Source organism: Dryas octopetala, chromosome 6, assembly GCF_963921425.1.
Source record: "Dryas octopetala chromosome 6, drDryOcto1.1, whole genome shotgun sequence".
NCBI lineage: Eukaryota > Viridiplantae > Streptophyta > Magnoliopsida > Rosales > Rosaceae > Dryas > Dryas octopetala.
Window position 1 is genome coordinate 21559356 of NC_141371.1, and position 54724 is coordinate 21614079.

Here is a 54724-nt window from a genome sequence, read left to right on the forward strand (position 1 = left end):
AAGAGGGTACATTAGATATCGCCCCTGGAGATATATCGGTTGAAAATACGATTATACATCAGTTTAACACTGATGTATATCGATGTTTTTGTAGTAGTGCTTGCAAGGAGGAGCCAACCCTAGGCAGTATGGCTCTGAATGCATCCTGGCAGACCATGGTGTTAAATGTCTCCATACTTTGTTGTTTATTTTTCAAAGTTGCTTCCAGATCGGCTTGGACCAACACTTGTACATGCAGCTCGCCCTGAGGCAGTTTGAGGTAGCACAGACTGCTGTGGACACCGAGGAGAGTCTGAAGAAGAGCAGGGAGAGGAACCAGGACCTGAGGGGTAGACTAGCCGATGCCAAACGGCAGGTTAAGGAAGAACACGAGTGGGCAACCGATCTGCAGACTTAGCTGACCAAGCGCGGGGAAGAAATGGCTCGACTCGGCAGAGAGCTGGCAACTGCAGAACATAAAGTGACTGACATGGGCATTTTTTCTGATCAGCTATAGTTGACCTTGACGAGGCCAAAAAGAGGGCTGCTGAGGCTTGTCGCCAGGCTCGGTCTGGGGGTGCAAAGGAGCTGGCTGAGGCTCGGTTTGAGGAGTAGCAGGAGCTTATGGGGGTCATTCGGACCAAGAGGCCGGACTGAGATTTGTCCTTCCTAGGTGATTCGAATGATGAGGATGAGACCCATGATGGTGAACAAGATCAGGAGCCCCCACTGCCCAATCACCAAGTCGGATCCGAGCCGAACCAGCCTAGAGATTCCTCTGATCCCTGAAGCCAATGCGCCTGAGATCCCTCTAGTCCCTGAAGTCGATCTGAATAGAGGTGGTGAAGTCGAGCGAGAAACTGATCGAAGATGGTGAGCTCGACCAGACAAGCAAAAAGCCAACTGAGGGGTACGCTGAGCCGATCTTTGGGGGGGCCAGCAGAAGAGCTTTTTTAGCTTGTTTTTGTTTTGTATTTTTGAATTTGCCCCGAGCCGAGGTGTGGCTCGGGGTTTGATATTTTGTTGAACAGCTTTGTGTTTAAGTTAATTTATTTTCATGTTTATTACTCCAAGTTACTTTGTGCTCGGCTCAGCAAGTGAGACAAGAACTGAAATAAGTAAAAGAACAAACAAGAAACATGATGAGATAAATCCAGATCAGCCCGACTAAGCAAGCATGATGAGAAATAAAAATGAATTGATAATTTGCAAGTTATTTTCAGATCAGCTTGGAAAGTATGATGAAAATAAGTAGAAACTTTTAATGAACATAGTCTCCTAACGGCTCAGAAAAGCACGACAAGAGATTAGGAAATTTGGAAAATATTCAAATTAGGTATTCTCAGCTCAGCTTGGCAAGCACGATGAGAAATTTAAATTTGAAGATATTTTCTTTAGAAGTTTTCTATCGAGTGTTGGGACTGAATTAAGTAAGTCACTTTGGCTCAACTAGGGATTTTTATTGACTTGATGAGTCTGTATCATGTCAAACATCAAACTGTAGATAGCCTTTAGTTTGGCATGAGTATTTATAGACCTGATGAGTTTGTATCATGTCGAGCATCGGGCTGTATATAGCACGCCAGCTCGGCACGAGTATTTATAGACCTAATGAGTCTGTATCATGTCGAACATCGGACTACCGATAGTCTTTAGTTCAACACAATATCTTTAGAGACCTTTGAGTCTGTATCATGTCGAACATCAAACTGTAAAGAACACGTCAGCTCAGCACAAGTATTTATAGACCTGATGAGTCTGTATCATGTCGAACATCGAACTGCGATAGTCTTTAGTTCGACACAGGGTATTTAGAGACCTTTGAGTCTGTATCATGTCAAACATCAGACTGTAGATAGCCTTCAATTCAGTACGAGTATTTATAGACCTGATGAATCTGTTGCCTATCGAGTAAGTTGTTCGACTCGGACAAGAGTTTTATAGACCTTTGGGGTCTGTTAGGTTTTTGAAGGAAACACTTAAATTTTTCCTTTGTATTGGGAGTGTGTAGGGATAGAAGTCCACAGTGTTTTCTTCAAAAATGAAAGTCACAATGAGAGTGAAAGTGTTCATCCATTCATAGGTGAAAGGAATGTCAGGTTGGACAGTCTCTGATCCTGACTACATTTTTTTACTGGTAATAAATCTTGGGATGTTCAACATTCCAGCTGTGCTTGAGAGGTTTTCCAGCCATAGTGATCAAGTTGTAAGTGTCAGGCTTGACTATGCCTGTGATTCTGTAAGGGTCATCCCAGTTAGGATCGAATGAGCTCTCCTTAATGGCTAAAGGGTTCTTCTTCATGACATGGTCGCCCGGTCTGAAGCTTCTTGGTTTTACTCTTTTGTTGTAGTATTTGGCCACCTTTTGTTGATAGACAACTCGGCAGAGATTGGCTTTAGCTCTCCTTTTTTCAATTGTGTTCAAGCTGAAATGAAGTTTGGTATCATTGGTTTCCGGATTGTATGTGCAGCTCCAGAATGAAGAAGTCCCCATTTCAACTGGGACAACAGCGTTAACTTCGAATGCCAGTGCGTAACGTGTTTCCTTCGTAGAAGTACGATAGGAAGTTCAGTATAACCATAACACTTCTGGTAAGAGATCGAGCCAGTAACCTTTAGCACCATCAAGTTTGGACTTCAAAGTTTTTTTGATGATCTTATTGATGGCTTCGACCTGTCCATTCGACTAAGGATGATAGGGAGCGGCGAAGCGCAAATTGATGTTCAGACATGAACAAAAACCCTTGAACTTCTTACAGTCGAACTGTTTACCATTATCGGTGATAATGGTGTGTGGCATGCCAAAACGGTATATGATGTTCTTCCACACGAAGTTCTCTATTCGTTCAGCCGTGGTGGTGGCTAGGGGATTCAGCTTCGGCCCATTTGGTGAAGTAGTCGACTGCTACTACTGCCATTGTGACCTGTCCTTTTGCCATGGGCATGTGGCTGATCAGGTCAAGTCCCCATTGCGCGAATGGCCAGGGACTCGAAATCGAGGTCAGCAGTTGAAGTGGCTGATGAGAGACTACGGCAAATTGTTGACATTTGATGCAAGTGCGAGAGAGATGATCTGCATCCTTACTCATTGTGGACCAAAAGTAGCCTTACCTAACCACTTTGTAGGCGAGGGCTCTTCCACCAGAGTGGTTTCCGCAAGTACATCTTGATCTTCTTCGGGTGTGATACACCACAAGTAAGGCAGTGAGAAGCTCCTTTTGTAGAGCTGACCATCGATGATGCTGAACCAAGCCGATCTGGTGTTGATGAGACGTGCCTTGTTTTCTTCAGATAGTCGCTGATCGGCGTCATCCAGTTCAGCTCGGCATATGTCTGCATGACAGGTGTTTCTTCTTCAGCTGTGCTAGGCCTGTCCAGAATTTCTACTTGAACATTCTTAACCAATCCAGTGTCTGTGGCTGATGCTAGTCGTGCGAGCACATCAGCTCTGGAGTTTTCTGCCCTTGGGATTTAGGAGATCTTGTATTCTTGGAATCCCTCGAGCAATGACTTGGTCTTCTCGAGATAGGCCGTCATGCTTGGCTTTCGAGCCTCATATTCTTCTAAGATTTGATTGACAATAAGTTGGAAGTCGCTGAAGATGTTTAGTTATGTCGCTCCTAACTCCTTTGCTAATATAAGGCCAGTAATGAGCGCCTCATACTCTACTCTGTTGTTTGACACTTGAAATTTGAAGCGAAGAGCATATTCCAAAACGACTTATTCTGGGGAAATCAGAACCAGACCAGCCCTGCTTCTTATGATGTTGGAAGATCCGTCCATGTATAAGGTCTAAGTAAAAGCATCTGTTTGAGCATGGATTTTGCTCGTCATAAAGCCCGATGTTGTGGGGAAGGCATCATCGTTGAGCGGATCTTCCTTTGTGGTGATGGATTCACATATGAAGTCTCACATGGCTTAGGCTTTTATGGCCGTTTTGGGGCGATATTGGATGTCAAACTCGCTAAGCTCGATAGACCAGTTGATGAGCCGACCTAAAGCTTCAGATTTGTCTAGAATTTGTCTTAGTGGTTGATTAGTTAGGACTACGATTAAATGAGCCTGAAAGTATGGTCTTAACTTTCGAGTCGAACTGACTAAGGCAAGAGCTATCTTCTCGAACTTGGGATATCTAGTCTCGGCGTCAAGAAGAGCCCTGCTTGTATAGAAGACCAGATGTTGTATTCTGCCGACCTCTCTAACTAGCACTGAGCTGAGGGCTGAGTCAGAGACTGAGAGGTAAAGAAAAAGTTCTTCACCTTCCTCAGGTTTAGATAAGATGAGAGATTCCCCCATGTGTTTCTTTAGATCTTGAAAAGCTTGCTCACACTGGGGTGTCCATTCTAAGCTCTTCCCTGCCCCTTTCAAAGCTTTGATGAAGAGGAAGCACCGGTCAGTTGACTTTGATAATAACCAGTTTAGAGCGGAAACTCTTCTAGTTAGGCTTTGGATTTCCTCGCGCGTCCTTGGAGATTTCATGTCGATCAAAGCCTGAATCTTCTTTAGATTGGCCTTGATTCCTCTCTGGCTGACCATATATCTAAGGAATTTGCCTAAATAAACTCCAAAGGCACATTTGGCTGGGTTTAGCCGCATCTGATACTTTTTTAGGACTCCGAACATGTTTGAGAGGTCCTTCATGAGATCGTCCACATAGACTTCGACAGATTTACCTATGGAAGATATGAACATGTGGTTGACCAATTTTTCGTAGGTGGCTCTAGCGTTTTTGAGTCCGAAGGGTATGACCTTGTAGCAGTACATACCATGATCGGTTATGAAGGATGTGTCTTCTTGACCGGGTTTATGCATGCAAATCTGATTGCAATCCATGAAAATGAGGAGTTTGTGCCCCGTCGCGGCATCGACTAGCTGATCTATTCTTGGTAGGAGAAAACTGTCTTTGGGACATGCCTTGTTCAGATCGGTGAAGTCCACGCACATCCTCCATTTCCCGTTGTTCTTCACTTCTTCTTCACCATGACCACGTTGGCGAGCCAGTTTGGGTAGTTCACCTCCCAGATGAACCCATTGTTTTGTAGTTTGGTCACCTTTTCAACCATGGCGGCGTATCAGACAGGATCGTATAATCTCCTCTTTTGGCGAACCGGTTTGCATTCCGAATTGATATTCAACCTGTGGACGATTACATCTGACGATATGTCTAGCATGTCATCGTAAGACTAGGCAAACACTTCCGCATTTGCGCGGAGGAAATCAAATATGGCAAGTCGTTGAGCATCCGAGAGGTGAAGCAGAGTTTCTGACATAAGCCTGGCACTTTTGTTGGATGATTAGCCAGGGGCATACTCTCGAAGCCAGGAAACGAGCAATCTATGTTCCGCCAGCAAGGGTGATTGTCGATGTCGGCCTAAGTGACTTGAGGGGGACGAGCTGGAGAACGAACCTCGATATCATCTAGGGTCGCCCTCGTGTTATTGCCGGTCTAAACGCTCATCTTTTGCCGAACTTGAAGGCACTCTAGTTCAGCGGTCTGTTCTGCTTGTGTGGTCAGAAGTTCATTTTTCTGCCTGAGAAGTTCGTTCTCAGCAGTAAGTTGTCCTTGATTTACTCTTCTCGAGAGTCTATTCATAGCTCTAATCTCGTTTAGCTCTTCCAGGGGGATTCCTCTCTTGACAGGTGTATTGAGATTCATTGATAGTCTTGGATCCTCATTTGATTCTTCTCCATTGGAAGGAGAACTATGAAAGATACTCATATCGCTAAAGATGATGAACAAAAATCGTTGGGAGAAGGAATAACCTGGTGATCAAGGTGATGAACACAAAGGTTTTTAATATTCTTCCCACAGACGACACCAATCTATTGATGCAAATTTTCGTAAGAGAGATGTAACAACTTAAAGATGGATGATCTGATTGATTGGAAGCCTTGCTGGATGATGATTAGGATGATGACTTGGATGATCAAGAATTGTTGGATTGTTGATTGAAGCTGATGAGATCTTTCTGCATGAGCACAAGATCGAAGGAGAAGGACCGGTGTGGTACCAGCCAAATACACTCCGATGATGAAGTCAATGATATGTATTTATTGGTGTTTGAGGAAGAACAAGTAAGAACAAAAAAAGAACAAGGTATGAACTTTGGAGAATATAAAGAACAAGGTAAGATCTTCTAGGTTATTCTCAGCTAGTTGTGTATGTTTGAAAGGGTTTTTGTAAGCAATTTGTGAACCCCTTCCTTTGTGCACATAAGTGAGCTCTTATAGGCAAAGAAAGTTGTGAGGCTTAAGTTACATGCATGTGGATGAGCGGATGAGAAGAGGTTACGCATTCGGTCAGGAACAGTAGCATGCACAACTACCCACCACCTTTGCATTCAATGCAAGTATGGAAAATCAAGTAGAATGCCCTAATAGTCATGGTTGTGAGCTGAGATGTCTTATATGTCAGAAAGTCATGTCAAGTGCACTTGAGTATGGCAGTTCATCTCAACTTGATCTTCTAAAATGGCGGTGGAATCTGAGCCGATCCGAACACATATGTCTCCCCAGGTGTAGGTGTGCAACCTATGTATGATCGGATCAGAAATAAATGGGTCGGGCTGAGCCGTCAAGTAGATAGTGTAGTGATCCTTCCAAGTATAAACCAGTTGTGATTGAATTTGGAAAAGATGATCACCAGATGCCGAGCCGAACTGAAATGTCTAAGAAAAGATGAACACTCAAGTTCTTAGAAGATCCCAATGTCAGATCGGTTCGAATCGGATCCGGATGACCCGAGGTAAGATCTGATTCGAACTGCACAATGTTGGTGTTGCTAAGCTGACATGATGATGTGGAAGGTTGAGTCTGACCAAGTTGACCGTTGAAAAGTCATAACAAAATAAGACCTGACCAGCCACGTGTTTGATCTATGTTTGGCAGTTAAATTCATATGAATTATCCACAAACACAGCCCAAATAAATAAGGGGTACCCTTGTGGATTCTGGACCTGTAGAAAGAATTTATTTGCCCTCTCGGATCATCAACTCACGCTTCCTCACCCTCTGTCCTCTCCCCTTAAAATAATGCCATTGTTTTTTAAATTTTTTTTGGTTGAATAAAGAAATGCCATTTTAGGCTTTTTAGCTAAAAGCAAGCGACCCCATAACCATAACAGCCACTCTTTTCTTTGTTTCGTTCACCTGGCAATATTTTGAGGACCACACCCTTCCGACCTTCTCTTTCATTTCACTTACTCCCACTCTAATCCAACCTTTCTTTAATCCAAACAACCCAACCCATGGCTGCATTTATATATACATAACTTACAAACACGCCCCATCTCTCTCTCTCTCTCTCTCTCTCTCTCATTGAGAAATTCTCTCCCACCCTGCAAGCAAAGCAGCTTTCACTTTAATTTTTCTCTCTCTTCCCGTCTCTGCTTTTCTTTGCCTTTCTCTCTCCTGGTTTTTGTGCTTTCTCTCACTCATTGAGATCTGCTTCAAAATGGGGCTGTCCCAAGGCACTTTTACCAACTCTAGAGAGCCACCCAAAGCTCCTCTATACTCTTCCTCCTCGGTAGTTGAAGATCACTACTGTGACTATAATGAACGCAGAATCAAAACCATTTTAAAGAAAATGTTTCGGGAGCTTGGCTTGGTCTGTTTTCTTCCTCCTCTCCAAAGGAGGAGCAATCAGAGCCAAATTGACCACAATAACCATAACAACAACGACAACAACATCAATTTAGAGCACAACAAGGCATGGTTGCTAGCAGAGTCAGGTGGGTGTGGAGCAGAGTTGACAAATGCTGATCCACAATCAGTTCACTCCTCTTTCAGGTTCAGTTTCTGCTCTCAAGTTGAGCTTGAGTCTTTGAACATGAGCTCTTCCGCTGCTGCAACTGTTTTGATGGTGAATCTGGACAATGGGTTGTGTGAGTCTAAGGCTAAAGAATTGAAATGGAGGAGATTGGAGTCACTAGAGAGGAGCATATCCCCAATGGCCAACACTTTGATCAGGTTCAGCTATGCGGAAATTCTTGCTGCTACGCGTAATTTCTCAAAAGGTAATTAAATGCGTTCGTCTTGTTTGAATCAAAGTTTGATCTTTTATATGAAATTGTAATCGATTTTGTTGTTTGGATAGGCAGAGTTTTGGGGAGAGGAGCATTGAGCTGTGTCTTTAGAGGTAGAGTTGGGATTTTGAGGACTGCTGTGGCAATTAAGCAATTGGACAAGGAAGATAAGGAGTCTGCAAAGGCATTTTGTAGAGAGTTGATGATATCTAGCTCTCTTCACAACCCAAATGTAACACCTCTTGTTGGGTTTTGCATAGATCCAGAGGAGGGCTTGTTTTTGGTTTATAAGTACGTCTCTGGGGGAAGCTTAGAGCGCCATTTGCACGGTAACTTTTTCTCGGTCTTTTGAACGGTATTTGATTTGAATTTGGTGAATTTGAGTGATTTACTACATACCCATTTGCAGAGAAAAAGAGGGGAGTGAAGGGCTCTGCAACACTTCCTTGGTCTGTGAGGCACAAGGTTGCAATTGGAATTGCAGAGGCAATTGCATATTTACATAATGGAACCGAAAGATGTGTTGTTCACAGAGATATCAAACCCTCAAACATTCTCCTTTCTTCGAAGAAAAAACCCAAGGTAAATGGAGAATTTTCTTACGGATTTTATTCTGGTTTGAGTGTTATGCGTGAAATAGGTTTCATAGCTCTCACTCTATACATTATACAAGTCATTTTTTATTTATTGAATGTATAATATTGCTACTGATTGCAGTTATGCGATTTTGGATTAGCCACCTGGACTTCTGCTCCTTCCATCCCTTTCCTTTGCAAAACTGTCAAAGGAACATTTGGGTATGATCTCAAGGATTTTTTTTTTTTTTGGTAAAGCAAGGAAACTTATGATGAGCGGAAAGAACTAGAAAGAAACATTTTTTCCTGTTGCGTGTTCCATAAGGACGATTTTTATTTTACATTAACACAATATGTGCAGTTACTTGGCACCTGAGTATTTCCAGCATGGCAAAATATCCGATAAAACTGATGTTTATGCTTTTGGAGTTGTCTTGCTGGAATTGATAACGGGTAGGAAGCCAATTGAAGCAAGAAGGCCGCAAGGAGAGGAAAACTTGGCTCTATGGGTAGGTGAATCTTACTATCTTCTTTTTTTGCCTTTTGTTTTGACCATGTAATGGTTAATATTGATGGGCCCCTTGTTGCTTCTCATGATAAAAATAGTTTCTTTTAATAGTTTATTCTTGATGATAGCCAGATTACTACAAAACATTCATTTATTCAATCAGGCCAAATACACAATTGGTGGACACTTTTCTTAGCGAGAGCGTTAAGACCAGAACACTTTCTGAAAGCAAGATTTTTTGGACCATGGAAGTCATCAAAACTTTTCTTTCATGTCTAATTAAAAGTGAATAGATGAACAGTGGTCTTTTTTCTTTGACTGAGATGAACAGTATGTATGGTGTATATTATTGGATGATGCATAATTTGTCTCATGAATAGATTTTGGAATTGCTTGCTATTACTGGGTTGTTGATTTTTTTTTTTTTTATTGGATAAACATACAAAACAAATCAATTACAAATGTCTCACTTCCATTGTTCATCAGGCAAAACCCCTCTTGCATAAAGGAAAAGGAGCTATTGAAGAGTTGCTTGATCCACGGCTAAAATGCACTTTGAGAAATTCAAATCAAATAGCACGGATGATTGAAGCTGCAGCTGCCTGCGTAACCAGTGAAGAATCTCGGAGGCCAAGCATTGGTGAGATAATTGCAATACTTAAAGGTGAAGAAGAACCTATTTTCTCCAAGAGGAAGAGGTCCAGTTTTTTGGGAAATGGGCTGGTTATTGATTGTTATTCTCAATTACAACAAACAAATAGTGAGATGAAGAGTCACCTGGCTTTGGCTATGCTAGGAGTTTCTGAGTTTGAGGATGATGATCACATTTATGGTCGTTGAAACTTGAAACATGATACAATCATACCCTAATTAGATTTATTTTTGGTTGTTTGAACTTTTTACAGAGTGCTAGAAATGAGAACTGGAAAGAATGTTAAAATTGTAGATAGGAATAGCCTTATAGGAGTCTGATGAACAAATGTGCATGTACATATCTTCCATTACCTGTCCCCATTCTATTAGGGAAGAGTGTAATAGATTTTCATTCAAGTTTAAAGTCTGTTCCATGGAAGGAAGCATATGGAGCTTCTTCTTGTCAGTTGGTTTCTATAGCTCACATTTGCTTGCGAGATTGCAAGAAAATTAGCCTGAAAATATAGGCATATTGCTAAGGAATTTGTGGAGCTTCAGGATACCAAAGGTGCAGGAAATATTTAGGGAGTTCAATCATAAATTAATAATGGTTTTAGACTTTTTGCAATTCCTAGGTTCATTAGAATCTGAATAAGTTTTAAGGATTAATCTTCATTATTTTCCTATGTTAAATGTGGTACTTGGATCTATTTAAGGGGAGGGTTTGTGCCTGGATGCAAGTGTAATTCAGATAGATATTTGAGATTTGAGCTGTGAATCCAAGAAAGAGTTGAGTTCTGTCTTTTCTTTTAAGTGTGCTTCTCTTTCAAGAGTTTGTTATTGTTCTTTATTGGTGTTAATTTCTTGGAAAATTCAAGAAAGATGCTTCTGTGGCATGCCCAGGATTCGGGGTGCGACAGTACCCCTTAAAGTAAGCCTATGTGCCCCCGCACATGACCAAATTAGATAAAAAAATCAATTGTAGTTGATGATTCGGATCAAACTGGGATATAACTGACATTTTGTGGACTATTTTTATTTTTATACAAAATTTAGTTAAGGAGTAAATTGAGATTCAAACAAAAATTTATAAATCATTGCTGCAATTGAGCCAAAATTTAAATAAAGGGGATGGAGTCATTATGGGATTTGACAGAACACTAAAAATCAAGCGAACAAGGAAGCGAGACAGGGTTGAGGTCAATGTGTATGAATAGGGATGGGCAGTTTGAAACAGTGGGTCCTACCAATCTATTCACACAAATTTTCTTTATAGGGAGTTTGATTTGTTGTACGGATTTTTTAAAATTTGTTCTATCACTCAGACTGCAATGCTGCATCATTTGAGTTAAATATGATTATATAATTTATATGCAAGTATGTAACAAAAGTTGCTAACAGGGCCAACAATATGTCATATAAAAAAAATTAACAGTTTCTGCAGATAAGCTTGAAAGTTCTTGGAGAACTATTCTCCCCCATTGTCAGATCTCAAAATCTTAACATTTATACCACAATAAGTATATTGTATTAATGACACGTGGATAATCGAATAGCAACTGCTCCAAGTCCAATATATAATGGTTGACTTGTGCCTTTCATTTGCGGCAAATATCAAATTCATGTGGTCAATTTCATGTAAGCTGTAGATGGCATAGGTCACCAATATTAATTTGAGAAAAGAACACATAAGTTGGCAGAGGTACACTTAAATTAAAGGTACCATGTGGATGATATGCGAAATTAGAAAACAAGAAGCTAACAGTTTAACTACCAAAGCGTTGGTATTCTGTGAGAACTCAAAATGAACCCAAACAATTAGTACATGTCCCATAGGCATGGAATGAACCACATAAACACACACCCAAAAGACAATGCCATAAATTGAGAAACAAGTTGAAGAAAGTGTAATTAAAATATCTTAGCGAGATCCTTCATTAAACCACGGTTAGCACGAGCAAAATCTATATACTCTTGGAATGAAATGCAGCCATCACCGTCGGTGTCAATCTCAGCCATCATGTGTTGCACTTCATCCAATGTAATGCAGCCGAGGGTTTTCAATGCATCCCCTAGCTCTGACGCGGAAATTTTGCCATCGCCATTGGTGTCAAATCGCTTGAAAATGCGCTCGTGCTCAGCCTTTGCTTTGGCATCTTCTTCAGACATTGTTTATATTAATGTGGTTGTTATACTGAATTTTTTTTTATCTATGTTGAGTTTTGGTTTTGCGATGTATCAATGTGAGATTTCAGAGAGCTGAAGATGTTTACTTGTGAGAAATGAATGTGAGAGTGAGAGTTAAAGATTTGGTTTTTAAAGAGATGGTTTTGTAAAAGAGTAAGGTGATCCTTCAAAGTAGGGGTTTCAGCATGAGTCTCGGATTGCCTAAAGACTGAAACTCCCAAGTCCCAACAGTTTTAACCTTAATTAAGGTAAAAGAAATTTTCTAACATCACATGTTGAATGGCTTGCAATTAGTTTAGGATGTGATGTTGATGCGTATTATGTCCACCACTATTGCATTCCACGCGCCAAATGGATGAGACGATGTTGCCTTGTCATTCAAATCAATTCTATATGAAAAGTTTGGAAATTAATGTTGGAATTATGATATTTTAAGTATTGAATATTTAAATTAATTATGGAAATATTTATTTGCTTAAATATCATAATTCTATCTGAATGGAAAATGGAAAACGTAAGTGGAAAGGAATTAAATATTGGGTTTTATATAGTAATAGGCCCAACATTGATTTGTTTTATAAAGTCATCTTCTAGTAAGCCACTGGTATACGTTCAATTAAAATTGAACAGACACAAGATTTCAAAAAGAAACACTAATTGAATTAAAACAGTCATGGCGATGAACAGATGTGCATGTTGCCCCATTCAATGGAATGTGTCTCTTGGCCATTTAATTCAATCAAAACCCTTCCAAAAGGCACTTTGCATCTATAAATATAGTAGTCTTTAAATCTTTTAGAAATAGAAAAATTACTAAGAAAAACTTGCATTCATTCAAGCATAGTCTTCCATTACCAAAGAAAGAGTTCTTTGCATATTTGGGTTCGCAGAACCTTATAGTTTGAAGTGCTACTACTGCAAGGAGGAAGTCGTTGTATCCTGGGAAGCAAGCGCCGATTGACCATAGCATGGTAGGGCGGGCGTAAATCGTCTTAACGTCATAGTGTTGAACACTAGACTCGACTTCAAAGGTTTTTCTAAACTTCCTTTAGTGTCTAATTCTCTGTATTTTTTTTAAATCTCTTTGTTTTGAATATAGCAATTTATACCTATAGTTTCCAACAATCTTAAGACGATTTTCATGTGTAATTTGCTATATTGTTTCTACTTTTAATTTTTTTTTATTGATAATTATCTATTCATTCAATAACTGATTTGACTTTGTCAATTTTGGTGGCTTTGATTTTTGTTCAATTAAGAGCTGCTTTGTTTAGTAGTTTACGTTTTGATAGATATATTTTAAAATATATACATACTGTTTATTATTCCTATTTATATCATCTTTTTATTTACATATGCTAGTGAGTTTGTTCTTAGATCTTTATTAGTTTTTGATCTTGCCATATTTACGTCTTTTGTGCTTTACCTTTTTTACTGTTGCTTTGACATTAAAGAATTCATTTTGTCTATTTCTTTCCATACATTTTATCTGTGTTTTTGTTTTTTGTTCTGGTTGTGTATTTTGTCTTTCGTTGAAAGTCAGTTTCATTATTTTTCTTTTATTTTGCTGTTATATATATCTGCTTATTTAAAGAGTTTTCATACTTCAAAGGAAAAAATGAGTTCCTCAAGTACTGAGAATATGAATACCATGGCTAGACTTGTGACAGATACAGTCCCTTTGTCATCTGCTATTCCTATGGCATATGCTCCTGTGTTGCCGCAATTTTCTCACCATGGGGAGAAACCTGGAAAGTTCAATGGAACTGATTTCAAGATGTGGCAGCAGAAAATGTTGTTTTATTTAACAACAATGAACTTGGTCAAATTCTTGAAGGAAGATGCTCCTGCTCCTGGAACTTCCAAAGAATCTATGGTTGATGTTGATGTCTGCCACCATGCTGATTTTAATTATCTGCAAGAATTATATCCTCAATGGGTTGGACGATGCACTCTACAATGTGTATAGTCCAATGAAAACAGCCAAGGCGTTGTGGGAATCTTTGGACAAGAAATACAAGACCGAAGATGCTGGAATGAAGAAATTCATTGTGGGTCGTTTTCTTGACTACAAGATGGTGGACTCCAAAAGCGTGATCAGTCAAGTCCAAGAGTTCCAACTTATTTTGCATGAAATTGATGCAGAGGATATGGTACTTCCTGAGTCATTTCAAGTGGCTACTGTAATTGAGAAATTACCGCCATCCTGGAAGGATTTCAAGAACTACCTTAAGCACAAGCGCAAAGAGATGGGGCTTGAGGATCTAATCATGCGATTGAGGATTGAGGAAGAATATCGTCACTCTGATAAGCGAGGATCTTCCATGGAGGCTAAGGCACACATAGTACGTGGAGAATAGGCCAAATAATAGCAAAAAGAGATTTTGAGGAAGGCACACGTCAAGGAAATTCCAAGAAGGCCAAGGAGTTCAATGGCAAGTGCTTTAATTGCAATAAGACTGGCCACCGTGCAAAGGACTGTAGGAGTGGCAAGAGTCAAAGCAAGAGTCAAGGCAAGAGTCATGGCAAGAAGAAAGGCAAGGGAAATGAGGCAAACATAACTGAGGAAGATAAGCTCTCCAATGATATATCTGATATCAATCTTTTTGCGGTCGTCTCTGAAGTTAATTTGGTGGGAAATATTATAGAATGGTGGGTGGACAATGGGGCTATTCGTCATGTGTGTGCTGATAGGAAAATGTTCTCCACTTATCATGGGCTTGATGGAGAACAACTGTTCACGGGAAACTCCTCCACCTCAAAGGTTGAAGGCCAAGGGAAAGTGGTTCTGAAGATGACATCTGGCAAGGAGGTTACTCCCAACAATGTGCTCCATGTTCCTGACATCCGAAAGAACTTGGTTTCTGGATCTCTATTGAGCAAGAATGGTTTCAAGTTGGTATTTGAGTCTGAAAAGTTTGTACTTACTAAGAATGGGATGTATGTGGGAAAAGGGTACCTGAATGATGGTCTGTTTAAATTGAATGTAATGACTGTTGTACCAAAAGTTAATAATAATAACACAGTTAGTTCTGCTTATATGCTTGGGTCATCTAATGTTTGGCATGGTAGATTAGGTCATGTTAATTTTGATATATTACGTAAATTAACTAACATGGATCTGATTCCTAAGTTTTACATTGATTCTAATACTAAGTGTGAAACTTGTGTTGAAGCAAAGCTAACTAGAACATCGTTCCATTCTATTGAGAGAACTACTGAACCTCTGGATTTAATTCACAGTGATATTTGTGATTTAAAATTTATACATGCAAACTAGGGGTGGGAAAAAGTATTTTACACTACAAGAAAAACTGTAATAGACATCACTTCTTTAATATCAGTTTTTCCATTAACCGATATTGTAGAGTTTTAGATATCAGTTAATTTTTTAGATGATATCTAAACTCATTAACATATCACCAATTTTTGTTTCTGATATCTAAATTTTGCAATTTTGATTAAGAATTTTTTAAAATCGATATGTAAGCCACACCATCTGATATCTATACTTCACCTAAAAAAACCACGGAGAATTTTTTCCCCAACTTAAAAATTTTGGCTAATTAGGTTCCCAACCCCAGTCACGATATCCTTCACAAAACACACACATTCCCATCGCGCTCCGCAGACATCTCCTTCTCTCTCACCCTCGCTCATACTCACTCGGTCCGTCTCTCTCACTCGATCCTTCTCTCTCGTTCTCATTCTCAGTCGGCCCCCAAATCTGTATCTCCCCATCCTCTCTCTTTCTCTGCCCTTCGCTCGTTGAAATCGACGATGAACAAATTCAACATTGGAACGGCGATCCGCCTTCTCCGACGAGTTGCGACACCGACCACCCAAGATATCATCGTCCTCTCGACACTGATCGTCTTGGTTTCTTCCTTGAGTCTGGAAAGTCAATCATGAAGGAGAATCTATCCAACCCCTTCGCTAGCGATCTGAGTTTTCTAGCAGCTTCGAGGTGTCCGTGTCTGTTTTTGAGGGAGAATCTATCCAACCCCTTCGCTAGCGACCTGAGTTTGGCTCCTCATCTGTCCAGCCTCCTCTTTCCGGCTCTTGAGTCTTGAGTCTTCACTCACACTCAAGTCTGCCTATATCGCATGAATATTATTCATCTTCGTTGGGTATGTATAACCTTTACAAAGCCATTTCTTTGTTTTTTTTTTGGCCATGTTTACAAAGCTATTTAAAGCTAATTAATGCTAATTTATTTTCTTCCTTCTCTGCCATTTTTCTTCATATCAATCATCTTTTTTTGAATTCATAGATAATTCCTTTAGCTTTAGATTTTTAGTCCCATGGCTGAAGCTAAATTAGATAGAAAGAATATCATTGAAAAGTATGTATTTGCCGCAGAAAGATAGCAGTGCAGTTAAAGAGGCACTTGATCAGCTAAGTGAAGTTGGTTGGGCCAAGAAATGGAGTTCTCAGCCATATGTCTCACGGCGTACGGTCAGTCTCCATCACAAATGTGAAGTTCTGGGAAACTGCTACCCAAAAATTAGCCACATCTACAAACTCATGCATACATGTACTTGAATGATAATGATCTGTTCAATGTATTGAATTATTGTTTATACATTTGCTTGGTTGGAAAATAGATAGGTTGACTCGTTCAAGTTTCAACATTTATGCACCAGACTTCTCTTAGGGAGCTGACAACTCTTGGAATTAAAAATGCAGAAACCCTTGCAGTTCCCAGTGTCAGAAATGATGTAAGTATTTGTAACACTGGTTATTTATTTGTGCTACTTGCATTCAGAATGAGCCAAAATTATATGCAAAAACTTTCTTGGATGTTCTTACTTTTACATACAGCTTCTTAACCTTTAGGCTCTTTTGTGCAAGTTTGTTTTGCAAATCGTCAACACTACATTTATATATCTATTTCCTTTTTTTATGGTTTCAACTTCTATGAAGACAAATCTCACATCAGCAAACCCTTAATCCAAACTACTTAGATAAAAGATGTCCAGACCAATTTTGAGTTAAAATTGTCAGCATCCTATTGTGAATTTCTCTACCTTTTTGTCTTCTTATCTTTCTTTAATCTTTAGTGAATCTGAATTGTTATAAACTGACTGGAAAGACAAGGCACATCACATTTAAAATTGGATGCGGCTCTTTCTATATGCATTTTTCAGGCATTGATTTCAAACTACTTTTTGTAATATTAATATCTCTCAGTGATACAGGCCGCTTTTCTATTCACCGTGGTGGGGACAACAGGATTCTTAGGTCTTCTTGCTGGCCAACTTCCTGGGGTAAATTTGATTATATCTCCTTTTCTCTGTAAGTCCACATATAAATTATACAACAACTATCTTAGACAGTGTGATTGGGAGGGGTTGTTTGTGTTCCTATATGTGTGTAATGATAATTTTCTTTTCAATTTTTACTGTTTTTTTCTGTACCAGTGTATAGTTGAGGTAGTGTTTTTCTTCATCTATTGACATGAAATCATGCCTTTTGCTACTTGTACGTAACTATATGAATGTTTTCATGCAAACATCCTTTCTCTGATCTCGATGAATATATAGGAACCTGGTCTTTGAATTATATTGTTACAGTGTATCACTACCTGCATCAGATTATTAGTTTTCTCTCTTGCATCTTGTGTAAAAGTGGAGGAATTTTCTCAGTACCTTGCTGGTGCATTTGATCATACATTGTGCATGAATTCGAAAGGTCTGGCTATATAAGAGGGGATGAGGAATCCAATTATTATGTAAGCTAGCCCTTTTTTTTTTTTTTTTTTTTAATTTATAAGGACCTATGTCAGGCAAATTTTATTGCAGCGAACTAGGAGAAAGCATTTTGGGGTCAAGCACGAATAATCTATAGTGACTTTCATTTGATTCTTGATAGTTAAAGTATGACAAGCAGACCTCTGTCTTGAATGTCACAGATAATAATAGCTGCTTGACATTTTCACTAAACAAAGAAATTGAATGTCACAGATAATTATAGCTACTTGACATTTTTACTAAACAAAGAAATTAACTTATGCACACAACTTAAATTGTAGAAGAAGTTTAAGACAGAAAAAGCAAGGGATTCTGTTTCATCTTTGTATCAGCCTAATCATTTCCCAATATTTGTCAACTGCATTTTTGGGATACAGGCTTGCCTTGAGGTCTTTTGCAATAATATTTTTGTTGAAGTGTTGAACTGTTAGATTCACATATTGAATTAGAGGAATTATAGAATATAGAGAAAAATTTGAATGCCTTACAGAGAAATTTTTTTTGAAAAGATTCTGGTTTTTACTGACATCTTGGGTTCTCACTGTACCAAACTTGAAGGATTGGGGCTTTTTTGTGCCATACTTGATTGGGAGCATCTCTTTAGTTGTTTTGGGTGTGGGAAGCACTGCCCCTGGGTAAGACTAAGTTTTATATGGAATTTAATTTGTATGCCTTGATACTCTTAGTGTTTTAACAGTTTTTCTAATTCTTGCATTAAAAACTAAGCTTTATCTGCACTTGTAGGCTTCTTCAAGCTGCCATATCTGGCTTTTCATCATTCTTCCCAGATTATCAGGAGAGAATAGCTAGACATGAAGCTGCTCATTTTTTAGGTACTTCATTTCATTAAAACACATATCAGATTCTTAATATCAAACTTTCTGACTGATAAATAGCGCCTCGGATTTTGAGTTGCTTACTTGACATACTGATAAAACAATTTTCTCTTTGGATAGTTGCTTATTTGCTGGGCCTCCCCATTCTGGGGTATTCTCTAGATATCGGGAAAGAGCATGTCAATCTCATTGACGAAAGGCTGGAAAAGCTTATATACAGTGGGCAGCTTGATGCAAAGGAGCTAGACAGGTATTTATATGATAGTTATAGCTACTGGAATTATCAATTTGCTTCAGTAATATTTCCTTCTGAAACTGCAACAAATGTACTCCTAGTGCTTTTGAAAATGGTGCATCTTTTCACTGTAAATCCATTAGTCTGTCTCATTGTTTCCTGATAATCTGATTTGGCTTGTGCGCAACCAGTCCATTTGAATATGCCTGTTGCAATGTTTCCACATGACTCTATCATATTCAAATGCAATACATAGTTGCATTTCACTGGAGGAAAATATATCCTTATAAATTGATACATTTGAAGTCTATAATATGTGTGTGGTGGAGAAGAACTAAATTGTAGTAGCCTTTTAGGTTGGCAGTGGTAGCAATGGCTGGACTCGCAGCAGAAGGTCTGAAATATGATAAAGTGATTGGTCAATCTGCTGATCTTTTCACTCTTCAGGTTTATAACTAGTTAAATACCATTTTCCTAAGAGTAATTGTTTTGTGGATAATATGTTATCCCAATTTCAGAGACTTGATTTTAATTTTTCACATATTCTAGATCTCTTTGTCCAAAGAAGCTAATAGATTGATTCTTGTTATTTCAAAATGCAATGATGTATTGTTATTCTCTGTTATGATTTTGGCATATATTGGCATGGATCTGTAGGTTGGATGAGTTGGATTCTTCAATGACTGAGTTGGGTTCCATGACCTGTTTTTTTAAATTTTTTTTGTTCTCATTTGTGTGGTTATGCAGGACTTATTCCCTTGTGCTGTGATCCTCTTTCTTTATTTTTTTATTTTATTTTTTGTATAATAGTAACCTTAAAGAAACTGAAGCAGCATAAAGAGGTTCTTTTCTCCAACTTTTGAAATCCATCTTCCACAATAAGATGATTTACTAAAACATGTTTTATCTTTTGCAGACTGACACTGCTTCTGTCTTGCTAGAAGCCACAATAAGATGATCCTCTCAATAGTGCGTGCTTTTTTAAACATTTGTATGTTATGAAAGTCATAAATTTTATTCATTTTTCCTCTACTTCGTGTTGCAGGCCCTCAGCTTCCCTTACTTGGGCAGTGCTTCAAAAAACATGAGGAACCAACACTCTGCAGTAAGTACCCATTTATATCCCATTTCCCAATAATTTATTCTCTGCTAATTTATTCTCAATTATTTGATCTTTCTTACATTTCTTGGTTATGTTTCATTTGTTTTATGTAAATTTCTTCCATGGTTTTTGATATGTGGATTGGTTCTTTTATAGCATGCAAGTTGGGAAAAATGTTTTATTATAATGTAATTTGCTATGCTATATATTTTCAGTGGTCTAATCCAAAGCACAAGCGAAGCAGTTACACCCAAGCACAAATTGATGAGGTGTGGGTTGAATGGGGACAGTTTGTCATCTCGACTTATATATAGCCATGTCGGTACGTATGAAGTAGGGTACGTTAGCCATTTTGTGGTATTTAGATGGCCAAGCCAATTTTTTGTAAAGGAAGAACAAGTGCATGCAGATTTTAGAACAATGTAGTCAAAGGTTTAGAAAATTGCTGCCATGCCAATATTTTGAAAGTGTAGGCAGCTTTGAATTGGAACAATTGATGGGGTTATGGAATTTAATTTGATCATGGCTGGGACTATTGTTTTTGTGGGATTAATTTGTAATCTTTTTATTTTGTACTTAATTGGAATGTTTGGATGAATGAAATGCATTTTTGTACTTGGAATATTTGAATGGAAGGCAAATTTGAAAATGCACCAATTTTAGGCCACACATTTGTCTACTTGCATATCCATGGCATTTATATGAGGTTTTGCACAAAAAAAAAAATATATATTTCACACCAACCTTACATATCAGATTTTAAGTACCAAACCGATATGTTGTACACCTTTTATATCCGATTTTAAGTACAAAACCGATATGTTATACACCTTTTATATCAGATTTAAAGTACAAAACCGATATAGTATACACTTTTTATATCAGATTTTAAGTACCAAACCGATATGTGATACACCATTTATATCCAATTTTAATTACAAAACCGATATGCTATACTCATTTTATATCTGATTTTTAGTACCAAGACGATATTGAATACATTTTGTATATCGGTTTCAAAATTACTAATGATATCATAAGTATCTTACATATCGGAATGTAGTTTTTAAGGTATCAGAAATCATTAATATCTAATAACAATGATGGTATATCATATCGGATTATCAAACAAATACGATATCTAATATAATATAGACATCAGTGAATAACCGATATGTAATATGGGAGAATAGATATCGGCACGCATTATATCGGTTGGAAACCTAAATAGATATCGGTTTATCACTGATATATATGAAGGTTTTTCTTGCAGTGTTATTTCTTTTATTGATGATTGTACAAGATATTGTCATGTATATTTACTAAGAAGCAAAGATGAGGCGATTGAGATGTTCAAACATTATAAGACTGAAGTTGAGAATCAACTTAGCAGAAAGATCAAAGTATTAAGAAGTGATAGGGGTGGTGAATATGAATCACCTTTTGGTGAGTTTTGTGCTCAACATGGAATTATTCACCAAACTACTGCACCCTATTCACCTCAACAAAACGGTATTGCTGAACGAAAGAACCGTACATTAAAAAAGATGATGAATGCTTTACTAATAAGTTCTAGAGCACCTTAGAACTTGTGGGGGGAAGCACTGCTATCTGCAAATCTTATTCTCAACAAGTTGCCTCATAAGAAGTTAGACAAGACCCCATATGAATTATGGAAAGGTCACTAACCTTCTTACAAATATCTCAAAGTGTGGGGGTGTCTAGCTAAGGTGGCAGTCCCAGAACCTAAAAAGGTTAAGATAGGACCAAAAACCATTGACTGTATCTTTAATGGTTATGCAATTAACAGTGGTGCATATCGTTTCCTTGTACATAAATCTGATATTTCAGATATACATGTGAACACAATTATTGAATCAAGGAATGCATATTTCTTCGAAAATATAAATCCCTTATAAAGAGGCACGAGAAAGAAGTTCTCTTTAAAGAACTTATAATACTATAAATGATAATAACCAAGAAAGCCATCAAGAAAATATAGACCAATGGTCTAGTGGACAAGAACCCAATATTGAACCAAGACATAGCAAGAGAGCAAGAACATCTAAGTCCTTTGGTCCAGATTTTCTAACTTATTTGTTAGAAAATGAGCCTCGTACTTACAAGGAAGCAATGTCTTCACCTGAAGCACCTTTTTGGAAAGAGGCTATTAATTCTGAAATTGATTCCATCTTACAGAATCATACTTGGGAACTGGTGGATCTTCCCCCTGGAAATAAGCCTTTGGGTTATAAGTGGATTTTCAAGAGGAAGATGAAGGCCGATGGAACAATTGATAAATATAAAGCTAGACTTGTTGTGAAAGGATATAAGCAAAAGGAAGGATTAGATTACTTTGACACATACTCACCAGTTACAAGAATAACATCCGGCCATTAGGATGCTAATTGCAATAGCAACATTGCATAATTTAGAAATTCATCAAATGAATGTCAAGACGGCATTTCTAAATGATGAATTAGACGAGGAAATATACATGGAACAACCTGAAGGTTTTGTTATTTCTGGTCAAGAACATAAGGTGTGCAAGCTTGTTAAGTCTTTGTATGGCCTAAAGCAAGCACCAAAACAATGGCATCTAAAATTTGACAAAGCCATGATGTCAAATAACTTTAAGATAAATGAGTGTGACAAATGTGTGTACACTAAAAGCACTGAAGATGGGTTTGTCATTATTTGTCTCTATGTAGATGACATGTTGATTATGGGTAGTAATATTGGTATGATTAAATCAACCAAGAAAATGCTAACTAATAATTTTGACATGAAAGATATGGGTGTTGCAGATGTGATTGTAGGAATTAAAATTTCTAGAACATTTGATAAACTAGTCTTGTCTCAATCACACTACATTGAGAAAGTACTTGATAAGTTTAACAAGTATGATACTAGTCCTGTACAAACACCTTATGACCCAAATATTCATCTTATGAAGAATAATAGTCAAGGTATATCACAAATAGAATACGCTCGTATCATTGGCAGTCTAATGTATCTTATGAATTGCACTAGACCTGATATAGCCTACTCAGTTAACAGATTGAGTAGATATACAAATAATCCTGGAAAGGATCATTGGAAGGCTATAATTAGGGTACTTAAATATCTAAGATACACTAAGAATTTTGGACTACATTATACAAGATATCCAGCCGTACTTGAGGGCTATAGTGATTCAACTAGATATCAGATACTAAAGACTCGAAATCCACAAGTGGATATGTCTTTACGATTGGAGGCGCGGCTGTTTCATGGAGATCCACCAAGCAAACGTGTATTGCTAGATCCACTATGGAATATGAGTTCATAGCCTTGGATAAAGCAGGAGAAGAATCAGAATGGCTTCGGAATTTCTTAGAGGATATTCCATGTTGGCCTAAGCATGTGCCCGCTATATGTACACATTGTGATGGCTAATCAGCGATTGCAAGGGCACAGAATAACATGTATAACGGTAAGTCTCAACATATACGTCGAAGACATAACACTGTGAAGCAACTGCTCTCTAGTGATATCATTACCATTGACTATGTGAAGTCAAGAGATAATTTAGCGGATCCGTTTACGAAAGGTTTGAATAGAGAGCAAGTTTATAGATTATCAAGGGGAATGAGATTGAAGCCCTTGTAAAAGAGAAGCCATAGTGGAAATCCAACGTAGTTGACTGGTGATCCCAAGATTTAGGTTCAAAAAGGACAACTAAATTATGGTATGTTTTGACCTAGCACTGCGGAGATAAAATCTCCTTCCCATTCCTAATAAGAAGAAGCAGTGTTGCCTGCGATGTGATTATAGGCTAAGCTATGCTTTTAATGATTCTATATCTTGGTTTATCCAAGTGGGGTATGGCAAGATATTCCTTATAAGCAGTCACCTATATGAGTGGAAATGTGGCCGTTTCTATGAGAATTTTAAGTAGGGCTGAATTCTCTAAAGCACTCATGAATACCAGGTTTTTGTTCAAGGCCGAAATGAACACAACCGTTAGAACCAAAATATGTCTGGGAGGTTATTGTGTAAGTACTATTGTCTTGGTTTACACCAACGGCTGAACAGTTCAAGACGTTATGTTCACTGATTAGCCAAGTAAATCCGATAGTCCTTCACTAGGGAAGGTTCAAGGCCACAAGCTACCTATCTTGATTCAATAACTTTCCAATAAGTAACTTTTTCTAGTGTCTGCATCCTCATATGCATATATTTGTGCCAATTTTCATTCATGTGGGGGATTGTTGGAATTATGATATTTTAAGTATTGAATATTTAAATTAATTATGGATTTATTTATTTGCTTAAATATCATAATTCTATCTGAATGGAAAATGTAAGTGGAAAGGAATTAAATATTGGGCTTTATATAGTAATAAGCCCAACATTGATTTGTTTTATAAAGTCATCCTCCAGTAAGCCACTGGTATACGTTCAATTAAAATTGAACAGACACAAGGTTTCAAAAAGAAACACTGATTGAATTAAAACAGTCATGGCCATGAACAGATGTGCCTGTTGCCCATTCAATGGAATGTGTCTCTTGGCCATTTAATTCAATCAAAACCTTTCCAAAAGGCACTTTGCATCTATAAATATAGTAGTCTTGAAATCTTTTAGAAATAGAAAAAATTACTAAGAAAAACTTGCATTCATTCAAACATAGTCTTCCATTACCAAAGAAAGAGTTCTTTGCATATTTGGGTTTGCATAACCTTGTAGTTTGAAGTGCTACTACTGCAAGGAGGAAGTCGTTGTATCCTGGGAGGCAAGCGCCAATTGACCATAGCATGGTAGGGCGGGTGTAAATCGTCTTAAGGTCATAGAATTAAACACTAGACTCGACTTCAAAGGTTTTTCTAAACTTCCTTTACTGTCTAATTCTTTGTATTTTTTAAATCTTTTTGTTTTGAATATAGCAATTTATACCTATAGTTTCCAACAATTAATATTTAAAAACCAAAATTTAAAATCAGTTGAATAGGTCGAAATTATAGTCAAATTCATCAAATAAGTTAAGATTAAAGTTGAATAAGAGAATGGTAAATTTTGGTACACTAATGCAGATTGGATTGGGTCAGCCACTAATAGGAGGTACATCATGGTATTTTACTTTTGTTAGTAGCAACCTAGTTACTTGGCGAAATAAGAAGCAACATGTAACGACCCGACCCAAAGTTGACTTTTAAAATAAATGGGCTTTCGATTTTGACTTTGGGTCCGTTAGATAGGTTTCGATCCCACGATTTTATAGACACGTAGCACGCGTCGATCCGAGTTACAGTTTGAAAGATATGGGCGTTTGAAGCGAGGGGCGATTTCGTAAAATTGGACAAATTGAGTTTAAAAATCAGATTTTTCTAGAATTTTCTCTCTCTCTAGAAGGTTCTCTCTCTCTTCTTTTTATTCCTCTCTCCCCGTGCTCTCACTTTCGCTCGCGCGCACCTCTCTCTCGCTGCAACTGTGCAGCCGCCACTGTCACCGGCGCGTGGCGGCGCGTCCGGCCGTGGCTGACGACGGGACCGGCCCAGATCTCCTCGCCGTCCCTCCCTCTTCCTTTCCCTGGCATCGGTTCAGCCTATGCATTCCCCAAACCAGAAACCCAGTTTAGGCCGGTTGTAGCTCCGGTGATGACGCGGCGATTCCGGCGGTTTCGCAACCCAGCTCTGGCCCAGAAAGCTCCCTCTCGTCGAACCCGTCACGATGGTACCCTCCGATCGTCCATCGGAGTTCGCACGACGGCGAATCGACCACTCAAGGCCGGCGGCTTCCGCCGCCGATTCCGGCGTTTCCGGCGAGATTTGGCCCTCGATCCAGTTATGAGAAATGATCCTCTAGGTATGGGCTTTCTTTCCCCTTGTTCTTGCGTGTCAATTTTGAGAATTTGGAGATCGAAATTTTTAGGGCTTGAATCCATTTCGGGTTTACCTTGAATTGAGCATAGTTAAATGAATTCTGAGTTGTTTTTGGTCCAATTGAAGTGCCTAGGTTGATTGGGGTTGATTTTAGTTGAAAAACCAAATTTTTTAGGACTTGTCGCCGCTGCCACCACTGCCTCCGCCACTTGTGGCGGCGGGTCAGCGGTTATTTGTCCCTTTTTGCCCAAATTGAACTCCTAGGAGACCCTCGGAGGTTGTTTAGAGAATTCTGTGAAATTTCTGTATATATTGAAGTTGGTTGTCTGGTCTTAACAGGTACACGGGCTCGGGAAATCTCATTCCCGATGCCGTTATGCTGCCGGATTTGGTATCCGAGCAGTGGAACTGTGATTGATGCTTATTGGATTGTATTGTAGAGTACTGTTATTGAATGGTCTGTTTTGTGTGATTGTTGCTTTATGTTAGGAAGACTAAGGGTAGGATTGGATCATGAGAGTGAATTGATGAGGATCTGAGGTTAAGGAAATAAATTTGGAATTTTAGAGTTTGTCCTAAGGATAATTGTTGAATTAGGAAAGAAATGTTTATTGTCGAAGTAAATAAATGATGATTAGGCGATTATTATATCGATTTGATCGAATTGAGTATGGAGAAAGTATTGGTATGATTTGAGTGACAAACAAGTAAAGAGTCGTGAATAGGAATCAATCTCGGAAAGGTTTTGGTGTAGTTCGGAGTAAACAGTGAGTAGGTTTGATAAGGAGAATTTAGAAAAGAATATTTAAAGACTGCTGTGTAAATGCACGTGTTGACCGGTCGAGCCTGCCTGTGTAAGATGCACGGGATTGTGGCCAGGATACGAGCCTGCTTGTGCGGAGAGACCCCTCCGTACGAGGTTGTGGACAGGATACGAGCCTGCTTGTGCGGAGAGACCCCTCCGTACGAGATTGTGGCCAGGATACGAGCCTGCTTGTGCGGAGAGACCCCTCCGTACGAGATTGTGGCCAGGATACGAGCCTGCTTGTGCAGAGAGACCCCTCCGTACGAGATTGTGGCCAGGATACGGTTCTGCTCTTACAGAATGATCTCTATGTGCGAGATTATGGCTAGGATTTGAGCCTGCCCGAGTGCGGGATTGTGGCCAGGACATTGTCTACAATACAGGTACGAGAAGGATGTGAGTTTTAAGAATAAGTGTTTCGAGATATCAGCTTCCAAGGATAAATTCAGTACAGAGTTTGATTTACGGTAAAGGGGATTTAAAAATGGTTTTGAAAGAGGAGATTTTTGAAAGTAATTATAAAGCTGGAGGATTTCCAAGAAACGAAGTGTGTGAAATTAGATAGATGGTTGTTTGGTTGCTTATATTGCATTTGTTTGCTAGGACTTGGTAAAGTCTAGGCTTGAATCGTGAGGATGGAAGTGATAGTGTCTATGCATTGAGGTTATTAATTAGGACGTGAATAATTGAAGTTGAGCTTAATGGTTGTTGATTAGACAATTGATTTGTCAGAGTATAATTATTGATGGAATATTAGGTGATTGAAGAATTTCGGACTTATGAAGATTAATTAGTTGCGCCTTGGATTTATTGCGAATAATTTGTGGATTGTAAATTGAGATAACTGACAAAAGTATTTTGAGGCCTTGTGATTTCTTATCACGGGGTTATTTGTTTGAATGACCCGGTGCACCATGGATATGGTGCAGTGTGTTTAATTGTGTTTTTGCAGGTTAAGCAGGCTGAGAAAGCAGTGGGGAGAAGACGATGCAGTGGGACCCAGAGAGATTTATTTAATTGTTTTTACTAAGTGGTTTGTTTAAAATGTTTTTGACAGAATTATATTTACTTACGTTGTTGTGCATGGCTCCAAAAGTAAGAGAAAACAGATTTAACAGTTTGATGTTCAGTATTTTCATGGGCCCGAGGTTCGGGGTGTTTCACAACAAGTGGTTACTCCATCAAGTGACAAGGCTGAGTTTAGAGGAATGTCTCAAGGTGTTTGTAAGTTGTGGCTAAGAAGCTTGTTGAAGGACTTGGGATTTAAACCTATGAACTTACATTGTGATAATAAAAATGCTATTGAGATTGCTCATAATCTTGTTCCGCATGATTGTACTAAACATGTGCAAGTGGATCGTCATTATATTAAAGAAAAATTACAGTTTGGAATAATTTTTCTATTTGTGAAATCTAAAGATCAATTGGAGATAACCTTAGCAATGCAATCTCAAGTAGGGTATTTCTTAATTCACTTATCAAGTTAGGCATGTATGATGTCTATACTCCAACTTGAGGGACATCATTAAGTAGTGAGTCATAAAGTTTCTAGGATTTTGATTACTTGTTGTATTAGCTTTGCTTATTGTCTACTTTTTATTGGTTGTATCTTTCTTTGTCACACAAGGCTTGTATCATTGATCTCTATATATACCCCATATTGGGAAGAATAAAGTGATTGAATTATTTATCCTAAACTTAGATTAATTTTGACTGGCTCTCCCATCGAGCACCCGAGTTGGATACCCATGGAATAGACAAAGAACTAGCATTAGCTTCTTCAAACTCAGCTATATAGACATTAACCATTTGTATGATTCTTTGAAAAAAAGAAACAACAAAAAATGGCATATATGTTACTACAATTTTGAAACAATTTAAAAATTACCGAAGTAATGTCTTAAATTTTGCTAGGGTGAGATAGCCTTTCATTCGTATTATTTTAAAGGAATGTGGCAAAGTAAAGTGATGTGTGGATCGATAATAATTTTTGCCCACCACATTGGGCGACGTAGGTTAGGTGGACAATATGTATACTATTTTTAAATATTTTTAAATAGGGGGGGTTATCATTAAATTTAGGAAATTTTTTTTAAAAAGGACACATACTTTGGGGTTAATTCTAATTTAGGACACGCGTTTGAGTTTGTATTAGTATATGACACATATTTAGGATTTGTGTTATTGTAAAACAATCCGTCAACTCTATTACATTTTCTGTTAAAAATAAATCATGTGGCCACGCACATGACCAATTTTTATGGGGCAAATTTGACAATTCATCTATATAATTTAAAAATAAATAAACAAAATTGAAAACTAAAAAATAAAATAAAATAAAAACCAGCACCCACTTCCCCACTTCTCCACCATCCCCCTCCACCCAACCCAGTCTTCCCCACCCTTCCCCTCCACCCACTCGTTCCACCACCTCCCCATCCCCTACCCAGCCTCGTCCCGTCTCTCCCTTTCTGTCTGTTACTCTCTCTCTCTCCATCTATCACTCTCCTCTCTCTACGAGCAACACTGCAGATCTCTCAGACAATTTTTTGGGAATTTTTTAATCTGGTTTTTGGCACTCTCTCTCTCTCTCTCTCGCTGCCATGGCTTGATTAGTAAGCTGGGTGACTTAATTGGTTTTGTGATTGCTATCTACTTTTTGGGATTTGGCTGTGTTTTAGTAGATTTTGGATCTGTATTTCTTTGTGTTTGAATTTGTCTATGAAATTGAATAAAAAGAAAAATAACTTTTTGATTTCTAAAGAACTCAAATACCCAAAATCTTGAGAACCCATTTTCCTAAATCTATCCCCAAAAAAATTATTCCATCTCAGATTGATTTTCTTCATCATTTGCTTGCATTTTTGGCCTGCTGTAAGTAACTACAATGTTGAGCTTGCATTTTTGGCCTGTTGTAAGTAACTGCATTTTTTAATACCCATTAACCCGTGTTGGGCTTACTGTGTTCTCCTGATCATCATTTTGTTCAAGAAACTCCGACCTTAGTTTTGATTTTGATGATTCCAATAATGGGCACGATTAAATCATTTGGTAGGACCAGTCAAATTTGGTGAAGCCGTCTCGCGCTCAGAGAGAGAGAGAGAGAGAGAGAGAGAGAGAGAGAGAGTGACAAACAGAATGAGAGAGATTGAGAGAGAGTGAGAGAGAGATGCAACTGGGAGGTGGGTTGCCAATGTGGGGGAGGGGATTCCCAGCCGGTGGCTGAAAAGGGGAGGGAGGTCAGGGTGCTGGATCTTTTTTTTTTTCTTCTTTTTTTTAATTAATTATTTTTTATATTTTGTATAATTATCTTAAATATTTTATTAGTTTTTTAATTTAAGATAACCAAATTATTTCTTATTTAGACGAAAATGTAACGGAGTTGACGGATTGTCCCACAATAACACAAATTTTAAATATGTGTCCTACACTAATACAAACTCAAACGCGTGTCCTAAACTAGGATTGACCCCAAATTATGTGTCATTTTTTAAAATGTTTCCCTCAAATTTAATATGGGGATCACATGAGGTGAGAACTGCGTTGATAATTAAATTTTATTTGTTTATTTTCTCGCAAGTATACGAGTTGTAGAATGGTTCGTATAAATCCAAGGTCGAACCCTAGGGAGTGTTTAAGAAAGAGACACACTTAAGCTTAAACTTATATACTTTAAATCTAACCTAGTTGAAGAGATTGATGGTTGATTCTTGATGAAATAAAAAAAACAAATATAATACAAAGAAAATAAGGTAAAATGAAAAAGACTATAAAACTAAATAGATCTCAGGAAATAGAGATGAAGAACTAGAAATTTAGCACTTTTAGGATTTTGGAGTTAAACCAATGGAATAAAAGACCAAGGTTTTGTTATCCAAACCCCCACCGGATGACCATAACTACTTTTTAACAATTTCACATAAAGGAGAGCACCAAAAATCACTTTGATGCTCTTACCAAATTTTTTTTTTAAGCTAAAAAAAAATGTAATTTTATGGTAAAAATCTTGTCTTGCTAAGGGACAACATGGAATCTAAGGTATTTGTTATGAATATTTAAAAACCAAGCATTAATGTAGAAGGTTGCTCTTAACTACCACAAATATATGTCATTTGTGATGAAATGAACTCCTCTCAAAGAAAAGACAAGACTTTTTATAATAAACTTAATGATCTATGGGAAAAATGCTAAATAATAGAAAATAAGGGTCATCTCATGGGGGAATGTCCTCCTCTACCTTGGTGAGAAGGTTTAGAATCCCATGAAATTCATTTCCAAAAGATAAATAAAATAAATAATAGAGAATAAAAAAAACTAAAATTTCATAAAGTAAATAAAGTGCATAAGGTAAATAAAGGAAAATAAGAGATAAAAGACAAGACTTTTTATAATAAACTTAATGATCTATGAGAAAAATACTAAATAATAGGAAATAGGGGTCATCTCATGGGGGAATGTCCTCCTCTACCGTGGTGAGAAGGTTTAGAATCCCATGAAATTCATTCCCAAAATAAAAGATAAATAAAATAAAATAATAAAGAATAAAAGAGAGATATTAACTAAAAATTCGCTTACCAAATTAGAGATAAAAGACAAGAAATAAAAACTAGAAACTCATATTAAATTTAGAGAAGAATAAATACAATAAATAAAACTCTCATTCTCTTTCATAAATTCCAGCCCCAAGGGGTTGAAAATTCCCTTACCAAATTAGAAAATAAAATTCATAATTAAAAGCTTAGTTTGGAAATCTCAAACCGTCGCCAAACCGATACCGACGGACGTACTCTCAACACTGCAAGAGATCCCAGTATTGCCGGAGAAGAAGAGAGAGGAGAGAGAGAAGGTGATCGACCACCACCGAGAAGTTGATCAACCACTACCGATATCGAAGTCGTCAATAACCGAACTTGTCTGTGGCGAGAGCGGTTGCGTTTTGTGCCATTTCTCCATAGGCGGTTCGGAGGTCAGTTCGGAGAATCGGTTCGATAACCGAACCCATTCCACCCCTACTTTTATAAGCAAATATACAAGCGGAGGGGGAAACTTCAAGGAAAGTGAGGTAAAAATATCTAAAAGCAGTTGGGACATGTGTCATGGAGAGAGAGGGCTACAAAATAGGTAGAACACAACATACACAATTCTGGAACTAGCTGCTAAAGGATAGCTGTCGTGCGCTGAATGGTGGAAGGAAGAAAGGAGGAACTAGCTGGCTTGGGACGCGTCGAAGAGGGGAAAGCTGGTGACAGCTTTTGTGGGTGACGATTCACCCTTAATGGATACGAGGATCAATCGAAGCAAGTATGAAGACACCTGATGAAGGGCGGCCGCCGCCTTATACAAGTGATCCAGTCCATGCTGGATGTTCCCCCGAACGAAATATTCATTGTACCCCACTCCGAACAGTGGCTTATGTTTGCCAGCCCCAACGTACGTAGGCAACCAAAAATGGATGTAGGTTGGGATTCAGGAACTAGTACCTTGCACGTGCCAACACTCCCAGATGTGCGGATCAGAGGAAGTGGCGACTCTGCCTAATCCCGTAAAACAGCTTCAGGGTAGACATTGACTCATACATCGTAGGGAAGTAGATAATCGGCGTCGTGCAATCCTGAGAATGATGTCATATAATAAGTCACAGTGCAATGACCTCGGAGGGGATAAGGGTGGATTTTCACTTGAAATTGAATGAGGTTTCAACGCCTGCTTAATAGGGGTTTAAATAGTACGTGTAATGATCGCGCCTGTCGGAGTCTCTCCTCGAGTGGAGTGGCACTGGTAATTGACCCTTTGCCAACTCACCCAATTGGCAGGTCATCATGTTTTTAAAGTGTCAGCGCATGTGGCACTGCTAATTGACCAATTGCCAACTCACCTCTAAACGCTTAGGATTGCGTTATTGGAAGGTGGTTTGTTTGTACAAATCATACGCCAAGTTCTAATGTTTTCACTAATTTAAGTAAGGGAAAAGATTTTTTGTAATAGTAGGGAAGTGCCCAAATTTGACATGGCAAAACTCCTTTTTATACACCACATTACGTATTTACCACGTCATATTTGTATCCCACTTTATGTAGGTTTGAAGGTATTTGTTGAGCTCATTTTATAACACTTATTTAACCTCTAAATTATGCATTCTAGCCCTTTATTCCTAGTATTGTTAGTAGTTGATTTCCTATTTTAATTTTTTAGATTTTTTTGTTATGTTTTATTAGTCTTTATCTTAATTCCTAGAAATTATTAGGTTTGATTTATTTTTTCTAGATTAGATTTGATTTTACTATCAATTAGTTCATCTTTATTTTCATTTTTGTAGGATTTTGATTTTAAAAGCCCACAACAAAATTAAAAGAAGAAGAAGAAAAAAAAAAGCCCAAATCAGAAGAAGAGAAGAGAAGAGAGGAGAAGAGAGGAAAGCCTAGCCCAAAAGAAGGAAACCGGCCCAACAAGCCCGCGGAAGCTGAACAACCACTCGCCCAGCCTAGGCCCGCCTCTTGGGAGATGAACGGTCACAACTAGAGGAAGCTTCCTCCCTTTTTTCGCGCAAGCCACTAGCAGCATGTTCTCTCTCCCAGCCTCTCTACGTGCGACACATGGCATATGACAACTGCCTTTTTGATGTCTCTAGCTCTCTCTCTCTCTCTCTCTCTCTCTCTCTCTCTCTCCCAATGCTACCCTCCCTCTCTGAGACACATGTCCAACTTCCTTTAGATATTTAGCTCTTTTTCCTTGAAGTTTTCCCCCTCCTCTTTTATTTTGCTTATAAAAGGCATTGAGTTAGCACATTTTAAGGAGCTTTTAATTCTTAGTTTTAATTTTCTATTCTTAGTTAAAGAATTTCCAGCCCTTTGGGCTGGAATATATGAGAGAGTTTTCATTTCTTTTATGTCTTTTATTTATTTTATGCAGTACCTTATTTGATTTAATAGTTATTTGAGTTCTTTATTTCTTCCTTGCTCTTTAATTTAAATGTTCTTTTATTTCTTGCTTTCCCTTAATTTTATTAGCATTAAAATCATAGGAGGTTACCTAAACCTCCTTACCAAGGTAAAGGGAAAGCACCACAATGAATATTCTCTAGTTAATTTCTCATGTTTTTGTTCCTTAAAGGTCTTATGGATCTTGTTTGTAAAATGAGAAAAGAGCAAACTTTCACCCTTGATGCCATGCACCATGGGTAGTTAAAAGCCTCTTTTTCCACATTTTGCTTGGTTGTTAAAGTTTTAATGCAAATTTCTTTGATAATTAGTTGTTACTTAAATTTGGTTTCGATCACTTGGGATGCTTAGAGTTTCTACTCTTAAGCAAAAAAAACATCTACTATAAAAAAATCATTTCTTTTGTGCTTAAAATATAAATACCTTTGGTGAAGACATCAAATTGGGTCTTAAGTGTCTTCCTTTATATGGGGAATTGCTAGATTTTTACTAGAAATTGTTACATGGTGGTGTTGAACCCTAGACCCACTACAAGAAAAAAAAGTTTGGGAGAGGAACGAAATTTGTCGCCCAAAGTCGAGTTTCGTCGAGAGTTTGGCCGCCCAATCGATGACGCCCAAGAGTTTGGGCGACGAACCTGTAAATTTCGTCGCCCAAAGACACCTGGGGCAACGGATTTGTTTCGTCTCCTAAAGCATATGATTCCTCGCCCAAAGCATGTTTGGGCGACGAATAATTTCGTCGCCCAAAGCATGTTTTGGGCAACGAATAACGAAGTTCCTCGCCCAAAGAATGTTTGGGCGACGAACTTATCCGTCGCCTAAACACGATTTGGGAGAGGAAAAACTAATTTCCTCGCTAGAACGTGCTTTGGGCGACAAACAATTTCGTCGCCCAAACATGCTTTGGGCAAGGAACCTCCTTATTCCTCGCCCAAAGCATGTGTAGGCGACGGACAATTTCGTCGCCCAAACATGATTTGGGCGAAGAATAAGGAAGTTCCTCGCTTAAACATTCTTTAGGCAACAAAATTGTTCGTCGCCTAAACATATTTTATTTAAAAAAAAAAATTTGTTATTTAAATTATATATTTGAATTTAATATTTAAAAGAAAAATCTTTATTCAAAAACTATATAAAACAAAATTAATAAATTTATATATCCAAATATCCATACAAAGTAGGAACAATTTAATACTGTATGCAAATATAATTAGTACATACAATCACTAATGGCCACCTAGGTCAGTAGCATCATCGGCACCAGTAGAGGAGTCTGACATGCACTGGTCAATGTTCGGTGGCAGAACAAACCCAAGTACAATCCTGGCCAACTGGCCAAACATCTGCTGCATCTACTGCACCTTACTCGTCTGCTCCGCATATGCCGCTCTCGATTCTTCTAGTTGACCCTTCAACAGCTGCACTTCAGTGAACAAGTTGACTAATTCTGCAGATGGCTGAGACGAAGACCCGGCGCTGAGATCACGAACCCGACCCGCTCTCATTCCGCGTATCTCCCTACCACGCCTAACACCTAGTGTCTCCGTCATAATACGAAGACCGACATCGCGATCGGGGACTGAGATCGACTCCAACGGAGTGTCCGGAGGGTACTGGCTGGCCACCTCCTCCAAATAACTCGCCTTCTTGGCGACCATCTCAGCCTTCAAAATGTTATACACAAGTTAGAAATTAGGAAATCAAATACAAATATTAAAAATTGTGAAATAAAACTAAAATATAAAAAACTAACGTGCTTCGCCTTGCCCTTGTCGTTGCCGGGTCGGGCATAAACATCCCCGTAGTTGTCGAGCTCCGGAAATTGCGAACCAGCCTGAAAAAGAATGTAATATTGACAAAAACTCAAACAATACTAAGGAATATATATATTAAATTAAATAATGGCGCACCTGACGATACAACTCCACCCAGTATGAAAAGGGCATGGAACCACCATGATGATCAATCCTTGCGGGCGTTTTCCGGTTCTTAAGATTGGCATTCGACTTCCTCTGTTAAATATTAAGTAAATTGTAAATGCATTAGTGCCCACACATTAAAGGAATAACATAAGAAAAAAGAATTTTGAAGTCTTAAAATGATATAACATACCAAAAATTCCAGACTCTGAAAATGAGTGCACAACCACTGCCACTGATCAAGCTGAGATGCCATCTCCGGAGGAGGGCTGGCTAATGCCTCAGCTGTCGATCCAAACATGTTATATTCCCTGTGCAGCTCGTGCTTCCATTGTGTGTAAACTTTTCTCAATAACTTCTCCACATACCTAGCTACATCCAGATCCTCCATCCGAATGTCATAGTTTACTTAAAAAAAAAATTATTAAATTGTTAGGAATGATAAAATTAATCATTTTGTATTAATCAAAATATACTCACAGAAATGGAGCCCATAATGTTCCTTTTGATGGCGTCATCAACCTTTTCCTAACTGGGGAAAAGCATTGGGCAGTCGGCACGGATAATCACCCCGACAAAGGAAGCGAAAGTACTATGGACCTCCTTGCTTGGTCGTAGGTGATCTTGCTGAAGAATGATTCGAATCCTCTCGTTCGTCGTGCGCGTGATTCGGACGCCTTCAACCCTCTACTTATGCCCCTCGTGGTTTTGGTACCTATAAAAGCAAATATAACATATTAATTTCACAGTAATCTTATAACATGTAAATAAAATCAAACATAAACACAAGTGCTGTGAAAACATTTTTCTTACTCTCTGATGATGAGGCAGTACGAGTGGATGACGCAACATTCTCATATACACCATAACGGTGACCACGTCGGGCCCTCCGTGTCGACTGAATCGCAGACCCCGTACTGGATGAGAGATCTGGGGCTATCACCGGGGTCGATTCGCCCTGGGCTATGAGGTCGGGCTGTACTACAGGGGCGGGCTGGGCTGCAGGGGTGGACATGGATGCTGAATTGGACCTCCGAGATCCACCCCTGTTCGAGATCAAACTCATCTGCACAATTCAATAAATATTTATGTTAGTCAAAAAGAAAACTAAAGTAATGACTTACTAATCTGAATCATCATTATCACTTACTAATCTGAATCACCATTATCACTTACTAATCTGAATCACAACTAGAAATACTCATTTCATCATCATCATCATCGATACCATCAACATCAACATCATCATCTTCATCTTCATCTTCATCATCTTCATCATCATCATCATCGATGAAATCATTAACATCAATTCGAGGAAGTGGCCCAAGATCAATTGATAAGGCATCGATCTCAATTGGAGGAACGTTATGTATCTCGACTTGTTGTATGATAACATCATTGTTGTATGAATTGGGTATGGTCGAAGATAAATCCTCTTGATAGGCCACGTCATCCTGATTTTCTTTTTCCGGAATATCTCATATATTTCGATTATGAATCATCTGAGCTACTTTCCAACCCACACCAGCCTTAGGATCATCCAGATAACATACTGGATTCGCCATTGTGGCAAGAATAAATGGATCATTCTCATACCATCGAGTGTTTGTGTTCACAGATATTAAGTCGTAATCGAGTTTAATACTGTTGTTCCTATTCGGGTCTGTATTAAACCAATGACACTTAAATAACACAACTTGAAAGCGATGCGAGTACAACACTTGATGTACACTCGTCAGCTTGCCGTATAAATCTATCGTGCCAGTCTCCAAGTTCTCTACACAAACCCCGCTATTTTGAGTGCTCAAGATGACATCTCGTTCTACAGTTAAAAACTTAACTCCATTCACATTACATCCGGAAAACGTTTCAACCCATTAAATGCCACTCGCCAAACTCATTAACTCCTTATATAATGGCGAATTATCATCAGTCAGATTTTCCATCTGTTAAAAGACAATGTAATTAATATATTACAAAAAACATACAAACACATGAACGAACAGATCATTATTGTCAGTAATCACTTACATGTTCCTTAAACCATTTAGGAAACAATTCCCGATGCTTTTTCTGTACACGTTCTCTGTCCCATCTTGGATAGTCGCGATTCATTAGTTTCTCATGCTCAATGCGTAAAGAGTCAACTTCTTCGCAATTGTTGAGTATGAACCAATGAGCCACCTCCATATCGTGTTTCGAGAATTCAACAGCTGGTTTAGGGGCTTCGCCAAATGGTCGTGTAATTTGAGAAAAGACAGAAAGTGTCTCATTTTTTTCACCACCGTCGTCGTTGCGTTGGGGCCGATTGAATGACGTCTCAACACTGCTGAGATACATTGCACAGTACGTGATGGATTCATTTGCAATGTATGCCTCTGCTATGGAGCCTTCGGGGCGTGCCTTGTTTCGGACGTACCTTTTGTAATTACCCAACATTCTGCAAATGTAAGTACATAGTGAGAAAACTTTTATGAGTAACAAACAGCTAAACTTGGAGAATAGTAATGAAAAAGTTTAGGAATTGTTACCTTTCTATTGGGTACATCCACCGATAACTGACCGGCCCAGCAAGAATTGCCTCTTGCGGTAAATGTATCATCAAATGAATCATTATATCAAAAAAGGCCGGTGGAAATATTTGTTCAAATTTGCATAGGATGTACACAATCTCATCTTTCAATTTTGACATGTCCGACACATGCAACGTCTTAGCGCATATATGCTGAAAGAACCTCGACAACCCAACAATTGGTTCAACCACATCTTCGGGCAAAAATTTTCGAATACCCACCGGAAGCAGACGTTGCAATAAAACATGACAATCATGACTTTTCAAGCCTAAAATTTTTCCAGAGTCGATTTTCACATTTCGTGAGATATTGGCCGTATATCCATCTGAAAATTTGACCGATGGAAGAAACTTTAAGAATTCTTTCTTATCCCCAGGCTTCACGATATAAAATGGATGTTTCTTTATCATTTTATCACCCTTCTTCGTTAACCACAAATGTTTCCTGATGCCCATTTCTTGCAAATCTTGTCGAGCCTTAATTGTGTCCTTTGATTTTCCCTCAATGCCCAAAATTGTACCCACCAAACTTTCGCACATGTTCTTCTTAATATGCATTACATCGAGATTGTGCCTGATTTTCAACTTGGACCAATACTCCAGCTCGAAGAATATCGACTTGTTCGTCCAATTTAGATGTGCAGGTGACCTTGGCATATTTCGTTCTTTGTTAGAGGAATGTTTACCAATCCGGCCAAATTCTAAGTTATTCAACTGCCTCAAGATGTCATCACCAGATAATTCTTTAGGTTTCACGCCCATCTCCTTTTTTCCGTCAAAGACCTCCTTACTGTGACGCCATTTATGATCCCCCGGCAACCATCTTCGGTGGCCCATATAACATACTTTACCACTGTGCCAAGTAGAAGTTATATCCTTATTACAAGTAGGACATGCCATATAACCCTTGGTGCTCCAGCCTGATAGATTCCCATAAGCTGGGAAATCATTCATTGTCCACATGACTGCCGCACGCAAGGAAAACATTATTCCGGTGGACTTATCATATGTCGGCACACCATTTTGCCACAATTCTTTCAGCTGATCAATCAATGGCCGCAAATATACATCGATATCCTTGCCAGGGGATTGCAGTCCCGGAATTAATAGCGTCATAATTGTGAATTCTTTTTTCATGCATTTCCAGAGAAGCAAATTATAAGGAACCACGACCACTGGCCAAGTGCTGTGAGATGTGCTCATATTTCCGAATGAATTAAATCCATCAGTAGCAAGTCCTAATCTGACATTTCGTGGATCTGCTGCAAAATCCGGATATATCTTGTCAAATTCTTTCCATGCGCTTCCGTCTACAGGATGTCTCATCACATCATCCTCAACCCGCTTATCTTTGTGCCACCTCATGTCACTTGCAGTATGTGTTGACATGTACAATCGTTGCAATCTTGGCTTAAGTGGGAAATAACGCAACACCTTTTGCGGAATCTGTTTCTTGCAACACCTTTTGCGGAATCTGTTTCTTTCAACACCTTATTCGCAAGATAATGGGTTTCAGGTATATGATTGTTCTTTGGAAGCATTCGTTTCAAAATCCCCATCAACTGATCATAACTTCGATTCGAATGTTGATTAAGTACTTTCCAATGCATTAACTCCACAACAGCAGTTAGCACTGAGAACTCTTCACAACCAGAGTACAATTCCCGCTGAGCTTGTTTCAACAATTTCTCGTACTTATCAAACTCTTCTCTTTGGACTTCGGGCAACCCATCATCTTCATCCATATTATCGCTCTCTATATCATCCTGACTAACTTCGTGATCAAGCGATACATATGGATAAACATTGTTTATTATGCCCATCACTTGGTCATTATCATCACCAACAGATTCAGTAGGCTGCAAAATTGTTCGAGCATCCGAAGAAGTCGAAGCATAAACTCTCGGTTCACCATGATAATACAATGTCGTATAGTTTTGTGACATCCCATATTTCACCAAATGAATTCTGACTTCACGCAGTGTCTTCCATAAAGTGTTGTTACAATTCCGGCATGGACACTTTATATTATTCTAAGCATTGACATGTTTCTGTGCAACTTGGATAAATGACTCGATCCCATACAAATATTCATCACTAACACGATTCGTATTACGTATCCACTGTCGGTCCATGATGCCTGTTTCCATATGACACGACAATTAGAAAACGATGCGTCACCCTTCTTCGTCTCCTTATGCCTCCGGTAAGGGCCCTATCCCATTCGAGAATGCACATATGTGTCGTGGTTGTTGGCTCGCATGATGTGGTTTTGATCTGGGAAAATTTCGGCAGCATCTCCCTATGGTTCTCCAAGTGCACGACGAAGATATTTAAAACAAATATCTAGTATGCCCTTGAAGAACACATAGGGAGATGTTGCCGAAATTTTCTCATATCAAAACCACATCACATGAACCGCTGACCATAACACATAATTGTGCACTCCCAAACTGTCCATGGGTAATTTGGACAATTCAAGAATCATATTGGAGCGCAGTCACGCCCAGCGTCCATGCGCGCGTCCAATAGACTCTCGAACGGGTCTAAGGTGAATTTAAGTTTAGTGTACAAAGTTATCCACTGATAACTTCGCACGACTAGTTGAATGTACAAAGTTATCGACTGATAACTTCGCACAAGCGCTTCATGCCACATGACCTAACCCAGTACTCGAGGAGTGCTGGACTACGTCATCAAAAATTTTGCAATTACAACTAAATTAAATGTAAACATACAAACTAAACTATAATTAATCTAACAATATACATATAAGCATACAAACAAACTATTAAATTTTAGCATATAAGAACATACAAACTAACTAATCAATTTTATAATTAATTTTAACATACAAACTAATTCACTCAAAAATTTAATACAATTATATATGAAACATTAAATACTAAATCATACAAAAACTTAACTAAAAGATAGATTAAACACATACCTCACAAAAAATGCAATTATCCTTCACAATAAATGCAATAATATCCTTCCTTCACCAAAAAAATAAATCATTGTCAAATATGAGCCCAACATCAATCTAAATTCAGATTTCACAATCAAACCACTAAATTAAAAAAACCCACAACATTAACTAATTTACCACTAAAATCAGAAATTTCACAACCAATTTATGCAAAATCCACAACAAGTGCAAAATTCACAATATTAGAAAACATAAAAAACAGAAAATAACAAAACCTAATTAAAATAACATAAATTGAAAAAAAAAAATTACCTGTGTGGGGGGGGGGGGGGTTTCGGTGAGCTGGTTTCGGGTGGGGGGGATGGGTTTCGGTGAGGGTGGGTTTTCGGGGGAGGGTGGGTTCCGGGTGGGGGGGGGGGGTGGGTTTCGGGGGGGGGGGTGGGTTTTCGGGGGAAGGGGGTGGGTCTCCGATGGGGGGGTGGGTTTTCGGGAGGAGGGAGGAGGAGAAGATGGGTTTTCGGGTGGAGGGGGTGGGTTTCGGGGGAGTGGGTTGCCGATGGGGGGGGTTTTGGGTTTCGGGGGAAGGAGGAGGGAGGAGCCGGCGCTGAGAGGAAGATCGAGCTTGGAGGGAGTGAGAGGGAGTGAAGAAGAGTGGAGTGTGAAGTGAACCAGAACTGGGTTAAGCAAACTGAAAGACTTTGGGCGACGAACATGATTCAGTCGCCCAAAGAATCTTTAGGCGAGGAATTCATAATTTCGTCGCCCAAAGATCCTTTGGGCGACGGAATCATGTTCGTCGCCCAAAGTCGTTGACTTTATGGCACCGTTTCATGCCGCCACAATTTCAGAATTTGGGTGACGCACCGTTCGTCGCCCAAAGTTGATTTTTGGTATGAACCATGATCGTTCATACGTTCGAGCTCCAACACCAAACTTCTAGATCTCCAATTGACCTAATATTTTAGAGGAATGATCTTTGAGTGACAAACTAATAAATGAACGGTTTGGATCATTAAAAACACAATTGACATATAAGGTTCTACATATAAATCAGTGGATTTTACACTTAAATAATAAAATTCTATTAACTATTTCGTTCAAACCTTGTCGATTCAATAATTGTGAAGACAATAACGTCATTACAACAATCATAGTCGTTCATCATCTATGCTCATACGCAAAGATCATCCCTGCAAAAAATCCACTCAATCAGAGTTCATCTAGCCGTTCGATTATGATTATAAAAACCATGATCTTTCATACACACTAAATGTTAAACCTAACTTCTACTTCTCCGATTGAGATAATTTTTTGTATGGACGGTCTTTGAGTGGGGGACTAGCGAATGATCGGTTCGGATCGTTAAAAACATAATAGAAATCTGAGCTTCTACATATAAATACACTTGAAGAGTATAATTCTATTAACTTTTTCATAGAAATTTTGGCGATTCAACAGTTTGTGAAGACTTAAATGTGATTTCAATGATCGGAACCGTTCATTCTATTTGTTTATACTGGAAGATCATCCCTGCAAAAAATCGGCTAAATCGGAATTCATCTCATACTTCGATTAGTATTAGAAAATTCACGATCGTTCATATGTTCAACCACCGTTACCTAACTTCTACATCTCCGATTGAGCTAATTTTTTGGATGGATGATCCTTGAGTGGGGAATTAAAAAATGAATGGTTCTGATCTTTGGAAATACAGTCGTATCGTATGCTATTACATATATAAAATTGCAAACAAAAAAGTATTCATACTTTGGCCGAGGAACTACAAATTTCGTCTCCCAAAGTGATCTTGGGCGAGGAAATTATAAATTCGTCGCCCAAAATCCCTTTGGGCGACGAAATGTTAAGTTCCTCGCCCAAACCATTATTACAAAACGATCATTCCTACATTCGAGCTCCGATACCAAATGTTTACATCTCCAATTGACCTAATTTTCTGCAAGATTAATCTTTGAGTGAGAAACTAATAAATGAACGGTTCGGATAATTGAAAACACGATCAACATATGAGGTTGTACATATACATGAACGGTTTTTGCACTTGAAGAAGAAAATTCTATTAACTCTTTCGTTAAAACCTTGTAGCTTCAATAATTGTGAAGACCACAACGTGATTATCACGATCAGAGCCATTCATCATATACGTTCATACTCAAAGATCAACCCTGGAAAAAATCGGCTCAGTCGGAGTTCATCTACCCGTTTGATTATTATTATAAGAATCAAGATCGTTCATACATCCTAAATGCCAAACCTAACTTCTACATCTCCAATTGAGATAATTTTTTGCATGGATGATCTTTGAGTGGCGCACTAAGGAATGATCGGTTCGGATCGTTAAAAACACAATACAAAAGTGATCTTCTACATACAAATACACTTGAAGAGTATAATTCTATAGTTTTTTCGTTGAAACTTTGTCGATTCAATAATTGTGAAGACTATAATGTAATTTGAACGATCGGAGCCGTTCATTTTATTCGTTTATACTCAAACATTATTCCTGCAAAAAAATCGCCCAAATCGGAATTCATCTACTCCATTGATTAGTATTAGCAAATTCTTGATCGTTCATACATTCGAGCACCGTTACATAACTTTTACATCTCCAATAATCCTAATTTTTTGCAATGCTGATCTTTCAATGAGGAATTAAAAATTGAACGGTTCGGATCGTTGGAAACACGATCGCATTGTATGATTAACATACATATAATTGTACAAAAAAAAAAAAGGGAATGACCCTTTGGGCGAGGAATTTGTATATTCCTTGCCCAAAATCAGTTTGGGTGACGAAATATTTTGTCTCCCCAAGTACGTTTGGGCGACAAATTTAGGTTTTCCTCGCCCAAAGGCACTTTGGGCGACGAACATGCATATTCCTCGCCCAATGCATTTCTCAATTAATATTTTGGCGGGTGAGTTGAGGCGACAAGATCATTTCGTCGCCCAAAGTAACTTTAGGCTAGGAACGTGTTATTCGTCGCCCAAATCTGTATGACATTGAGCGACAAATGTTCTTGTTCGTCGCCCAAATATGTTTTTCTTGTAATGACCTTGGTTCCATACCAATTTCTAGATCCTTACACCTATATTTTTCATTTTATTTAATATTTAGTTATTTAGTTTCTTTTACAAGAACTCAAAAATCTCTTGAACTAGGTTAGATTTAAATTAATATAAAATTTAAACTTTAGTGTGTCTCTTTTTACAACACTCCCTATGGTTCGACCTTGGATTTATACGAACCGTACTACACGATTCGTATACTTGCGAGATATTAAACAAATAAAATATCAACAAGTTTTTGGCACCATTACCATGCATGTGACTGTTTTGATGCACTAGTTTAAGCTTTTTGTTAGTTTAAATCTTGCACTATTTTTTTCCCCTTTAAGTTTGTTTTCTACAAAAGGAAAAAAAGTAAAAAAATTTGAATTTCTTAGAATTTAGAATTTTATTTTTCACTCTCTTTCCCCCTCTTTTATAAGTGCAAAACAAATTTTAATTCTTTTTTTCATGTTGTCTTCACTTCTCCGGTTCTCCCACCTCTTCTCTTGTAGGTGTAACAAAAATTTTTTTTTTCTATGCATTTTCTTCCATCTCTTCTCTTATAGGTGGCAAGAAAAAGAAAAGAAAAAAAAATATATATATATTAGATTTTTATAATATAAGTTTGTTGTTTCTTTTAGTTGTTATTGTTTTTAGTTTGTGTTTGTGTGTAACCACCCTGAATTTTTCGGCATATGTTAATTTTGTTATTTAAGTTTTTCAACCTTATTCTTAAGGTTTGTTTAAAGAAATTAAAGTTTTCCTTAACTTTGTTTTAACTAACTTACACCTTTGATTGTGGTTATAGAGTTTAGTTGCTTAGAAGTGAATTTGGAAAAAAATAATAATAATTCAAGAGTTTGGTGATTTTTTTATTTATTTTCATTTTTTGGAATTAAATTATGAGAGAATGATTTTTCATAATTTTTCTGGAAGTGATTTGACTATTTTGAGGCTGTATGAAATTAGTACTCATCAATACGAGTTCGTAAGATTTTTCGAGAAATTATTTGGAGTTTCGAGCTATTTTTTGTGAATTTCCGAAGTTTGGAGAAATTAGAAAATAGGAAAAATGACGTAGCGCTGACGTGCACTGACACACAATCACGTGCCGTGCGAAGAGTGGCTAGGCCGAAGCTGACTAGGCGCTAGTTTAAGTGAGAGCACATGGGTAGTGTAAGTTTGATTGTATTAGATCAATCTCCATGTTTTAATCTTGACCGTTGGAGCTCATTAAACCATGTTTTAATCTTAGTCATCCATTTTGGAGCAACCCACTTATCCAATATGGATCCCCCTTTGACTCGCGCATTGACCCGCCCATTGACCCACCGAATCCACCCATTTTGTCTCACAAAATACCTATTTTTTGACCCATGGATCCCCATTTAACCCATTTTGAAATTCTCCTCTTGTTAGTGCATTTTTAGTGCAATTTGTCCCACATTAGAAACTCACAACTTCTTCTCACCCCCTTGTGCCTATAAATAAAGACTCTTGTACCTCATTTTCACTTGCACCATCAAATAGAGTTTGAGAGTTTCTCACTCTAACTTTGGTTTTTCTTTCTCTCTCTAAAAATATTATTATTTTTTCTATTATAGAGCAAGCTCATATTTTTGAGAAGCTACCTCCTAGTAAAATATTTTGAGGTCTTCTCTTGGAGGAGAAGAGCCAAGCTTGGAGAGCTTAGTGGAGTTTACCTTTAGAGGTCTACAACCGGGTAAGTTTTTTATTTATTTTTCTTAGGCTTTAATATTAAATTGCATGCTTAGATAAATTAAGTAGATTATTTATTAATTAAGCATGCTTAGATTTATTTTGGAGATTTAATTGCTTAATTTATTTGGTTAATTAAACATAATTAGTGTAACCTTAATTTAGAAATTTAATTAAAGGTTATTAGATTTAACCTATTATTCAAACTTGATTAATTAGTGAAATATTTTGGAAAAATAATAATTAATTAAATACTTGATAATACTTAGGTTTGATTTGTTCTAACCTAAATTAATTTGTGAAATTACTTTAAATAATGACAATTAGTCAAGTGGTTTGACTTGAAAATTAACTTGAAACTTAGAAACCCTAAAGAATAGAGTTTAGTCCACTTAGGACTAGAGTTTTTAGGGACGTATGACCTAAAATGATGAGTCATAACGAGATTGTGTTGAACTTAACTTTTGACTAAGTTGTCGTATTGTCGGACACTAGGAACACCAGTTTCTGAAGGATTTCTTTGTGACGTGACGAGAAGGAGATTGATTCGAGGCGGATGATGATGCATAGGCAAGAAGAGCATTGGATTCCAGGTAGAGGGATTTACCCTACATTCCTGACTATGGACTTTGTGTGTGTTTGTGTTTTTAAATTATTATAACATGTTATTATGAATATTTTTATTGGTTTGAGAGTTCGGGTAGCCTCGTTGGTGACCTTGGGTTCAAATCCCTAAACCTTCTAGAAGAACTGATCACTTACATTATAGGGTGCTTAGCCAAGTTATCACGTGTGACGTGTGCTTGTGCGAAGCTAGGGCTCATAATCCAGTGGCAGATGATACGGTTTCTTAATTGCGAGGTCCTTTCTCTATTTACCAGGGCACTCTCGTTATGGTAGTTGTCTTTGACATTTGACATCATAGTTGTACTAATGTGTATCAACTATCAAGTATGAATGATTTGTTATGAAATTGTATGATTATAATTATGTACATGTATAGCCGAGTCATAAATGTTTTGAAAATGATTTAAAGGGAAAGGTTTGAAGAACTTATTTTGATGATTTCAAGATCCGTAAGAAAATGATTTCCAGTATGATTTACATTGAAAATGTTTTGTGGTTTTCAAACTAGCCAGGGTCCCTTGAAGGGAAAACTATGATCGTATGAGATGCTTACCCCTACATTTATTGTTTTGTTCCTTGTTTATTGAATGTGTTATAAGTACGAGGCATAGTAAAGAAACAAACTTGGATGAATGTTACGCAGAGCAACATCTTGAGACATGTCAACTTCCTGGATTCAAATGGTGATTTCATTAATTGTTTTTCTCGTGTCGAGTTTGTTTTATTGATTTTTTCTCAATTGTTTGGAGATTGTTTTAAGAAAATTACTTTGACTTTACGTTTGCGTAGCTTTGAAACCTTTATTTTGTGTTTGCTATGTATTTGGAATTTATTTAATTCTTCAAGGTTGCAATGTAATACCATAACCTTGGGGGTTGGTTTTATAAAGAAGTTTTATTTTTACTTCACATGTTTTCTGCTATTTATTATCACTGATCCAACTCGTACTATCTATTATCACTGCTATTTACCATAACCCATGGCTTAACCAGCCTTGGGTATCTTAGGGGATTAATACTTGATTTAGTGACTTGGGGTTTGGGGTGTGACAGAAAATGGTATCAGAGCAATTCTTTAAAAAGGTTTTCAAAACAACTTTGTTTTCAAACGTTATCTTTGGATTTGTTAAATCTTTTATTGGTTTTTGTATGATTGTTTTCTCAACTCGAAATTTTGGTAAAGTATTTTCAAATAGTCCTTATTTTGAAATACTTGTTATTTTTAATAAATGTTTTATTGAAATGTGTCCAAAACACAATATTTGTTTTGAAATCTCTTGAGTAATTAATTACCTTTCGATTTTCAAAGATTTTTTGAGAGTTAAACCTGAGTTTTTTGTTTTGAATTTGGAAATCTTCTTTTAAATTGTGGTTGTTGATTTCACAAATTTTTAGAGTCCATCTTTTAAATGCGAGTTTATTTGCTTCTTCAGACTCGATTTATTGAGATGATTTTTGTTTCTTCTAGTTCGATTAATCCAGTTGACAAGATGCTGTCTCGACCTCACAACCGCGCTCAACTTATAAATGATCTATACCAAAGTTATTTGGAAGACCAAGTTTGATTTGAAAGGGCTCATAAGGAACAAGATCATAAGTGGCAAGCTAAGTATTTTGGCGACTTTATGGAACTAACACCCATGAACTATTGAGGAATATCCAAGAAGAAAAAGGCTGTTGGTTGGATAGAGAATATCCAAGGAAGATTTGAATTTTTAAAGGTACCACCTGAGTTTAGAGTGAAGATGATGACTCACCTCCTCAAAGGAGAAGCAGGAGATTGGTGGACGTCTGAATGCACTCGGATGAATAGAACATAATCGACTTGAGAAGAATTTGAACAACTATTCATCAATCGCTATTTCTCTACGGCTATGAAGCAAAGGAAGATTATGGAGTTTTTGGAGTTGGAGCAAAGAAAGATGATTGTGGAAGAGTATCAGAACAAGTTCACTCAAATCGTAAAGTATGCTAAGCTTGTGACGGATGATGAAAACATGAAAGTAGTCAAGTTCATTCAAGGTTTGAAAAATGGAATCCAAAAGCACTTAGTTGGAGTAGGACTGCTGACGTACTCGGAAGTATTGGAAGCAGCTTTGGCTAGAGAGCACAACCATGAGAGATTTCTGAAGAAAAATAAGTTGGTTGGAAATACCAAGAAGAGAGCAAGGTGACTGCCACTATTGCATACCCGGGGTTCGGGGTGTGACATTTTGATAGCTGGATTTTCTTGTTTTTCCTTTAGCATTTTTTTTCTAGTTTCTTATGTAGTTTGTAGCTTCCATATATAACTAGTATCTAGCATCATCTTTTCTTTTATCTACTACTTGTTTTGTTTATTTTGTCATCTTTTGAAAGAAAAAAATTATATATATTAGGTTGTTGTAGTTACATTTTATTTTAGAGTCAATTAATAAACAGGTTCTGACAACTTTTTTTCTTAATCAAACACACCCAAAGCTCCATTATTTCTTTGCGGGCCACATTCTATAAAAATCCAACAGCTTATTCTTCTTTTGCAGGCCACATGCTACAAACTTGCTAAATCCATGCGCAACCTTGTTTCACCTGCATCTACACTTGATCTGCAGTTTCACCTGCATCTACACATGATCTGCAGTTGCAACTTCAATAAACTGCAGTTTCATTTCACTTACAGCGTTTCAGAAATTACAGTTTCAGAACTTAGCTTAAAAAAAAAACTACAGTTGTAATTAATAACTTAAACTATAGTTTCAGAAACTGCAGTTAGTAACTGCAACTGCAAGTTTGCAATTCTAATAAACTACAGTTTCAGAAACTGCAGTTAGTAACTGCAACTCCAATAAACTGCAGTTTCAGTTCACATACAACGTTCCAGAAATTGCAGTTTCAGAAACTGAGCTTAAAAAAAAAATCAATAACTTTCTACTGATAGGAAATCAAAGTAGGAGTCTACCATGAGCTGTGATCATTCCCAATCGAGGAGAAGCCGAAGTGGTCAGAGCAGATCCAAAAGGCTTCGATCGAGCTCGGAACAGATCCATTGCTTCTTGGTCGGCGTTGAGATTTTCAAGGCCGTTGATAGCAACGCTGCTCGTGGTGGTGGTGTTTGTCCCAGAGGTGCTTGCTCTGCGAATAAGAAGAACAAGAAGAACAAGAAGCTAATGAAGAGGAAAGAGAAGAGAGACATAGCGGGGGGAGAGAGAGAAAAAAAAGAGAAAGACAAAAAGAAAATAAAATGACAATTGATCAGATTTCAAAATAAGCTACCTAAGCTGCAACTTACCTTGTTGTTAAATAAAATTAATTGGTGTAGTGGAGAGTAAAAACAATAAGTAAAAGGTAGTCTAGGATAATTAATTCTTTATTTTATTGTCTTTAGGGTTTGCCTCTAGTTTCATTTAGTTATTTATAGCTATCTAGTTACATTAGTTATTTTCTTTTGTCTTCACTTTTTGGCATAAAAAAAATGTTTTCTTTTCTTTATTTATTAGTAGCATTGTCATTGTATAAATTATTTCGGTTGCTCACTTTTTGCACTTTGTTCATATTTATTCTAGTGTTTTATTTTTTTTTTTTTTGGTGCTCTTTTTTGAAGGAGACCCAATGCCGGTATCTTACTGCAGCATCACGCATTGAGCTAACCTGCTGGTGCAGGGATTACTATAAGTGCTCAAAGCATTACAAGGAGGGGGAGAAGCCCACTTGGTTTACCTAGATTCCAATGCACGGACAGCCCGACCATGAAGATGAAGCACAACGAGTAAAGGAGGAAGCGTCAACTCCCCGCAGTGGGTATCTAACTACGGCATCCCTCAATGATCGATCCGGCCACTGCGCACCTCATTACATTTGCTCAAAATGTTACGGTAAGAATCTGCATCCCCTTTGGCTTAAGTATAAGCAAGAGCAAGAGCAACATGATATGGTTAATGGCCACGAGGGCGGCAACTTACGTCTTTAGAACAAGAGCGGTGAGGATTATATTTTGGATTCATTTATGCACTTGTGTGTGGATTCCTCATTTGACTGTTTACGCACACTTAGGGAGTTTAGTGTGTCGTTTGTACTTGACTTTTGGTGCGAGTCTGCATTTGTTTGTTTGTTCCATAAAGCATACGCACACATGTATTTCTCGAGGCAACACAATTCAATTTCCTTTAAAATCTTATAAAACCAAAGTCAAATAAAAATTTAAATTTTCTGTGAAAATTTGGAACAAGTCGTTACAGATGTTTATGCAATATTTGAAACTTTGTAATATAAAATGTGAAAAACTCATTAAAAGTCGAGCAATGCTAAACAGAAACTGTCCAGACATTGCATACTTGAAAGCTAGTCTGCCAGTGTGAAAAAACCCATTCGGTGGCTTATACCCCAAACAAAGCTAGTTTGCTGGGTATGGACAATCTTACTGAATCTTTCTATTTAACAAACAATACTAGTAAGGAGATCTCTCCCTCCAGGTAGAAGTCCGCATAAAAGTTTAGGCATTGCATAAATGGATAGATCATAGACAAACATCACTAAAGGTTTGTTTGTATTTTAGTACATACATTGTCAATCCAACAAAATTTCTGTCCACAAATTCTGGACACAAATCTGACACTATTATCATCACTGATATGGGTGCAATGGTAACAGTATAGATCTTCTGCATAGCTATTCAAGAATTAGTTTCTGAACCCACATTTAATTCTGAATCATGAACCTGTATCTGAATCTAAATCTGATTCCTCATCTGATTGCAATTCAAATGGTCTCACCCTGTTCATATTGGCTTCTAATGGCGGAAGTCCTTCATCATCACTTGAGTTGAGCTCATTCTCTACTTGTTGGGAAGTGTGTCCCTGCAGACTTCCATTGGATTCATCTGGAAGTATGGATTTGAAGATTTCTGGCCTGCAATAAACAAGAAAAACACCAAAAAAAGAGAACAGACATGATGAGAATCAAAAGAAGATGAGAGGGAGATGCATGCAAGTACCCTTCCCTTGGCAAACACATTAGAAAATAAAAAAATATGCCACTGAATTAGGTGTTGGGTAGGGCAGCAACTATATCCCCTTGTTGAACTACAGAAAAAACACCAATTTTGACACTTTTCATTTCTATTCAAGTTTGAACAAAATTCTGAAACAACACACCTTCACCATATGAAGGACAATCCAAAGTGAAAATTGAGTTCACTTGTGGGAATTTTCAAAGTTTGCATGCAATAGCCAAAACACAAAAGACCATCGCACTATGAAATGCTTGAGCAACAAGCTGCATTACACAGGGTGGAAAGCACCCAAGTCACAGTTTAGGGATAACCAAAGATGCCAACGAAAACAGTGATGAGAACACACACCATTCTGGTGATTTCCGAAGGCCACGAACTTGTGTGTAAAACAGAACTTGTGAAACAATACATGCCACCTTGCTGCCTGCTTCAAGAACCTTCTCCTTTCCACTTGCATCAACCACAACAAAACTCCCTGAACAAATTGAAAAAGTTAACTCAATGTCTTTTTGGGTACATTTGCTAGAATTTGTTGAAATTAGTTGAGTTCATAGCTAGCAAACCTCGTTTTATCCACATGCTCTTTTGAAACTTTGCTGGAAACAGCGCCAAATATTTCTCTCCTTGTGCATCCATTACCTTGAATAAGCAGAGCAGAATCAAAGTCGAGCCAAGTTGTTAGAAAAACATTGTCCAATTGGAGAACAAATTTCACTTTTTCTTTTTGGACAAGATTTGAATCTAAGAATTAGCCCAACCCACCTCAACCCTTGACCTTTTGAGTAAAGTTCTAGGACACAGGAGGCAATTAGGGTTTAAAGGGTACAAAATTAATTCATAATTATTTAATTGAAGACATCGAAAAGCACCTCAATGAGATTGGAACCACGAAGAGAAAGCACTTGCATTACAGAGTGACCATCTTTGAGAGTGAAGTTCTCTTCCTCCGCGGCTCTCTTTAGATTCTTCCTTCCTCTTTTCATGGCTTCCCTTTTGAGATTACAGTTAAAACCCAAATTCAAGTCTCACCTCTCTGAAACCTCTGTGAACGAGCCGTTTTTGTGAAGCAGGGTTTATCAGTGGACGATACTAGACAATCAATTTAACCTCTGATACCAATTTATGCGGCAATCAAAAGCAAGATTCCTGTTCAATCCCAGCAACGATTCATATTCAGAAAGTTCATCACAGTCACCACTTAGGCTAGAGGATGCAATAAAATACAGAGGACACGTCTCACGCGCCACCACCCGCGGCGGAGCCCGCGGTGGCCGTGAGACCCAAATCAGTTATTTCCAATCCTGTACAATTTAAGGCAGTCCAATTATACAAAGATGAAGAGCACGATGAGAGGATCATGATCAATACCTGGGTCGCGGCCAACAGCCGCCGGAATCGCCGGAATTTGGCCGGAAAACTAGCGGCCTTTAAGCCGTCGATTCGCCACCGTGGCTGATCGGAAGCTACCAACAAATTCAACTCGTCGAGAGGGAGCTGTTGGTGGTAGTGACGGGTTGCAACGCCGCCGGAAAGTGGGAGTCAAGGGCGGAGCTCCAATCGGGTTTTAGGTTGTTCTGTCGCCGTCGAGGGTCGGCTGAGCAAGGGGAAGACCGGGGGAGGCTCGTCGTGGTGAGGGGAACACAGCCCAGGTGGTCCAGCGCCGAGAAATTGCCGGAAAATGACCGATCGCCGCCGCTGCGATCGGTTCTGCTCGCCTCGCTTTTGCCGGATTTACTGGGTTTCCGGGCAAGAGAAGAGCACCGAGGGATAGAGGAGGGAGAGCGAGTCTGTTGCCACCGAGAGCGCCGGCGATAATCGGGGGAGAGAAAGAGAAGAGAGGAGAGAAACTGGGAGTGGCTGCGGGTGTGAGGAGAGAAAAAATGAGAAATATATATATATATATATTTTTTTTCAGTAATGCTACGCTTACATATTTTTATATCACAATTTAATACCATCTTACATGACATTCATACATTAGACACTAAAAATTTAAAAATAAAACTAAAAAAAAAAAAGGAAATACTCTTCCAGTAAAGTAATGACACATCAAGTGAGATACAAATGTGAAAAAAAAATGTGGGACAACTAGCATTATTGATTTTTTTTTTTTTTTTTTTCTGATTTTGAGTTATTAACGCCTAAGGGTGCAAAATTACTAAAAAGACCTTGACATTTAATCTCCCACATGAATAAATCTTGTATGGGGCATGCCCCAGTGGGGCATCTCTCATATGAGGTGGGACCTACATGATTGTGGGTCCCACCTCATGTGAGAGCTGCCCCACTGGGGCACGCCCCACTGAAGACTCTCTCAAAGTCGACCAGTAACTCCGATTGATAAACGATTTGCGTCTAGGCATTCGTGAGTTCAAGACCTTTTCAACAAAACCAAGATTAATTTCGAAAATCAAATAAATAAATTAGTCAACATTTTCGTCAAATTTTTTAATAAATTCCGAAATATATAAAAATGTTTCAAAACAAATAATCCAATTTTTGCTAATTTCATTTTGGTGAAACAAATTGGGTCATTGAAAATAAATTTTGAATTTTTCACGGTAATTTAGAAGAAAAATTTCTCGAGGTAACACAATTTAATTTCCTTTAAAACCTTGTAAAACCAAAGCTAAATAAAAATTTAAAATTTCCTTTAAAATTTGGGACAGGTCGTTACAGACATTTATGCAATATTTGAAACTTTGGAATATTAAATGTGGAAAACTCATTAAAAATTGAGCAATGCTAAACAAAAATTGTCAAGAAATTGCTTACTTGAAAGCTAGTCTGCCACTGTCGAAAGAACACATTCGGTGACTCGGAATAATACGAGACTCGCACCGTTGGGTCCATGGGTAAAAGTACTACCATTCCAAGGTTTAACTTAGGTCAAAACTCTAGTCAAAGTTGGTCCACAAATTAAAGTCCATGGTGGAAAAATATAATTTTCCTTCAAATAATTAAAAAAAATCCCAAAATACATTTGAAAATTTTTCGAGTTTCACATACCCCCTTTAAGTCTTTTAGACTTAGAGAAAAAAAGCTAAAATCTTACTTTTGAAGAAATTGAGTAAAGACGAATTTCAAAAAAATCTTTTTTACCTTCACTGATCATTCACCATGAGCTCTTCCGAAATTCCCAATGCCATTCCTTTGAAATCTCCATCTCAAAGCGACGTGGAGGGTGTAGTTGTGGCTGATCAAATTGGCCCTCAAAAGTACCCCCAGACCATCGCAGATCGGATTCAAACGTATTCACCGACCTTATGAAATCACCTTCAGCACCCCCAGTCCTAAGGCCAAATGTTTGTACCACTACGAGGGTGTGGTATGTTTTCTTTAATTTTGGCCTTAGCATGCCTTTGCACCTTGTGATTAAGGAGTTCTTGAATTATGTTGAATTCCCTCCCGCTTAAGTTGTCCCGAACACATACAAGACAATCCTCCAAATCCTCACTT

General features: G+C 38.0%; 4 protein-coding genes and 1 long non-coding RNA gene across 5 annotated transcripts; 2 read left to right on the top strand and 3 right to left on the bottom strand.

Annotated features, from left to right (window-relative positions):
* Window positions 1-7273: 7273 nt before the first annotated feature.
* Window positions 7274-10174, top strand: LOC147283246 (putative serine/threonine-protein kinase PBL7). Its single transcript, XM_086247678.1, has 6 exons — window positions 7274-7994; window positions 8075-8332; window positions 8413-8585; window positions 8721-8800; window positions 8940-9087; window positions 9573-10174. The coding sequence occupies exons 1-6, from the start codon at window positions 7433-7435 to the stop codon at window positions 9924-9926; spliced, it is 1575 nt and encodes a 524-aa protein (XP_086103804.1). The 5' UTR covers window positions 7274-7432; the 3' UTR covers window positions 9927-10174.
* Window positions 10175-11630: 1456 nt separating this feature from the next.
* On the bottom strand, window positions 11631-11888 carry LOC147283247 (polcalcin Bet v 4-like). Its single transcript, XM_086249039.1, has one exon. The coding sequence runs from the start codon at window positions 11886-11888 to the stop codon at window positions 11631-11633; it is 258 nt and encodes an 85-aa protein (XP_086105165.1).
* Window positions 11889-19491: 7603 nt separating this feature from the next.
* LOC147283248 (uncharacterized) lies at window positions 19492-20461 on the top strand. The gene is made up of 3 exons (XR_015122880.1): window positions 19492-19699; window positions 19776-19835; window positions 20048-20461. It is a non-coding gene; the product is annotated as an uncharacterized LOC147283248 (long non-coding RNA).
* Window positions 20462-35926: 15465 nt separating this feature from the next.
* LOC147283249 (uncharacterized) lies at window positions 35927-39258 on the bottom strand. Its single transcript, XM_086248394.1, has 6 exons — window positions 37892-39258; window positions 37392-37800; window positions 37246-37306; window positions 36914-37023; window positions 36174-36426; window positions 35927-36075 (listed from the first exon to the last, which is right to left on the bottom strand). Exons 1-6 carry the CDS (start codon window positions 39256-39258, stop codon window positions 35927-35929), a joined length of 2349 nt encoding a protein of 782 aa, XP_086104520.1.
* Window positions 39259-50739: 11481 nt separating this feature from the next.
* Window positions 50740-53137, bottom strand: LOC147283250 (uncharacterized). The gene is made up of 5 exons (XM_086247866.1): window positions 52634-53137; window positions 52135-52411; window positions 51829-51904; window positions 51614-51740; window positions 50740-51162 (listed from the first exon to the last, which is right to left on the bottom strand). The coding sequence occupies exons 2-5, from the start codon at window positions 52246-52248 to the stop codon at window positions 50964-50966; spliced, it is 516 nt and encodes a 171-aa protein (XP_086103992.1). The 5' UTR covers window positions 52249-52411; window positions 52634-53137; the 3' UTR covers window positions 50740-50963.
* Window positions 53138-54724: the final 1587 nt, after the last annotated feature.

Coding starts and splice junctions, on each gene's coding strand:
- LOC147283246 (XM_086247678.1), top strand. CDS start 7,433: ATGGGGCTGTCCCAAGGCACTTTTACCAACTCTAGAGAGCCACCCAAA. Junction 8,333..8,412: donor CTTAGAGCGCCATTTGCACG/GTAACTTTTTCT, acceptor ACCCATTTGCAG/AGAAAAAGAGGGGAGTGAAG. Junction 8,586..8,720: donor CTTCGAAGAAAAAACCCAAG/GTAAATGGAGAA, acceptor TACTGATTGCAG/TTATGCGATTTTGGATTAGC.
- LOC147283247 (XM_086249039.1), bottom strand. CDS start 11,888: ATGTCTGAAGAAGATGCCAAAGCAAAGGCTGAGCACGAGCGCATTTTC.
- LOC147283249 (XM_086248394.1), bottom strand. CDS start 39,258: ATGAGACATCCTGTAGACGGAAGCGCATGGAAAGAATTTGACAAGATA. Junction 37,307..37,391: donor CTAAATGGTTTAAGGAACAT/GTAAGTGATTAC, acceptor GTCTTTTAACAG/ATGGAAAATCTGACTGATGA. Junction 36,427..36,913: donor TTGCCACAATGGCGAATCCA/GTATGTTATCTG, acceptor TGAATTGTGCAG/ATGAGTTTGATCTCGAACAG.
- LOC147283250 (XM_086247866.1), bottom strand. CDS start 52,248: ATGAAAAGAGGAAGGAAGAATCTAAAGAGAGCCGCGGAGGAAGAGAAC. Junction 51,905..52,134: donor GTGGTTCCAATCTCATTGAG/GTGCTTTTCGAT, acceptor TGCTTATTCAAG/GTAATGGATGCACAAGGAGA. Junction 51,163..51,613: donor CTTCGGAAATCACCAGAATG/GTGTGTGTTCTC, acceptor TGTTTATTGCAG/GCCAGAAATCTTCAAATCCA.